Source organism: Festucalex cinctus, unplaced genomic scaffold (genome assembly GCF_051991245.1).
Source record: "Festucalex cinctus isolate MCC-2025b unplaced genomic scaffold, RoL_Fcin_1.0 HiC_scaffold_27, whole genome shotgun sequence".
Taxonomy (NCBI): domain Eukaryota; kingdom Metazoa; phylum Chordata; class Actinopteri; order Syngnathiformes; family Syngnathidae; genus Festucalex; species Festucalex cinctus.
Window position 1 is genome coordinate 504,176 of NW_027520274.1, and position 72,089 is coordinate 576,264.

General features: G+C 40.9%; 1 protein-coding gene across 1 annotated transcript; it reads right to left on the reverse strand.

Moving 5' to 3' along the window:
* Positions 1-21,958: 21,958 nt before the first annotated feature.
* On the reverse strand, positions 21,959-37,514 carry LOC144011102 (uncharacterized). The gene is made up of 6 exons (XM_077511562.1): positions 37,442-37,514; positions 33,213-33,269; positions 30,958-31,009; positions 22,364-22,580; positions 22,108-22,289; positions 21,959-22,039 (listed from the first exon to the last, which is right to left on the reverse strand). Exons 1-6 carry the CDS (start codon positions 37,512-37,514, stop codon positions 22,006-22,008), a joined length of 615 nt encoding a protein of 204 aa, XP_077367688.1. The 3' UTR covers positions 21,959-22,005.
* Positions 37,515-72,089: the final 34,575 nt, after the last annotated feature.

A 72,089-nucleotide genomic window follows, 5' to 3' on the forward strand; every position in this document is an offset into this window, starting at 1 on the left:
AAATGCGTTTTTAGCGCATGATTGTACATTTGAGCTGAATGTGTCAAAATCTTAAAAATTAACAGGTGCCCAAGCAATTTCATGCTAGAATCATCATCCGGATGCCAAAATAAACTAAATACAGCAAAAGATTTGAGTGCACAGCGTTTGGTTTAGATTTGACAGCCATAATCAGCAATTGTGTACATTTGAGCTGAATGTGTCAAAATCTTAAAAATTAACAGGTGCCCAAGCAATCTCATGCTAGAATCCTCATCCAGATGCCAAAATAAACTAAATACAGCAAAAGATTTGAGTGCACAACGTTTGGTTTAGGTTTGACAGCCATAATCACCTTTTTATTGCTTTAAATGCGTTTTTAGCGCATGATTGTACATTTGAGCTGAATGTGTCAAAATCTTAAAAATTAACAGGTGCCCAAGCAATTTCATGCTAGAATCATCATCCGGATGCCAAAATAAACTAAATACAGCAAAAGATTTGAGTGCACAGCGTTTGGTTTAGATTTGACAGCCATAATCAGCAATTGTGTACATTTGAGCTGAATGTGTCAAAATCTTAAAAATTAACAGGTGCCCAAGCAATTTCATGCTAGAATCATCATCCGGATGCCAAAATAAACTAAATACAGCAAAAGATTTGAGTGCACAACGTTTGGTTTAGGTTTGACAGCCATAATCACCTTTTTATTGCTTTAAATGCGTTTTTAGCGCATGATTGTACATTTGAGCTGAATGTGTCAAAATCTTAAAAATTAACAGGTGCCCAAGCAATTTCATGCTAGAATCATCATCCGGATGCCAAAATAAACTAAATACAGCAAAAGATTTGAGTGCACAACGTTTGGTTTAGGTTTGACAGCCATAATCACCTTTTTATTGCTTTAAATGCGTTTTTAGCGCATGATTGTACATTTGAGCTGAATGTGTCAAAATCTTAAAAATTAACAGGTGCCCAAGCAATTTCATGCTAGAATCATCATCCGGATGCCAAAATAAACTAAATACAGCAAAGGATTTGAGTGCACAACGTTTGGTTTAGATTTGACAGCCATAATCAGCAATTGTGTACATTTGAGCTGAATGTGTCAAAATCTTAAAAATTAACAGGAGCCCAAGCAATTTCATGCTAGAATCATCATCCGGATGCCAAAATAAACTAAATACAGCAAAAGATTTGAGTGCACAACGTTTGGTTTAGGTTTGACAGCCATAATCACCTTTTTATTGCTTTAAATGCGTTTTTAGCGCATGATTGTACATTTGAGCTGAATGTGTCAAAATCTTAAAAATTAACAGGTGCCCAAGCAATTTCATGCTAGAATCATCATCCGGATGCCAAAATAAACTAAATACAGCAAAAGATTTGAGTGCACAGCGTTTGGTTTAGATTTGACAGCCATAATCAGCAATTGTGTACATTTGAGCTGAATGTGTCAAAATCTTAAAAATTAACAGGTGCCCAAGCAATTTCATGCTAGAATCATCATCCGGATGCCAAAATAAACTAAATACAGCAAAAGATTTGAGTGCACAACGTTTGGTTTAGGTTTGACAGCCATAATCACCTTTTTATTGCTTTAAATGCGTTTTTAGCGCATGATTGTACATTTGAGCTGAATGTGTCAAAATCTTAAAAATTAACAGGTGCCCAAGCAATTTCATGCTAGAATCATCATCCGGATGCCAAAATAAACTAAATACAGCAAAGGATTTGAGTGCACAACGTTTGGTTTAGGTTTGACAGCCATAATCACCTTTTTATTGCTTTAAATGCGTTTTTAGCGCATGATTGTACATTTGAGCTGAATGTGTCAAAATCTTAAAAATTAACAGGTGCCCAAGCAATTTCATGCTAGAATCATCATCCGGATGCCAAAATAAACTAAATACAGCAAAAGATTTGAGTGCACAGCGTTTGGTTTAGATTTGACAGCCATAATCAGCAATTGTGTACATTTGAGCTGAATGTGTCAAAATCTTAAAAATTAACAGGTGCCCAAGCAATCTCATGCTAGAATCATCATCCGGATGCCAAAATAAACTAAATACAGCAAAAGATTTGAGTGCACAACGTTTGGTTTAGGTTTGACAGCCATAATCACCTTTTTATTGCTTTAAATGCGTTTTTAGCGCATGATTGTACATTTGAGCTGAATGTGTCAAAATCTTAAAAATTAACAGGTGCCCAAGCAATTTCATGCTAGAATCATCATCCGGATGCCAAAATAAACTAAATACAGCAAAAGATTTGAGTGCACAGCGTTTGGTTTAGATTTGACAGCCATAATCAGCAATTGTGTACATTTGAGCTGAATGTGTCAAAATCTTAAAAATTAACAGGTGCCCAAGCAATCTCATGCTAGAATCATCATCCGGATGCCAAAATAAACTAAATACAGCAAAAGATTTGAGTGCACAACGTTTGGTTTAGGTTTGACAGCCATAATCACCTTTTTATTGCTTTAAATGCGTTTTTAGCGCATGATTGTACATTTGAGCTGAATGTGTCAAAATCTTAAAAATTAACAGGTGCCCAAGCAATTTCATGCTAGAATCATCATCCGGATGCCAAAATAAACTAAATACAGCAAAGGATTTGAGTGCACAACGTTTGGTTTAGGTTTGACAGCCATAATCACCTTTTTATTGCTTTAAATGCGTTTTTAGCGCATGATTGTACATTTGAGCTGAATGTGTCAAAATCTTAAAAATTAACAGGTGCCCAAGCAATTTCATGCTAGAATCATCATCCGGATGCCAAAATAAACTAAATACAGCAAAAGATTTGAGTGCACAGCGTTTGGTTTAGATTTGACAGCCATAATCAGCAATTGTGTACATTTGAGCTGAATGTGTCAAAATCTTAAAAATTAACAGGTGCCCAAGCAATCTCATGCTAGAATCATCATCCGGATGCCAAAATAAACTAAATACAGCAAAAGATTTGAGTGCACAACGTTTGGTTTAGGTTTGACAGCCATAATCACCTTTTTATTGCTTTAAATGCGTTTTTAGCGCATGATTGTACATTTGAGCTGAATGTGTCAAAATCTTAAAAATTAACAGGTGCCCAAGCAATTTCATGCTAGAATCATCATCCGGATGCCAAAATAAACTAAATACAGCAAAAGATTTGAGTGCACAGCGTTTGGTTTAGATTTGACAGCCATAATCAGCAATTGTGTACATTTGAGCTGAATGTGTCAAAATCTTAAAAATTAACAGGTGCCCAAGCAATCTCATGCTAGAATCCTCATCCAGATGCCAAAATAAACTAAATACAGCAAAAGATTTGAGTGCACAACGTTTGGTTTAGGTTTGACAGCCATAATCACCTTTTTATTGCTTTAAATGCGTTTTTAGCGCATGATTGTACATTTGAGCTGAATGTGTCAAAATCTTAAAAATTAACAGGTGCCCAAGCAATTTCATGCTAGAATCATCATCCGGATGCCAAAATAAACTAAATACAGCAAAAGATTTGAGTGCACAGCGTTTGGTTTAGATTTGACAGCCATAATCAGCAATTGTGTACATTTGAGCTGAATGTGTCAAAATCTTAAAAATTAACAGGTGCCCAAGCAATTTCATGCTAGAATCATCATCCGGATGCCAAAATAAACTAAATACAGCAAAAGATTTGAGTGCACAACGTTTGGTTTAGGTTTGACAGCCATAATCACCTTTTTATTGCTTTAAATGCGTTTTTAGCGCATGATTGTACATTTGAGCTGAATGTGTCAAAATCTTAAAAATTAACAGGTGCCCAAGCAATTTCATGCTAGAATCATCATCCGGATGCCAAAATAAACTAAATACAGCAAAAGATTTGAGTGCACAACGTTTGGTTTAGGTTTGACAGCCATAATCACCTTTTTATTGCTTTAAATGCGTTTTTAGCGCATGATTGTACATTTGAGCTGAATGTGTCAAAATCTTAAAAATTAACAGGTGCCCAAGCAATTTCATGCTAGAATCATCATCCGGATGCCAAAATAAACTAAATACAGCAAAGGATTTGAGTGCACAACGTTTGGTTTAGATTTGACAGCCATAATCAGCAATTGTGTACATTTGAGCTGAATGTGTCAAAATCTTAAAAATTAACAGGAGCCCAAGCAATTTCATGCTAGAATCATCATCCGGATGCCAAAATAAACTAAATACAGCAAAAGATTTGAGTGCACAACGTTTGGTTTAGGTTTGACAGCCATAATCACCTTTTTATTGCTTTAAATGCGTTTTTAGCGCATGATTGTACATTTGAGCTGAATGTGTCAAAATCTTAAAAATTAACAGGTGCCCAAGCAATTTCATGCTAGAATCATCATCCGGATGCCAAAATAAACTAAATACAGCAAAAGATTTGAGTGCACAGCGTTTGGTTTAGATTTGACAGCCATAATCAGCAATTGTGTACATTTGAGCTGAATGTGTCAAAATCTTAAAAATTAACAGGTGCCCAAGCAATTTCATGCTAGAATCATCATCCGGATGCCAAAATAAACTAAATACAGCAAAAGATTTGAGTGCACAACGTTTGGTTTAGGTTTGACAGCCATAATCACCTTTTTATTGCTTTAAATGCGTTTTTAGCGCATGATTGTACATTTGAGCTGAATGTGTCAAAATCTTAAAAATTAACAGGTGCCCAAGCAATTTCATGCTAGAATCATCATCCGGATGCCAAAATAAACTAAATACAGCAAAGGATTTGAGTGCACAACGTTTGGTTTAGGTTTGACAGCCATAATCACCTTTTTATTGCTTTAAATGCGTTTTTAGCGCATGATTGTACATTTGAGCTGAATGTGTCAAAATCTTAAAAATTAACAGGTGCCCAAGCAATTTCATGCTAGAATCATCATCCGGATGCCAAAATAAACTAAATACAGCAAAAGATTTGAGTGCACAGCGTTTGGTTTAGATTTGACAGCCATAATCAGCAATTGTGTACATTTGAGCTGAATGTGTCAAAATCTTAAAAATTAACAGGTGCCCAAGCAATCTCATGCTAGAATCATCATCCGGATGCCAAAATAAACTAAATACAGCAAAAGATTTGAGTGCACAACGTTTGGTTTAGGTTTGACAGCCATAATCACCTTTTTATTGCTTTAAATGCGTTTTTAGCGCATGATTGTACATTTGAGCTGAATGTGTCAAAATCTTAAAAATTAACAGGTGCCCAAGCAATTTCATGCTAGAATCATCATCCGGATGCCAAAATAAACTAAATACAGCAAAAGATTTGAGTGCACAGCGTTTGGTTTAGATTTGACAGCCATAATCAGCAATTGTGTACATTTGAGCTGAATGTGTCAAAATCTTAAAAATTAACAGGTGCCCAAGCAATCTCATGCTAGAATCATCATCCGGATGCCAAAATAAACTAAATACAGCAAAAGATTTGAGTGCACAACGTTTGGTTTAGGTTTGACAGCCATAATCACCTTTTTATTGCTTTAAATGCGTTTTTAGCGCATGATTGTACATTTGAGCTGAATGTGTCAAAATCTTAAAAATTAACAGGTGCCCAAGCAATTTCATGCTAGAATCATCATCCGGATGCCAAAATAAACTAAATACAGCAAAAGATTTGAGTGCACAGCGTTTGGTTTAGATTTGACAGCCATAATCAGCAATTGTGTACATTTGAGCTGAATGTGTCAAAATCTTAAAAATTAACAGGTGCCCAAGCAATTTCATGCTAGAATCATCATCCGGATGCCAAAATAAACTAAATACAGCAAAAGATTTGAGTGCACAACGTTTGGTTTAGGTTTGACAGCCATAATCACCTTTTTATTGCTTTAAATGCGTTTTTAGCGCATGATTGTACATTTGAGCTGAATGTGTCAAAATCTTAAAAATTAACAGGTGCCCAAGCAATTTCATGCTAGAATCATCATCCGGATGCCAAAATAAACTAAATACAGCAAAGGATTTGAGTGCACAACGTTTGGTTTAGATTTGACAGCCATAATCAGCAATTGTGTACATTTGAGCTGAATGTGTCAAAATCTTAAAAATTAACAGGAGCCCAAGCAATTTCATGCTAGAATCATCATCCGGATGCCAAAATAAACTAAATACAGCAAAAGATTTGAGTGCACAACGTTTGGTTTAGGTTTGACAGCCATAATCAGCAATTGTGTACATTTGAGCTGAATGTGTCAAAATCTTAAAAATTAACAGGTGCCCAAGCAATCTCATGCTAGAATCATCATCCGGATGCCAAAATAAACTAAATACAGCAAAAGATTTGAGTGCACAACGTTTGGTTTAGGTTTGACAGCCATAATCACCTTTTTATTGCTTTAAATGCGTTTTTAGCGCATGATTGTACATTTGAGCTGAATGTGTCAAAATCTTAAAAATTAACAGGTGCCCAAGCAATTTCATGCTAGAATCATCATCCGGATGCCAAAATAAACTAAATACAGCAAAAGATTTGAGTGCACAGCGTTTGGTTTAGATTTGACAGCCATAATCAGCAATTGTGTACATTTGAGCTGAATGTGTCAAAATCTTAAAAATTAACAGGTGCCCAAGCAATTTCATGCTAGAATCATCATCCGGATGCCAAAATAAACTAAATACAGCAAAAGATTTGAGTGCACAACGTTTGGTTTAGGTTTGACAGCCATAATCACCTTTTTATTGCTTTAAATGCGTTTTTAGCGCATGATTGTACATTTGAGCTGAATGTGTCAAAATCTTAAAAATTAACAGGTGCCCAAGCAATTTCATGCTAGAATCATCATCCGGATGCCAAAATAAACTAAATACAGCAAAGGATTTGAGTGCACAACGTTTGGTTTAGATTTGACAGCCATAATCAGCAATTGTGTACATTTGAGCTGAATGTGTCAAAATCTTAAAAATTAACAGGAGCCCAAGCAATTTCATGCTAGAATCATCATCCGGATGCCAAAATAAACTAAATACAGCAAAAGATTTGAGTGCACAACGTTTGGTTTAGGTTTGACAGCCATAATCACCTTTTTATTGCTTTAAATGCGTTTTTAGCGCATGATTGTACATTTGAGCTGAATGTGTCAAAATCTTAAAAATTAACAGGTGCCCAAGCAATTTCATGCTAGAATCATCATCCGGATGCCAAAATAAACTAAATACAGCAAAAGATTTGAGTGCACAGCGTTTGGTTTAGATTTGACAGCCATAATCAGCAATTGTGTACATTTGAGCTGAATGTGTCAAAATCTTAAAAATTAACAGGTGCCCAAGCAATTTCATGCTAGAATCATCATCCGGATGCCAAAATAAACTAAATACAGCAAAAGATTTGAGTGCACAACGTTTGGTTTAGGTTTGACAGCCATAATCACCTTTTTATTGCTTTAAATGCGTTTTTAGCGCATGATTGTACATTTGAGCTGAATGTGTCAAAATCTTAAAAATTAACAGGTGCCCAAGCAATTTCATGCTAGAATCATCATCCGGATGCCAAAATAAACTAAATACAGCAAAAGATTTGAGTGCACAGCGTTTGGTTTAGATTTGACAGCCATAATCAGCAATTGTGTACATTTGAGCTGAATGTGTCAAAATCTTAAAAATTAACAGGTGCCCAAGCAATTTCATGCTAGAATCATCATCCGGATGCCAAAATAAACTAAATACAGCAAAAGATTTGAGTGCACAGCGTTTGGTTTAGATTTGACAGCCATAATCAGCAATTGTGTACATTTGAGCTGAATGTGTCAAAATCTTAAAAATTAACAGGTGCCCAAGCAATCTCATGCTAGAATCATCATCCGGATGCCAAAATAAACTAAATACAGCAAAAGATTTGAGTGCACAACGTTTGGTTTAGGTTTGACAGCCATAATCACCTTTTTATTGCTTTAAATGCGTTTTTAGCGCATGATTGTACATTTGAGCTGAATGTGTCAAAATCTTAAAAATTAACAGGTGCCCAAGCAATTTCATGCTAGAATCATCATCCGGATGCCAAAATAAACTAAATACAGCAAAAGATTTGAGTGCACAGCGTTTGGTTTAGATTTGACAGCCATAATCAGCAATTGTGTACATTTGAGCTGAATGTGTCAAAATCTTAAAAATTAACAGGTGCCCAAGCAATCTCATGCTAGAATCATCATCCGGATGCCAAAATAAACTAAATACAGCAAAAGATTTGAGTGCACAACGTTTGGTTTAGGTTTGACAGCCATAATCACCTTTTTATTGCTTTAAATGCGTTTTTAGCGCATGATTGTACATTTGAGCTGAATGTGTCAAAATCTTAAAAATTAACAGGTGCCCAAGCAATTTCATGCTAGAATCATCATCCGGATGCCAAAATAAACTAAATACAGCAAAAGATTTGAGTGCACAACGTTTGGTTTAGATTTGACAGCCATAATCAGCAATTGTGTACATTTGAGCTGAATGTGTCAAAATCTTAAAAATTAACAGGTGCCCAAGCAATTTCATGCTAGAATCATCATCCGGATGCCAAAATAAACTAAATACAGCAAAAGATTTGAGTGCACAACGTTTGGTTTAGGTTTGACAGCCATAATAACCTTTTTATTGCTTTAAATGCGTTTTTAGCGCATGATTGTACATTTGAGCTGAATGTGTCAAAATCTTAAAAATTAACAGGTGCCCAAGCCATTTCATGCTAGAATCATCATCCGGATGCCAAAATAAACTAAATACAGCAAAAGATTTGAGTGCACAACGTTTGGTTTAGATTTGACAGCCATAATCAGCAATTGTGTACATTTGAGCTGAATGTGTCAAAATCTTAAAAATTAACAGGTGCCCAAGCAATTTCATGCTAGAATCATCATCCGGATGCCAAAATAAACTAAATACAGCAAAAGATTTGAGTGCACAACGTTTGGTTTAGGTTTGACAGCCATAATCACCTTTTTATTGCTTTAAATGCGTTTTTAGCGCATGATTGTACATTTGAGCTGAATGTGTCAAAATCTTAAAAATTAACAGGTGCCCAAGCAATTTCATGCTAGAATCATCATCCGGATGCCAAAATAAACTAAATACAGCAAAAGATTTGAGTGCACAGCGTTTGGTTTAGATTTGACAGCCATAATCAGCAATTGTGTACATTTGAGCTGAATGTGTCAAAATCTTAAAAATTAACAGGTGCCCAAGCAATTTCATGCTAGAATCATCATCCGGATGCCAAAATAAACTAAATACAGCAAAAGATTTGAGTGCACAACGTTTGGTTTAGATTTGACAGCCATAATCAGCAATTGTGTACATTTGAGCTGAATGTGTCAAAATCTTAAAAATTAACAGGTGCCCAAGCAATTTCATGCTAGAATCATCATCCGGATGCCAAAATAAACTAAATACAGCAAAAGATTTGAGTGCACAGCGTTTGGTTTAGATTTGACAGCCATAATCAGCAATTGTGTACATTTGAGCTGAATGTGTCAAAATCTTAAAAATTAACAGGTGCCCAAGCAATCTCATGCTAGAATCATCATCCGGATGCCAAAATAAACTAAATACAGCAAAAGATTTGAGTGCACAACGTTTGGTTTAGGTTTGACAGCCATAATCACCTTTTTATTGCTTTAAATGCGTTTTTAGCGCATGATTGTACATTTGAGCTGAATGTGTCAAAATCTTAAAAATTAACAGGTGCCCAAGCAATTTCATGCTAGAATCATCATCCGGATGCCAAAATAAACTAAATACAGCAAAAGATTTGAGTGCACAGCGTTTGGTTTAGATTTGACAGCCATAATCAGCAATTGTGTACATTTGAGCTGAATGTGTCAAAATCTTAAAAATTAACAGGTGCCCAAGCAATTTCATGCTAGAATCATCATCCGGATGCCAAAATAAACTAAATACAGCAAAAGATTTGAGTGCACAGCGTTTGGTTTAGATTTGACAGCCATAATCAGCAATTGTGTACATTTGAGCTGAATGTGTCAAAATCTTAAAAATTAACAGGTGCCCAAGCAATCTCATGCTAGAATCATCATCCGGATGCCAAAATAAACTAAATACAGCAAAAGATTTGAGTGCACAACGTTTGGTTTAGGTTTGACAGCCATAATCACCTTTTTATTGCTTTAAATGCGTTTTTAGCGCATGATTGTACATTTGAGCTGAATGTGTCAAAATCTTAAAAATTAACAGGTGCCCAAGCAATTTCATGCTAGAATCATCATCCGGATGCCAAAATAAACTAAATACAGCAAAAGATTTGAGTGCACAGCGTTTGGTTTAGATTTGACAGCCATAATCAGCAATTGTGTACATTTGAGCTGAATGTGTCAAAATCTTAAAAATTAACAGGTGCCCAAGCAATCTCATGCTAGAATCATCATCCGGATGCCAAAATAAACTAAATACAGCAAAAGATTTGAGTGCACAACGTTTGGTTTAGGTTTGACAGCCATAATCACCTTTTTATTGCTTTAAATGCGTTTTTAGCGCATGATTGTACATTTGAGCTGAATGTGTCAAAATCTTAAAAATTAACAGGTGCCCAAGCAATTTCATGCTAGAATCATCATCCGGATGCCAAAATAAACTAAATACAGCAAAAGATTTGAGTGCACAACGTTTGGTTTAGATTTGACAGCCATAATCAGCAATTGTGTACATTTGAGCTGAATGTGTCAAAATCTTAAAAATTAACAGGTGCCCAAGCAATTTCATGCTAGAATCATCATCCGGATGCCAAAATAAACTAAATACAGCAAAAGATTTGAGTGCACAACGTTTGGTTTAGGTTTGACAGCCATAATAACCTTTTTATTGCTTTAAATGCGTTTTTAGCGCATGATTGTACATTTGAGCTGAATGTGTCAAAATCTTAAAAATTAACAGGTGCCCAAGCCATTTCATGCTAGAATCATCATCCGGATGCCAAAATAAACTAAATACAGCAAAAGATTTGAGTGCACAACGTTTGGTTTAGATTTGACAGCCATAATCAGCAATTGTGTACATTTGAGCTGAATGTGTCAAAATCTTAAAAATTAACAGGTGCCCAAGCAATTTCATGCTAGAATCATCATCCGGATGCCAAAATAAACTAAATACAGCAAAAGATTTGAGTGCACAACGTTTGGTTTAGGTTTGACAGCCATAATCACCTTTTTATTGCTTTAAATGCGTTTTTAGCGCATGATTGTACATTTGAGCTGAATGTGTCAAAATCTTAAAAATTAACAGGTGCCCAAGCAATTTCATGCTAGAATCATCATCCGGATGCCAAAATAAACTAAATACAGCAAAAGATTTGAGTGCACAGCGTTTGGTTTAGATTTGACAGCCATAATCAGCAATTGTGTACATTTGAGCTGAATGTGTCAAAATCTTAAAAATTAACAGGTGCCCAAGCAATTTCATGCTAGAATCATCATCCGGATGCCAAAATAAACTAAATACAGCAAAAGATTTGAGTGCACAACGTTTGGTTTAGATTTGACAGCCATAATCAGCAATTGTGTACATTTGAGCTGAATGTGTCAAAATCTTAAAAATTAACAGGTGCCCAAGCAATTTCATGCTAGAATCATCATCCGGATGCCAAAATAAACTAAATACAGCAAAAGATTTGAGTGCACAGCGTTTGGTTTAGATTTGACAGCCATAATCAGCAATTGTGTACATTTGAGCTGAATGTGTCAAAATCTTAAAAATTAACAGGTGCCCAAGCAATCTCATGCTAGAATCATCATCCGGATGCCAAAATAAACTAAATACAGCAAAAGATTTGAGTGCACAACGTTTGGTTTAGGTTTGACAGCCATAATCACCTTTTTATTGCTTTAAATGCGTTTTTAGCGCATGATTGTACATTTGAGCTGAATGTGTCAAAATCTTAAAAATTAACAGGTGCCCAAGCAATTTCATGCTAGAATCATCATCCGGATGCCAAAATAAACTAAATACAGCAAAAGATTTGAGTGCACAGCGTTTGGTTTAGATTTGACAGCCATAATCAGCAATTGTGTACATTTGAGCTGAATGTGTCAAAATCTTAAAAATTAACAGGTGCCCAAGCAATCTCATGCTAGAATCATCATCCGGATGCCAAAATAAACTAAATACAGCAAAAGATTTGAGTGCACAACGTTTGGTTTAGGTTTGACAGCCATAATCACCTTTTTATTGCTTTAAATGCGTTTTTAGCGCATGATTGTACATTTGAGCTGAATGTGTCAAAATCTTAAAAATTAACAGGTGCCCAAGCAATTTCATGCTAGAATCATCATCCGGATGCCAAAATAAACTAAATACAGCAAAAGATTTGAGTGCACAGCGTTTGGTTTAGATTTGACAGCCATAATCAGCAATTGTGTACATTTGAGCTGAATGTGTCAAAATCTTAAAAATTAACAGGTGCCCAAGCAATTTCATGCTAGAATCATCATCAGGATGCCAAAATAAACTAAATACAGCAAAAGATTTGAGTGCACAACGTTTGGTTTAGGTTTGACAGCCATAATCACCTTTTTATTGCTTTAAATGCGTTTTTAGCGCATGATTGTACATTTGAGCTGAATGTGTCAAAATCTTAAAAATTAACAGGTGCCCAAGCAATTTCATGCTAGAATCATCATCCGGATGCCAAAATAAACTAAATACAGCAAAGGATTTGAGTGCACAACGTTTGGTTTAGATTTGACAGTGACAAGGCGAGGACAAGTAGGACTCAGACGCAGGCGTAAGGTAGGCCACCAAGGCAGCAGGTTTATTTCCGGCCAACAAAGGTCTCCTCTCAAACTGAGAGGAGAACAGGGAGGGGAAAAAGTGGAGAACAAAAAGCGCTCCACTAGGGAGGAAAAAACAGGCAAAAGGTACTGGGGACAACAGAAAGCGCTCCGCTAGGGAGGAAAAAGGGCTCAAGGCAAAAGGGGTAACTAAAGGCGCTCCAAAAGGGAGGAAAAGGCACAAAAACAAGGCAACAACGCTAGGCAACATGAACAAGGACATAAGGACTGTGGGACGCTTCCATGCACTGACGGTGACACTTCGGCAACGGAGGGGAGAATGCAGGTGGCTTTTATTGTGTGGGTTGATTGGTGGCAGGTGGTGATAATCATGGGCGGGGACCGGTAATGAGTGAGCGGCAGGAAGGGCAAGTGACCTGGGGTGAGAGGAGAGTTAGGATTTCAAAGTAAAACGGGAAACAGAGACACAAAAATAAAAGCATGAACCGCCACGCCTGGTGGCGGCGTGACAGTACCCCCCCCTCAACGGCCGGCTCTTGACGGCCCAGGAATGTCAGGGTGCTCTGCGTAAAAATCCTCAATTAACGAGGGGTCAACAATGAACCGGGAGGGGACCCATTGTCTCTCCTCCGGGCCGTATCCCTCCCAGTCTACTAGGTATTGTCTTCCGCGGCCCCGATTACGAACATCCAAAAGTCTTCTGACCTTGTAAACGGGGCCGCCTTCAATCATCTCCGGGGGGGGTGGGTCGGGCACGGAGGGCACCAGCGGGCTTTCTTGAACAGGCTTGACTTGGCTGACGTGGAATGTAGGATGAACCCTGAGGGATCGTGGCAGACGGAGTCGAACGGCGGCAGGTCCTATGGACTTGGTTACTGGTAAAGGCCCCACAAACCGCGGGGCCAGCTTTGGACACGGTACCTTGAGCCGGAGGTGTTTGGCCGATAGCCACACCCGCTGGCCTGGGCGGTATTCGGGTGCCGGTCTCCTTTTCCGGTCGGCGGCCCTCTTCACCCGGTCTCCCTGGCGTTGAAGCGCCGTCCGGGCCGCCGACCAGACTTTGTGGCACCGACGGATCATGGCCTGGACCGAGGGGACCGTTGCCTCCTCCTCCAGTTCAGCGAAAAATGGTGGATCGTAGCCGTGGACGCATTTAAACGGGGTGTGACCTGTGGCAGATGTGGGCAATGAGTTGTGCGCAAGTTCGACCCATACCAGATACTTGCTCCAGGCGGTCGGGTTCTGGGAGACAAGGCATCGGAGACCGGTTTCAAGCTGTTGGTTCAGTCGTTCTGCCTGTCCATTGGCCTCAGGGTGGTATCCAGAAGTAAGATTGGCTTTGGCTCCTAAGGCTTTGCAGAACTGTGTCCAGAATCGGGAGACGAACTGTGGGCCACGGTCGGAGACGATGTGCAAGGGAAAACCATAAAATCGGAATATGTGGTGGATCATGATGTCGGCTGTAACCTTGGCGGATGGGAGCTTGGATAGTGGAATAAAGTGAACCATTTTGGAGAACCTGTCGACAACGGTGAGAATTGTGGTTTTACCATGGGATAGGGGCAGTCCGGTCACAAAGTCCAATGAGATTTCTGCCCATGGTCTGGATGGGATTGGTAGTGGCTGAAGAAGGCCCATCCGGGACTGAGTCGAGGACTTGTTGCGGGCACAAGTGGGACAGGCAGCGACGTACTCTTTTACGGTGGTTTCCATTGCCGGCCACCAGAATCTCCTGGCAACAGCATACATGGTCCTGCGGACTCCAGGATGACAAAACAGTTGTGAAGTGTGAGCCCAGTGTATCACCTGAGATCGTAGTTCCTCAGGCACGAAGAGTCGACGTGGTGGACAAGACGTGGGGGGAGTGACGTTGCGCAATGCCTCCTTGACATCGTCCTCAATTTGCCATCTCATGGCTCCAACAATGCAATCCCGGGGCAGGATGGTCTCAGGCTCGGCCTCCAATAGCTCGGATTCGTGGATTCTTGACAATGCGTCTGCTTTGACGTTTTTGCTGCCTGGTCTGTAAGTTAACGAGAATACAAAACGGTTAAAAAACAAGGACCACCTGGCCTGTCGGGGATTGAGTCTTTTGGCCTGGCGTAGGTACTCCAAATTTCTGTGATCGGTCCAGATCACAAAAGGCATTTCAGCGCCTTCCAGCCAGTGTCTCCATTCTTCTAGGGCCACTTTTACAGCGAGAAGCTCCCGATCTCCGACTGAGTAATTGCACTCAGCCTTGGATAATTTTCGTGAAAGAAATGCGCAGGGATGTGTCTTGCCGTCCTCTTGACAACGCTGGGACAGCACCGCCCCAATTCCAACACTGGAGGCGTCTACTTCCACCACGAACTGGCGTTTGGGGTCTGGGACTCTGAGAATTGGGGCATTGGTGAAGCGTGCTTTTAAGTCTTTGAATGCCTTTTCGGCTTCCGGGTTCCATGAAAAACGGACTTGTGGGGAGGTCAGGGCGTGTAGAGGAGCGGCAATGGTGCTGAAGCTTCTTATGAATCTGCGGTAGAAGTTGGCGAATCCGAGGAACTGTTGAACCTTCTTCCGGGAGTCTGGCGTGGGCCACTCTCGTACGGCGCTGACCTTGTCCGCGTCCATTTCCACCTTCCCTGGTGACACGATGAATCCCAGGAAGGAGATGGTGTTGACATGAAATAGGCTCTTCTCAGCTTTCACATACAGATGGTGATCCAAAAGACGTTGGAGTACTCGGTTTACGTGGTCTCGATGGCTCATTAGGTCAGGTGAGTAGATCAGAATGTCATCCAAGTAAACGTACACGAAGTGATCTATGAAGTCCTTGAGTACCTCATTTATCATTGCCTGGAAGACGGCGGGAGCATTCGTGAGGCCAAATGGCATGACCAGGTATTCATAATGTCCCCGAGGAGTGTTGAAGCCTGTCTTCCATTCGTCCCCCTCACGGATCCGAATGAGGTGGTAGGCGTTCCGCAGATCGAGCTTCGTGAAGATCTTGGCTTGTTGCAGCTGATCGAACACCGAGGACATCAAGGGCAATGGGTACCGGTTCTTGACAGTGATGTCGTTCAAAGGACTGTAATCAATGCAGGGGCGTAGGGATCCATCCTTTTTACTCACAAAGAAAAAGCCCGCTCCTGCAGGCGAGGATGACGGTCGGATGAGGCCGGCTTTCAAGGAGTCATCAATGTAGTTGTTCATGGCCTGGCGTTCGGGTCCTGAGACTGAGTACAGTCTCCCCTTGGGAATAGTTGAACCGGGAATCAGATTGATCGGGCAGTCATATGGGCGGTGTGGAGGGAGAGTCATGGCTTTGGTCTTGCTGAAGACCTCCCGCAGATGGTGGTAGCAGGAGGGAACAGTGTGCAAGTTCGGGTACTCTTCTTGAGCCGGTGGGACGAGAGTAACCTGGTGAACCTGGGCTGTGGAGTTTCGGAGTGCGGGTTGTTCCGACCCGTGAGAGCTGCAGTCCTTTCCCCACTCCAGAACAACTCCAGTGTTCCAGTCGATTCTGGGGCTATGTAGACACAGCCAAGGGTGTCCCAGAACCAAAGTGGGGAAAGCAGCGTGGAAAACATGGAAACGGAGAGTCTCGAAGTGAGGTCCGATTCGGACTTCCAGAGGTTCAGTAATGTGGGTGATTTGGAAGAGCTCCTTGCCATTCAGCGCTCGAGCCTGGATGGTCAAAGAAAGGGGTTCGGTGGAGGCTCGTATTTGCTTTACGAGCTCCCAGTCCATAAGACTTTCGTCGGATCCGGAGTCGATGAGGGCTGACAGATCTATGGTGACATTGTGGTGGATTATCTGAATTGGCGTAAGTCTGTGATTCTTGGCGGGTCGGGGTGACGGAGGACTCACCGGAGAGTGAGCCTTTGTGGTGCAGGATTCCACCAAGTGCCCAAGACCACCACAATAGTAGCAGCGGCCCTCTCGGCGTCGGCGCTGCCTCTCCTCCGGCGAAAGCCGAGCCCTTCCCAGTTGCATGGGTTCGTCGCTAGCGAGGTCCACCTCTCCTGGTTCCGGTCGGGAAGGAGCGATGAATCGCGGCCTTCTGGCCTCCGGTGTCCGCGTCCAGGGGATAGGTTCCTCCCTCCTTCGCGGCCCGCCGATCTTGGCCAGCTCCTGGCGACGATGATCGGTCCGGATGGCGAGGGAAATCAAGGCGTCCAAGTCCGCGGGGAGATCTACGGGAACCAGAAGCTCTTGAATGGCAGGTGAGAGTCCTTTCAAAAAATGGTCGTGAAGTGCGATGGCGTTCCAGCCACTGTTCGTTGCCAACGTTCGAAAGCGAACTGCATAGTCGCTGACAGATTCGTTGCCTTGCTGAAGTCGGCTCAGTGCTCGTGCCTTCTCTCGGTCATTGTTTTCTGGATCAAAGACTTGGCGCAAAGCGATTTGAAAGTCCTGTACGCTTTGGCAGACCGAGGAACCCCTGGCCCATTCCGCGGTCGCCCAGGTTTTGGCCCGTCCCGTCAGGTGAGACAACATGAATGCCACTCGGGATCGGGCTGTGGGAAATGCCTGTGGTAACTGTTCGAAATGAATGTCGCATTCCGTGAGGAAAGTCTGACAGCGTCCGGGTTCACCGGAGTATCGTTCTGGGGAGGCCAGTCTCAATCCTACCCCGGTGAATGGCGTGGTCGGTACAGAGAACTCAGGGTGAGGAATCTGTCCAGTGGGAGCTGGCGCTTGACGCCGTGAAAGGCTTACCAGCTCGTGGACCTGGCTGGTCAATTCCTCCATCCGGGACAGCATGGTCTGTTGGATCCAGTCCTGGTTGTTGAGCCGGGCCTCCTGGCTCTGCAGTGCGGCCTCGACCGTGCCTGCTGGGTCCATGCTGGCCGAAGTGTACTGACAAGGCGAGGACAAGTAGGACTCAGACGCAGGCGTAAGGTAGGCCACCAAGGCAGCAGGTTTATTTCCGGCCAACAAAGGTCTCCTCTCAAACTGAGAGGAGAACAGGGAGGGGAAAAAGTGGAGAACAAAAAGCGCTCCACTAGGGAGGAAAAAACAGGCAAAAGGTACTGGGGACAACAGAAAGCGCTCCGCTAGGGAGGAAAAAGGGCTCAAGGCAAAAGGGGTAACTAAAGGCGCTCCAAAAGGGAGGAAAAGGCACAAAAACAAGGCAACAACGCTAGGCAACATGAACAAGGACATAAGGACTGTGGGACGCTTCCATGCACTGACGGTGACACTTCGGCAACGGAGGGGAGAATGCAGGTGGCTTTTATTGTGTGGGTTGATTGGTGGCAGGTGGTGATAATCATGGGCGGGGACCGGTAATGAGTGAGCGGCAGGAAGGGCAAGTGACCTGGGGTGAGAGGAGAGTTAGGATTTCAAAGTAAAACGGGAAACAGAGACACAAAAATAAAAGCATGAACCGCCACGCCTGGTGGCGGCGTGACAGACAGCCATAATCAGCAATTGTGTACATTTGAGCTGAATGTGTCAAAATCTTAAAAATTAACAGGAGCCCAAGCAATTTCATGCTAGAATCATCATCCGGATGCCAAAATAAACTAAATACAGCAAAGGATTTGAGTGCACAACGTTTGGTTTAGGTTTGACAGCCATAATCACCTTTTTATTGCTTTAAATGCGTTTTTAGCGCATGATTGTACATTTGAGCTGAATGTGTCAAAATCTTAAAAATTAACAGGTGCCCAAGCAATTTCATGCTAGAATCATCATCCGGATGCCAAAATAAACTAAATACAGCAAAAGATTTGAGTGCACAACGTTTGGTTTAGATTTGACAGCCATAATCAGCAATTGTGTACATTTGAGCTGAATGTGTCAAAATCTTAAAAATTAACAGGTGCCCAAGCAATTTCATGCTAGAATCATCATCCGGATGCCAAAATAAACTAAATACAGCAAAAGATTTGAGTGCACAACGTTTGGTTTAGGTTTGACAGCCATAATAACCTTTTTATTGCTTTAAATGCGTTTTTAGCGCATGATTGTACATTTGAGCTGAATGTGTCAAAATCTTAAAAATTAACAGGTGCCCAAGCCATTTCATGCTAGAATCATCATCCGGATGCCAAAATAAACTAAATACAGCAAAAGATTTGAGTGCACAACGTTTGGTTTAGATTTGACAGCCATAATCAGCAATTGTGTACATTTGAGCTGAATGTGTCAAAATCTTAAAAATTAACAGGTGCCCAAGCAATTTCATGCTAGAATCATCATCCGGATGCCAAAATAAACTAAATACAGCAAAAGATTTGAGTGCACAACGTTTGGTTTAGGTTTGACAGCCATAATCACCTTTTTATTGCTTTAAATGCGTTTTTAGCGCATGATTGTACATTTGAGCTGAATGTGTCAAAATCTTAAAAATTAACAGGTGCCCAAGCAATTTCATGCTAGAATCATCATCCGGATGCCAAAATAAACTAAATACAGCAAAAGATTTGAGTGCACAGCGTTTGGTTTAGATTTGACAGCCATAATCAGCAATTGTGTACATTTGAGCTGAATGTGTCAAAATCTTAAAAATTAACAGGTGCCCAAGCAATTTCATGCTAGAATCATCATCCGGATGCCAAAATAAACTAAATACAGCAAAAGATTTGAGTGCACAACGTTTGGTTTAGATTTGACAGCCATAATCAGCAATTGTGTACATTTGAGCTGAATGTGTCAAAATCTTAAAAATTAACAGGTGCCCAAGCAATTTCATGCTAGAATCATCATCCGGATGCCAAAATAAACTAAATACAGCAAAAGATTTGAGTGCACAGCGTTTGGTTTAGATTTGACAGCCATAATCAGCAATTGTGTACATTTGAGCTGAATGTGTCAAAATCTTAAAAATTAACAGGTGCCCAAGCAATCTCATGCTAGAATCATCATCCGGATGCCAAAATAAACTAAATACAGCAAAAGATTTGAGTGCACAACGTTTGGTTTAGGTTTGACAGCCATAATCACCTTTTTATTGCTTTAAATGCGTTTTTAGCGCATGATTGTACATTTGAGCTGAATGTGTCAAAATCTTAAAAATTAACAGGTGCCCAAGCAATTTCATGCTAGAATCATCATCCGGATGCCAAAATAAACTAAATACAGCAAAAGATTTGAGTGCACAGCGTTTGGTTTAGATTTGACAGCCATAATCAGCAATTGTGTACATTTGAGCTGAATGTGTCAAAATCTTAAAAATTAACAGGTGCCCAAGCAATCTCATGCTAGAATCATCATCCGGATGCCAAAATAAACTAAATACAGCAAAAGATTTGAGTGCACAACGTTTGGTTTAGGTTTGACAGCCATAATCACCTTTTTATTGCTTTAAATGCGTTTTTAGCGCATGATTGTACATTTGAGCTGAATGTGTCAAAATCTTAAAAATTAACAGGTGCCCAAGCAATTTCATGCTAGAATCATCATCCGGATGCCAAAATAAACTAAATACAGCAAAAGATTTGAGTGCACAGCGTTTGGTTTAGATTTGACAGCCATAATCAGCAATTGTGTACATTTGAGCTGAATGTGTCAAAATCTTAAAAATTAACAGGTGCCCAAGCAATTTCATGCTAGAATCATCATCAGGATGCCAAAATAAACTAAATACAGCAAAAGATTTGAGTGCACAACGTTTGGTTTAGGTTTGACAGCCATAATCACCTTTTTATTGCTTTAAATGCGTTTTTAGCGCATGATTGTACATTTGAGCTGAATGTGTCAAAATCTTAAAAATTAACAGGTGCCCAAGCAATTTCATGCTAGAATCATCATCCGGATGCCAAAATAAACTAAATACAGCAAAGGATTTGAGTGCACAACGTTTGGTTTAGATTTGACAGTGACAAGGCGAGGACAAGTAGGACTCAGACGCAGGCGTAAGGTAGGCCACCAAGGCAGCAGGTTTATTTCCGGCCAACAAAGGTCTCCTCTCAAACTGAGAGGAGAACAGGGAGGGGAAAAAGTGGAGAACAAAAAGCGCTCCACTAGGGAGGAAAAAACAGGCAAAAGGTACTGGGGACAACAGAAAGCGCTCCGCTAGGGAGGAAAAAGGGCTCAAGGCAAAAGGGGTAACTAAAGGCGCTCCAAAAGGGAGGAAAAGGCACAAAAACAAGGCAACAACGCTAGGCAACATGAACAAGGACATAAGGACTGTGGGACGCTTCCATGCACTGACGGTGACACTTCGGCAACGGAGGGGAGAATGCAGGTGGCTTTTATTGTGTGGGTTGATTGGTGGCAGGTGGTGATAATCATGGGCGGGGACCGGTAATGAGTGAGCGGCAGGAAGGGCAAGTGACCTGGGGTGAGAGGAGAGTTAGGATTTCAAAGTAAAACGGGAAACAGAGACACAAAAATAAAAGCATGAACCGCCACGCCTGGTGGCGGCGTGACAGTACCCCCCCCTCAACGGCCGGCTCTTGACGGCCCAGGAATGTCAGGGTGCTCTGCGTAAAAATCCTCAATTAACGAGGGGTCAACAATGAACCGGGAGGGGACCCATTGTCTCTCCTCCGGGCCGTATCCCTCCCAGTCTACTAGGTATTGTCTTCCGCGGCCCCGATTACGAACATCCAAAAGTCTTCTGACCTTGTAAACGGGGCCGCCTTCAATCATCTCCGGGGGGGGTGGGTCGGGCACGGAGGGCACCAGCGGGCTTTCTTGAACAGGCTTGACTTGGCTGACGTGGAATGTAGGATGAACCCTGAGGGATCGTGGCAGACGGAGTCGAACGGCGGCAGGTCCTATGGACTTGGTTACTGGTAAAGGCCCCACAAACCGCGGGGCCAGCTTTGGACACGGTACCTTGAGCCGGAGGTGTTTGGCCGATAGCCACACCCGCTGGCCTGGGCGGTATTCGGGTGCCGGTCTCCTTTTCCGGTCGGCGGCCCTCTTCACCCGGTCTCCCTGGCGTTGAAGCGCCGTCCGGGCCGCCGACCAGACTTTGTGGCACCGACGGATCATGGCCTGGACCGAGGGGACCGTTGCCTCCTCCTCCAGTTCAGCGAAAAATGGTGGATCGTAGCCGTGGACGCATTTAAACGGGGTGTGACCTGTGGCAGATGTGGGCAATGAGTTGTGCGCAAGTTCGACCCATACCAGATACTTGCTCCAGGCGGTCGGGTTCTGGGAGACAAGGCATCGGAGACCGGTTTCAAGCTGTTGGTTCAGTCGTTCTGCCTGTCCATTGGCCTCAGGGTGGTATCCAGAAGTAAGATTGGCTTTGGCTCCTAAGGCTTTGCAGAACTGTGTCCAGAATCGGGAGACGAACTGTGGGCCACGGTCGGAGACGATGTGCAAGGGAAAACCATAAAATCGGAATATGTGGTGGATCATGATGTCGGCTGTAACCTTGGCGGATGGGAGCTTGGATAGTGGAATAAAGTGAACCATTTTGGAGAACCTGTCGACAACGGTGAGAATTGTGGTTTTACCATGGGATAGGGGCAGTCCGGTCACAAAGTCCAATGAGATTTCTGCCCATGGTCTGGATGGGATTGGTAGTGGCTGAAGAAGGCCCATCCGGGACTGAGTCGAGGACTTGTTGCGGGCACAAGTGGGACAGGCAGCGACGTACTCTTTTACGGTGGTTTCCATTGCCGGCCACCAGAATCTCCTGGCAACAGCATACATGGTCCTGCGGACTCCAGGATGACAAAACAGTTGTGAAGTGTGAGCCCAGTGTATCACCTGAGATCGTAGTTCCTCAGGCACGAAGAGTCGACGTGGTGGACAAGACGTGGGGGGAGTGACGTTGCGCAATGCCTCCTTGACATCGTCCTCAATTTGCCATCTCATGGCTCCAACAATGCAATCCCGGGGCAGGATGGTCTCAGGCTCGGCCTCCAATAGCTCGGATTCGTGGATTCTTGACAATGCGTCTGCTTTGACGTTTTTGCTGCCTGGTCTGTAAGTTAACGAGAATACAAAACGGTTAAAAAACAAGGACCACCTGGCCTGTCGGGGATTGAGTCTTTTGGCCTGGCGTAGGTACTCCAAATTTCTGTGATCGGTCCAGATCACAAAAGGCATTTCAGCGCCTTCCAGCCAGTGTCTCCATTCTTCTAGGGCCACTTTTACAGCGAGAAGCTCCCGATCTCCGACTGAGTAATTGCACTCAGCCTTGGATAATTTTCGTGAAAGAAATGCGCAGGGATGTGTCTTGCCGTCCTCTTGACAACGCTGGGACAGCACCGCCCCAATTCCAACACTGGAGGCGTCTACTTCCACCACGAACTGGCGTTTGGGGTCTGGGACTCTGAGAATTGGGGCATTGGTGAAGCGTGCTTTTAAGTCTTTGAATGCCTTTTCGGCTTCCGGGTTCCATGAAAAACGGACTTGTGGGGAGGTCAGGGCGTGTAGAGGAGCGGCAATGGTGCTGAAGCTTCTTATGAATCTGCGGTAGAAGTTGGCGAATCCGAGGAACTGTTGAACCTTCTTCCGGGAGTCTGGCGTGGGCCACTCTCGTACGGCGCTGACCTTGTCCGCGTCCATTTCCACCTTCCCTGGTGACACGATGAATCCCAGGAAGGAGATGGTGTTGACATGAAATAGGCTCTTCTCAGCTTTCACATACAGATGGTGATCCAAAAGACGTTGGAGTACTCGGTTTACGTGGTCTCGATGGCTCATTAGGTCAGGTGAGTAGATCAGAATGTCATCCAAGTAAACGTACACGAAGTGATCTATGAAGTCCTTGAGTACCTCATTTATCATTGCCTGGAAGACGGCGGGAGCATTCGTGAGGCCAAATGGCATGACCAGGTATTCATAATGTCCCCGAGGAGTGTTGAAGCCTGTCTTCCATTCGTCCCCCTCACGGATCCGAATGAGGTGGTAGGCGTTCCGCAGATCGAGCTTCGTGAAGATCTTGGCTTGTTGCAGCTGATCGAACACCGAGGACATCAAGGGCAATGGGTACCGGTTCTTGACAGTGATGTCGTTCAAAGGACTGTAATCAATGCAGGGGCGTAGGGATCCATCCTTTTTACTCACAAAGAAAAAGCCCGCTCCTGCAGGCGAGGATGACGGTCGGATGAGGCCGGCTTTCAAGGAGTCATCAATGTAGTTGTTCATGGCCTGGCGTTCGGGTCCTGAGACTGAGTACAGTCTCCCCTTGGGAATAGTTGAACCGGGAATCAGATTGATCGGGCAGTCATATGGGCGGTGTGGAGGGAGAGTCATGGCTTTGGTCTTGCTGAAGACCTCCCGCAGATGGTGGTAGCAGGAGGGAACAGTGTGCAAGTTCGGGTACTCTTCTTGAGCCGGTGGGACGAGAGTAACCTGGTGAACCTGGGCTGTGGAGTTTCGGAGTGCGGGTTGTTCCGACCCGTGAGAGCTGCAGTCCTTTCCCCACTCCAGAACAACTCCAGTGTTCCAGTCGATTCTGGGGCTATGTAGACACAGCCAAGGGTGTCCCAGAACCAAAGTGGGGAAAGCAGCGTGGAAAACATGGAAACGGAGAGTCTCGAAGTGAGGTCCGATTCGGACTTCCAGAGGTTCAGTAATGTGGGTGATTTGGAAGAGCTCCTTGCCATTCAGCGCTCGAGCCTGGATGGTCAAAGAAAGGGGTTCGGTGGAGGCTCGTATTTGCTTTACGAGCTCCCAGTCCATAAGACTTTCGTCGGATCCGGAGTCGATGAGGGCTGACAGATCTATGGTGACATTGTGGTGGATTATCTGAATTGGCGTAAGTCTGTGATTCTTGGCGGGTCGGGGTGACGGAGGACTCACCGGAGAGTGAGCCTTTGTGGTGCAGGATTCCACCAAGTGCCCAAGACCACCACAATAGTAGCAGCGGCCCTCTCGGCGTCGGCGCTGCCTCTCCTCCGGCGAAAGCCGAGCCCTTCCCAGTTGCATGGGTTCGTCGCTAGCGAGGTCCACCTCTCCTGGTTCCGGTCGGGAAGGAGCGATGAATCGCGGCCTTCTGGCCTCCGGTGTCCGCGTCCAGGGGATAGGTTCCTCCCTCCTTCGCGGCCCGCCGATCTTGGCCAGCTCCTGGCGACGATGATCGGTCCGGATGGCGAGGGAAATCAAGGCGTCCAAGTCCGCGGGGAGATCTACGGGAACCAGAAGCTCTTGAATGGCAGGTGAGAGTCCTTTCAAAAAATGGTCGTGAAGTGCGATGGCGTTCCAGCCACTGTTCGTTGCCAACGTTCGAAAGCGAACTGCATAGTCGCTGACAGATTCGTTGCCTTGCTGAAGTCGGCTCAGTGCTCGTGCCTTCTCTCGGTCATTGTTTTCTGGATCAAAGACTTGGCGCAAAGCGATTTGAAAGTCCTGTACGCTTTGGCAGACCGAGGAACCCCTGGCCCATTCCGCGGTCGCCCAGGTTTTGGCCCGTCCCGTCAGGTGAGACAACATGAATGCCACTCGGGATCGGGCTGTGGGAAATGCCTGTGGTAACTGTTCGAAATGAATGTCGCATTCCGTGAGGAAAGTCTGACAGCGTCCGGGTTCACCGGAGTATCGTTCTGGGGAGGCCAGTCTCAATCCTACCCCGGTGAATGGCGTGGTCGGTACAGAGAACTCAGGGTGAGGAATCTGTCCAGTGGGAGCTGGCGCTTGACGCCGTGAAAGGCTTACCAGCTCGTGGACCTGGCTGGTCAATTCCTCCATCCGGGACAGCATGGTCTGTTGGATCCAGTCCTGGTTGTTGAGCCGGGCCTCCTGGCTCTGCAGTGCGGCCTCGACCGTGCCTGCTGGGTCCATGCTGGCCGAAGTGTACTGACAAGGCGAGGACAAGTAGGACTCAGACGCAGGCGTAAGGTAGGCCACCAAGGCAGCAGGTTTATTTCCGGCCAACAAAGGTCTCCTCTCAAACTGAGAGGAGAACAGGGAGGGGAAAAAGTGGAGAACAAAAAGCGCTCCACTAGGGAGGAAAAAACAGGCAAAAGGTACTGGGGACAACAGAAAGCGCTCCGCTAGGGAGGAAAAAGGGCTCAAGGCAAAAGGGGTAACTAAAGGCGCTCCAAAAGGGAGGAAAAGGCACAAAAACAAGGCAACAACGCTAGGCAACATGAACAAGGACATAAGGACTGTGGGACGCTTCCATGCACTGACGGTGACACTTCGGCAACGGAGGGGAGAATGCAGGTGGCTTTTATTGTGTGGGTTGATTGGTGGCAGGTGGTGATAATCATGGGCGGGGACCGGTAATGAGTGAGCGGCAGGAAGGGCAAGTGACCTGGGGTGAGAGGAGAGTTAGGATTTCAAAGTAAAACGGGAAACAGAGACACAAAAATAAAAGCATGAACCGCCACGCCTGGTGGCGGCGTGACAGACAGCCATAATCAGCAATTGTGTACATTTGAGCTGAATGTGTCAAAATCTTAAAAATTAACAGGAGCCCAAGCAATTTCATGCTAGAATCATCATCCGGATGCCAAAATAAACTAAATACAGCAAAGGATTTGAGTGCACAACGTTTGGTTTAGGTTTGACAGCCATAATCACCTTTTTATTGCTTTAAATGCGTTTTTAGCGCATGATTGTACATTTGAGCTGAATGTGTCAAAATCTTAAAAATTAACAGGTGCCCAAGCAATTTCATGCTAGAATCATCATCCGGATGCCAAAATAAACTAAATACAGCAAAAGATTTGAGTGCACAGCGTTTGGTTTAGATTTGACAGCCATAATCAGCAATTGTGTACATTTGAGCTGAATGTGTCAAAATCTTAAAAATTAACAGGTGCCCAAGCAATTTCATGCTAGAATCATCATCCGGATGCCAAAATAAACTAAATACAGCAAAAGATTTGAGTGCACAACGTTTGGTTTAGGTTTGACAGCCATAATCACCTTTTTATTGCTTTAAATGCGTTTTTAGCGCATGATTGTACATTTGAGCTGAATGTGTCAAAATCTTAAAAATTAACAGGTGCCCAAGCAATTTCATGCTAGAATCATCATCCGGATGCCAAAATAAACTAAATACAGCAAAAGATTTGAGTGCACAGCGTTTGGTTTAGATTTGACAGCCATAATCAGCAATTGTGTACATTTGAGCTGAATGTGTCAAAATTTTAAAAATTAACAGGTGCCCAAGCAATTTCATGCTAGAATCATCATCCGGATGCCAAAATAAACTAAATACAGCAAAAGATTTGAGTGCACAGCGTTTGGTTTAGATTTGACAGCCATAATCAGTGTTGAATTGAGTGGGATCGAGTGGGTCAGATGTGGTGCCATATCATGTAATATTAGATAACGAATTATGGACTGAACTCAATTCTAGAATTAGAGATCAATTGGTGTCCATAAGATCGAGGAATTGGTGTCTATAGGGCTGATATAATTTAACTTTGGCCTCTGGGTGTAGTTCCTCAAAGCAACCACCAGATGCCGCCAAACCTAAGCAACCAGAGCCGCCTGCTTAGCAGGGATCGGTCATCCCTTATGATCTTATATCTTATACACATTAAATTAGATGTAAATAAAAGGTATCCTGAACTAAGTAATAATACACACACACAATCTTAATTCGACAATTGTTATCCTGAATTATGGATCAATGCTCACAGCACATTGAAGCCACTATGAAGCTCTGCTGTCTTTTCTTTTCTTTTAATTACAAGCGATACTGTCTTTTATCGCTGATAAGTTTGCTGTAACTGCATTGAGTGTCAAGATTGCCTGTATGCAAATGTATTCTCCCAGCATTGTCATGCAAGATGTGTAACATAAAAAAAGAATTAACCTGTTGAGATTCCCTGAGAGAATTTGGGAATTAACATGTCATGTATATACATGTTATTCATGCTTGCTTAGTTATGTTAAAACATCATCATATATTGTTATTGATTTGATGTTTGTGACTATCACATAAGAGCCAAGACCGTTGAATTGTAACTGAGACTTTAGCAGCACGATGAATTTCCTGTTTGAAAAACAGGAACTGGTTGCTAAGCTACGCAAGCCACAGAGCGCAACCTGGTTCAACAGTTTCCTGTGTGCGCTGATGCAAGATTGAGCTGATGCAATGTTGCGCGCCTGTCACTCAACTGTGTGAAGACTGTGAACAAGTCCTAACTCGTCTCGGCGCATTGATATGTGAAGAGACTACAAGAGACTGGAAATCCCCCAAGACGCGCGGAAGGACACGTTCACCAAGAGGAAACAGTGACACGCAACCAAGGTTATAAAAGATCCGTCCATTGCGAGGATCGGGGCTCTGCTCTTCGACTTCTCCCTGCGATGAACCTGTATGGAGTGTGTCACTGGAGGACTGTTCAGCGGCGTGGTAGGACTTAGGTTTATTCGAAGGACCTTTGGCTGTTAGTCGCGACCGGGACTTTTCTCACCAAATTGGGTAAAGTAAAATGCTTTTATTAAATAAGATGTTTAGCAGGAAGTTATGAACGGTTAATCGCGTGTAGGGACGGAGCCATTTAACACACTCCCATATCTTTAAATTGATTTTTAGCCAAAAACGTCTTATTTTAAATTCAGGTCTTGAGCTTTTTTGAGAAGTGATCAATCTTAGAAGGCTCTTATCAAAGGTTTAAATATTTATGTTTGATTTCCCTTTTCCTATTTTATTCTATATTTTATTAATTTTAATTTTCATTATATTTGTGATTTTTGTGATTTATAATTGTGTCCCGCGTCTGGCGGGAGTTCATTAAAGGATTTAAAAACCGATTGTGAATTATTATGTTTATTTGTTTTATTTGTTTATTTCTATTTTTGTTTTATTTCTTTTGGACATTTTATAAGTCTAGGTCGTTTTATAAGACCGTTGTAATATAAATGTTGGTTTATTTGTTTATTTGATTGGTTTAGTTATTTAATTTCACTTTTGTTTTATTTCTTTCGGACGGTTAATAAGTCCAGGTCGTTTTATAAGACCCTATTATTTTTCTTCGAGACGGACAGCAGCAACGGACGTCTGGAAAGAGGTAAGTGCATTCTAATAACATCTAATGAATGTCTCCATATGTATTAATAAAGTCAAATACTCCTGCTTGATATGAAACAAATCCGTATGATCCTAACAAGGATTATTAAATGACTAGGTCAATAACAAATGCAAACAACTAAGAGAAGTGGAGCTGCCAAGTAAGTGAGGTGTTCAGTCTATTATTCCTGGGTTCTGTGTGGTTGCTCATTCAGGATTGATAGGTGGATGAAAACGGATTGGCCTCATGATAAGAAGACAGTGAACAAACCTAGGTGAGTCCACTTTGATATATCGGCTCAACTAATTCCCGTCCCCTCACGCTGACGCCTTAGAGCCGGTGAGGGAAAAGGGGAATTACTGACCCTTTGATTGGAGAGTCGATCAGGACATATTTCCCGATTTAAGTCCTGCGGGTAAGCGGAAGTTGACATGTGGCGCCCAACGTGGGGCTCGATTGACTCATTTTTGTCAAAATCGGGGTCGATCGAAGCCCGAACAGGAACCCGAGTGAGCGCGACTCTGAGCTGGGGGCACCGTGCTTGGAGTTGACGGCGAACTCGCTGATATATTGTCATGTCAGACGACCCTGAGCTAACACAAAATTAGTCTCTTGGATGAAAATGTTTCATGGAAAAGAACTGCTTTAATTGTGAAAATCTAGGGTGATTTTTGAATTGAAGTTGATTGTACTATTTTGTGTTAAAGGAACGGTGACTGGCTCCCCCCAGGAGACTTACACTCAAACAGAGGCTGAGTGTGAGAGAGCCATTACAAGTGAATGGGCTTTTACAGCGACCTGCTGCTTTGGTCGGCTGTGAAGGTACTGATAGTGTACCTGGTGGAGCGCGCTGCGCCGCGCATTCCTGAGGGAGGGGCTGAGTCAAGGGGTGGGTCAAGCCCGCCCACAAAGAGGAGGAGGGCTTGAACAGTTAGAGTTAATGGTGGAGAGCTGCTCGGGGAGAAGGAGTCTCCTTTAGTAGTGTGATGATAAACTATGGTCTACGGTATTTAGGCCTTCCATATTGGGTGCGGTTGCCCATGTTAGTGGCTTGTTATTGTAGATACCCATTTATAGTAAATCTACCATATTCTTTGCTTGGTTATTGCGGGGTGCCCGAGAATATTTATGGTCCCTTTTCTTTGATAGCGGACCCATTGACCGAGGCTGCCGCCGCTACAGGCATAACCCTGATCCCCCATCCCCTGCCTTTCCTCCTTGTATTTTTGCGGAAATTTTAAGTTTTCGGTTCCCGACAGGAGTGTCCATTGGCACAAGAAGAAAGTCGTCGAGAACCAAGGAGAAAAGGTAGGTGTTTCCACTAGACTAATGTTCTAGTGGAAGCAGCCTTTTTCGGTTCCCGACAGGAGTGTCCATCGGCACAAGAAGAAAGTCGTCGAGAACCAAGGAGGAAAGGTAGGAGTTTCCACTAGACTAATGTTCTAGTGGAAGCAGCCTTTTTCGGTTTTGACAGGAGTGTCCATCGGCACAAGAAGAAAGTCGTCGAGAACCAAGGAGGAAAGGTAGGAGTTTCCACTAGACTAATGTTCTAGTGGAAGCAGCCTTTTTCGGTTCTGACAGGAGTGTCCATTGGCACAAGAAGATAGCCAGATCCCGGAAAAGGGAAGCGGAGAGGATTACAACCGATTTGGAAGGACAGTACACCCCACCGTTTAAGAGAGGACATCCGCCTACGAGTTAAGGTAGGAAACCCGAACGCGGTAGTCCCGATAGAAGTAGAAGGCAACGTACACGGGTACGGAGCTGAGTAACCAGGAGCTATAGTACGTCCCTGAAACCCAAAGCGCACGGGTAGGCTTCGGAAATAGATAGCTCCACTCCTACATTAAGAAAGCAAAGCGGGCTATAAAACACGCTAGTGAAGTAATGGAAAAATTGACGGGGAAAAATGGAGGGGAAAAGCCCCCCAGCCCTACGGAGAGGGGAGCAGGATTAAAGCCTGAATTCCGTCCTCTAAAACAAGTGAATATACCGGTAGTGGTTATGCTACTGGGTGAAGGTGTAGATCGATGGCCACCAGGAGCCAGAAGGCACCTGGAGATAAACAACCCTTCGATCCGTCCGACAGACCTCCCAGTCGAGGTGGAAAGGGCGGTGAAGGAAACGGGAATGTTCGTGAGCGAATTTCCCGAAATAATGGGCATAGCAACAGTAGTGGTAAACCACCCCCAAGAGGGATGCACCTCTGGGACGGTGGGCCTTTGGGTCCACTGGTGGTCTGTGTTGTTGGATGTGTATAATGTGATGGAAGTGGTTAGTACCGGAGTCCAGTGGGACCCGACGATAAGATCCCTTGCCGAGAAAATGCACATAAGGGTGGAATTGGCAAATCCCAAGGGGACTGAAGCTTTAAGCCTCAACCTTTGGGAACAACCGGAGTTGAGAGAGCTCCAGATGGCGAGGCAGCGGTTTGCTGAAGCCGCAAGTGAAGAGGGCTTTTATGATACGGGCTCATGTGTCCCCGTAGAGGAGGACGCAGGAGTATCGGAGAATGAAAGCTCAGGAATAACTGTAAGAATGACTCCCCTGATAAGAACGGCGCCCCTGGGGGGGCTGCCGGAGGAAACCAAAAAGGTTTCAATCGGGAATGGAGTGGTATTGTGTCACTATGTGGGGAGCCCCTGGCAAATACAAGGGGATGCTATAGTGATAATTACAGATAGATCATTAAAACCACATAGTAAAGCGCTTAGACACATTTTGAGGCAGGAAGCAGGACAAGAATATGAATCAGAGGTTAAACAGGAATTACAGAAAAATTATCAGCGGCCAATAATAGCGGCAAAAACTAGTGGCGGGAACACTCCCTATGGCATGATAATTCACGTGCCAGGGACAGAGTGGAACCCTAAAAGCGAGCAGTCACAATATGCGGACGAAATGGCAAAAGCATTGGAGAGAGGGGTTGACAAAGCGCTAGGTGAAGGAGCGGAGAGAGTAGTAATAGATGTAAATTGGATTAAAACTGGGAAAATGCAATGGCAACAGGCCGAGTCCATAGCTGTGGCGGCCTTCACCTTAAGAGCTAAAACTCCCGTGACAACACCATCGGGAGTAGAATTTGTGGTAGGAATATCAAAAAAGCAGAGAGAGGAGCGGGTTAAATCAGTGACAGATGAAATTTTAAGCCGTACTAGGCAGATGGATCGTGAACGGCGCCAGCTCCAGCAATCGATAACCGGAGAACTCAGGGACTCGCCCCAGTCCCCATCCCCAGTTAAAACAACTCCCGTGCCTTCCCCGGTGAGTGGAGGGATGTCAGCAGCTGCCCGGGTGGTAGAGGATGAAGAGCGAGCGGGACCGAGCAAACAAACCCCGAAGGGGAAAAACAAAGCCCCAAGGGGAACGGTGACCTTTAGCCCCGTCACGTCTACCCCTGGAACAGCACGGGACCCCTTCCCGGGACGACCCCCCATGATGCCAGTGCCCCTGCCAGAAGATGGGAGCGAAGAGGAGGACGGTGGAGAGCAAGCTCCTGTTCCGACCGCGATTGGCGCTAACCCCGCTGATGAAGACCGAGACTCAACCTCGTCAGAAGATGACCCGGCCAACCCTGGCCAGAACCCAAAAATAGTTACAAGACCAGTGAATAGAAGAAAGAAAAATCCCCAACCTACGTTTGATGTGTACCGGTCCTCAGAAAGGATAGCTAGGGATGTTAGTTTGGGTTGGATCGAGACAAAGGATGGGCGAAGAGCGTACATACCGGAGGCAGGGCAAGTAAATCGCCCTTACCCACCGGCCTGGCTCAATAAGCTAGATAGTAAAATGCCTCTAACTATGCGAATAACTTATCGCGAGGCTGTTAACATTTTACAGGCCCCGCCATACACCACATTACTTGCTCACCAAGACCTGACTAAGAATTTCAGGGATGGTTACGTGGCGGTGGCACATGATTTTATGTTAAGACGGCTCAAGAAAGCAATAAATGATAAAGCAAAATGTGAGTTGAGAGCCGACGATGACCTGAATTCAGATTCAGACAATGATGGAGCAGCGGTTACTTTAACGGTACCAGCTGCCCCAAGAACCTCCTTGAACCAGCAGTCCCAATATATGACACAACTGGGATTAACTACAATAGTACCGAATCCAATAAATCAGCCACACGACATAGAGGGTGATGTGCAACAGTTTAAGACCTTAAAAGAGTTGGTTCGCCAAAAAGGTAGGTTAGAAACAGCTAAAGAGTATTTAGTTGAGACATGGCCCATGATTAGGGACGCGCCAGGAGGGGAAGGCGCGAAGAAGCTATGGCTTCAGTACATCATCGCTAGCCCCGTCGGACCAAACGAAACACCACAACAGGTCTATGAAAGATGGGTGGATGGCGAAGATGAAGATGAAGATGCCCATATTAACAGAGCTAGAGAGCAACTCAAAAGGGACGTTTCACTGCTAAACGTGTGGCACAAAATTAAAGAAGTTATATCGCCAAATAGGTATATCAAAGTGCTGCGGATGATTGTTAAGGACAAAGGGAACGAAGCTGTCTTTGTGAAAATGGCTCCAAATAGCACGACACTGAAAATCGAAGCCTCCGTTAAGAAGTGGGATCGCCTGAATAAGCATAACGCTGAGAAGAGGAGAACCGGACCAATCGCTAGTCGTACCCGAGGGAACGAACATCAAGTCCAGCAGGGGGCTCAGCGACCAGTTCAGACTGTCCCCTATGTGAGACCTCAGCAACAGAGAATGAGTGGAAATCAGAGACCGGCCACTCAGCCAGGACAGCAGACGAGGCCCCAACCAAGACAACAGCCAGCAGCGCGAAGACCAGGTCCGGCATACATGCCCAAAGAAGAATTTGACAAACTAAACCCAGAAGAAAGGAAGGCCTTCCTCGAGGCGCGCAAGGCTGCAGCCTCCGGGGGGCCTGGAAAGTAATGGAGACAGAGGCACGGGTCACCCTAGAAGGAGTCTACAGAGTAGGGAATAACCTTTATGCTAAGGTGGAGGGAGTACCCTATTTAGTAGACACAGGGGCTGAGGTGTCCATGACCCGTAGAGCCTTAAAACAAATCGGACACCTACAAGTAATGGTAGCTGATGGCTCGATTGCTAAAATGCCGGTAGGGATTTGGAAGGGAATTGTGTGGGTGTTAGGACCTCACAATTTGTTGACGTTAAAAGATGCAGAAGAAATAAAAAAGTCTAAAAATAAAAAGCAGGTTGCGAAAAAGAGATGGGAAAAACTAAAATCAAAATTAGTGAAAGTAGGCCCTACAAAAATAATATCTGATCAAGAATGGTATAAGTCAGTAGATGTACCAGCCGTAAAAGCCCAACAAATCCAAGACAGTGTATTGACATTGGAAGGGAAAAAGAAATTAGGTGAAGTTTTAGACAAGGCTGCTATCGCACATTTTAAAAATGATTGCGGTGATTTAGGAGCAAAATATATGCATACTATAAGTGGGGGAGTACATCCGCCCGTAAGGCAATATCCCCTCAACCCCGGAGCAGTTGCCGAAATGGAGGTAATTGTAAAAGAATTATTAGCACTTGGTATTATTCGTGAAGAGCTAAACCCGATTACCAATAGCCCAATTCAAGCTGTTAAAAAACCTGAAGCGGTAGGAGGGGGTTGGAGGCCAGTCATTAACTTTAAAGCTCTAAACCGCCGTACGGTGGCTAATCGAGCGAGCCTCATAAACCCCCAGGCGTCTTTAAAAACATTAAGAGTAAAAAAGTATAAATCATGTATCGACCTTGCAAATGGATTTTTTTCCCTGAGAATTGCCAAAGCATCACAAGGGAAAACAGCGTTTACGCATAAGGGAAAAGCATACGTTTGGCAGCGCTTGCCGCAGGGATATAAAAATTCTCCGAACGTATTTCAATCAGCTGTCTTGCATGTTTTAGAAGGTCTCCCGGTCACAGTATACATTGATGATGTGTTCATTGCTAGTGATACGGAGGAGGAACATTTGGAAACTCTGCAGGCCGTAATCGAGCGTGTGACGGCGGCAGGATTGAAGCTAAATCTTAAGAAGTGTCAGCTTGCCAGATTTCAGGTAGATTACCTGGGATTCCAAGTGTCTGAAGACTTGGGGCTGTCGCAAGCGTATCGAGAGAAAATAGAACAAATTTTGCCGCCAACGTCCGAGAATGAGCTGCAGAAAGTATTAGGATTGTGTAATTATGTTCGAGATCATGTTCCGTTTTATCAGAAATTTGCGAGACCCCTTTACGCCCGATTGCGTAAAAATCCTAACGAAAAGAAAACAAAAGATTGGCCGTGGTCGGCTAAAGACCAAGAAAATTTAGAAGGGCTCAAAAACGCAGTAAAAAATGCTATACGCCTTGAGCCGAGAAGTTTGGAGGTTAGGTTAGTTGCCGAGATTCAATGTGATGAAGATAATGCAATGGTAAGTGTTAGTAATGAAGGTGCCGGCTTGGTAACATTATGGACTTATACTATAAATAATGTTGAGAAGAAGTTTCCCCAGGAGGAGAGAGAATTAGCGGTTCTTGCTAAATACTGGGGAACATTAAAAGACTTAGCCCAGGGACAAGGCATAAAAGTTGTTACGCAGAGTCAAGTACATCGCTACCTGCGCAAAGACACACTAGAAAGTACTAAAGCGACTAATGTGAGATGGGGGAGGTGGGAAGATATCCTGCTAGACCCCGATTTAGAGATAGGACCAGCAAAGTCCATATCTAAAAAACAGGCGAAAACTGTAAATGGTGAGGAGAAGCCATATGACTGGGTTTTATACACAGATGGTTCTAAAAAGGGTGAAGACCAGAATGCCCACTGGGGCTTCATCCTGAAACACAATGGTAAAGAGGTATGCCGCCGAAAGGGTCAGACTCCTGGTAGTGCCCAGGCAGGAGAGGCTACAGCGGTGTTGGAAGGATTGTTAGAGGCCATAAGATTACACGTGAGTCGAGTAAGACTTATAACCGATAGTCACTATTGTGCTCAGGCGCTCAAAGAGGACTTATCCATTTGGGAAGAAAATGGGTTTGAAGGAGCGAGGAGTAAAGAAATTGCTCATGCTGAGTTGTGGAAGAAAATAGCTGAGTTAAGGTTGAATATGACTATCGATGTGGTTCACCAGAAAGCCCACGTCAAGGAGGGGGCTCACTGGAGAGGCAATGATGAAATAGATAAATACGTCCAAGAGAGAAGATTGGTAATTGTAGGAGCAGAAAAATGGGACAATACTCCCAAAGGAGGAAAAGTGGTCCCAAATGAGTTTGTGTGTGAGGTGACTAAGGCCGTACATGAAGCGCTAGGCCATGGAGGTGCCTTGCCCACAAAAAGGGAGCTGGAAAAACTGGAACTTTGGATCCCAGAAAAGAAAATCCGTTCAGTTATACGAAATTGCGAGTTGTGTAATAAGTATAATGCAGGACGCCGAGGACAGCGAGTGGACGGATTGACGATTAAAAGCACTGTTCCATGGGCATCAGTTTGCATGGACGTAGCAGGCCCCATGGGAGTAAGCGGCACTAAAGGTGAGAAATATCTTATTGTGCTTGTTGATTCGATGTCAGGACATTTTGGTTTAAAAGCTGTACGTAATGCGAATGCTAATAGCGTGCTGAAAACGCTAGAAGAGGGTTGTATGTGGTTAGGCATACCGAGAGAGTTAAGAACTGACAATGGAACTCATTTCAAAAACGCTACAATAGACAGGTGGTGTCAGAAGTGGGGAATAATAAGAACTTATTCGCCGCCCTACACCCCTCAAGCTAACGGCGTGGCTGAAAGGACCATTGGTCTAGTTAAAAGTTGGCTTGGGAAAAATGCTAATGGAAAAGAATGGAGTGAGAAATTGGTGGAGTTGGTCAAGGATTTGAATGGGAGGAGCAGAGCAGATAGACCCTCCCCTTCAGAGGAATTGAACCAGCGCCCCTTTGTCGCACTTGAGGTAGGACGGATGCAAAGCACACAACACCCTCAAAAGGGAAAGTGTCCATTTCAGGTAGGACAGAGAGTGTGGATAAAATCTCATAGTCCTTCTGATAGTCAGGCAGTGAAAGCTAAATATGACCAATTTGACATTGTTGAAGAAGTTTTAGACAGAAATACAGTGCGACTGAAGAAGAAGGGAGTCCAAGGGGTAGAGCAGCTAAAACCGATACCAGTTAATTCAGCCTGAAGTTAAGGAGTAAGACAAATAATTAAAAATGGAACCAGTCCCTCCGGACTTTGTCAGGCTCGTTATGATGAAGGGAGCTGTCATCGTGCGGAGGACGGAGAAGGTGATAATGGTCGGTAAGGCATTTAATCTTTGGACGAATGCAGTGAGAGGATATATTAGTAATAGGGTGGAAGATTTTAGTTGGCAACCGGCTGTCTCGACCTGTGTAATTTGCAGTGGAAACGAGGAGTCGAGGAGGCAGTGGAATATAGCCAATAAGTATTGGGTAGATGGCTTTATGCCGGACCTGAGTAAAATAGGCCCGGCTAAGGTGCTTGAAATACAGGTGTGTGGATATTGTAGAATAAAAAGCCTACCTAGGATAAAAGCGTATGCTCAATGGGACTTAGCCCCGCAAGAGAATACCGAGGCACAGCATTGTGAATGTTTGTGGGACGGGGAGAGCATACAGTATTGCCTACATTGTAGGATGAGAATAGAAAAAGGTTCACTAGTGAAAGCAGGAGAGGCCGAGGGATGGCAGTTAACTAGAGCAGAAACTTCGATAAAGTCGCTAAGTTCCGATTTGCTGACCTATTGGCCGATGGAAGTGAACGAGAGGACTCGCGACCCGGGGTTCCAGGCACTGCTTTACAACAACTGGCCACCGCATGGAGGTAAGTATGGCTTGGCTCCATTAATTGTTGGCTCGGAAGCGGTGCCAACTTTAGTTCACGTTGAACCTGTGTTAAGTGGGGGGGAACCAAGAACCCCCTGGCCCACGCTAATCAATGTGGCTTTGGCTCGAGGGGACATTTCAATGGAAACATTGCCGGGTGTCCCGCAAGAGAAAGCAGTGAATATTAGCGCTACGGAAGGTAGTCATACAGTAAAAGGGACTACATTGGATAGAATGGAATATAAAGCTAAAACAGTAGTAGTAAAAATGAGTCCAGCGATGCCGCGACGATGGGTTTTGGGGGACCCGATATATTGGTTGAAAGTAAAAGTAATGATGGCTATGAAACCCTACGAGGGAATATACTCGTTAGGGGTGGCAGTGTCGATGTGTACAGAGGAGGAAGCCAAACGGTTACACCCCAACTGTGCTTTTTATGGAGAATACTTTGGTACTGGGCCGACAAGAAGGCATAGTAGTGAGAGTGGAGATGAAGGAGTAAAGCCTAAGGGTAATGAGAAGTTGTTGGCATTGGCTCAGGTGGCCACAAGAGAGCTGGAATATCGTTATGTGAGTTCATTAGAAGAGGATGAATACCAGGCACCCAGGTCGAAAGAAAACTTTGACCTCAGGGGTCGCCCGAAGAAGAGATGGGGGCTTGGATGTCCCTACCCGGGTTGTACCGGTGATGGAAACTTGTCAGGCTACCGCAAAAGGCATTGGTCTTTGCGTGGGTGCCCTAAATTTTATGAGGCAAACCCATGGCGGTATAGCGATAAGCCTAAGTGGAAAAAACTGATAAAAATGTATAGAGAGGCCCCCCATTCCGTGCTTCCTCAAGAGGAGCAGACGGAAAAGGGGGGGGTACCGGAAACTCCCGACGCAGGGTCGAAGGCGGTGTGGAGGGAAAAGCCAGAGATGAATGAAGACCCCTCCTCTAATGAGGAGGAGCCAGAAGGAAAAGGGTATGAAGGCGAGGCGAGCGAAGATAGCGAGGCTGATGAGCACAAGGTCCTTAAGGGGGTCCTGTCACGCTTTTGGAACAGGCACCAGGACCCACAGCCCTCTTCATCCGCTGAGAAGTAGCAACGAAAGGAGATGGAAGGTGAGATTGCTGAGCTAAAGACTAGAGTAACCAGATTAGAGACACATAGACAATTATTAGAAAATTTTTTAGGAGCATTTATACCGGCCCTAGACAATCTTTTTGTAGATATTGGGCAATTTAGGCCACATTGGTTGTCTTTAATTGAGCGTTCTCAGGAAAGAATCGCTGAGCAAAATGAAATGAGGGAGATAATTAAGAAATTGGAAAAAAGAATCGAGGCAGCTGAGGCCAAAATACAGAGGTCCAACCAGACCCCCGCGAACCTTGAGCAGGAGGGGTCACCAGGACCCTCAACGGCCCTATTGTTTGACTACCAAGTATTTCGACAGAATCAAATGCAAGAAAGAATGGCTGAATTGAGGGCCAAGTATGATGAAGATAAGTAGTTAAAATGATTAAGAGGTGCGGGGTACATTGAGTATAATAATAATAAAAATCCCCCTCTTGATCAAGATTAAGATGAATTTGGCTCAGTGGAATGTAGAAACAATTTAAATAAAAATAAAATAACTATGTGATGAAGGCCAACCCCCAAGGAAAAGAGGGAGGAGCCAATGAGATTTCAAAACTTAGCAGTCCACAAAAGACGAGACCAACAGGAGAAAGCATGAAACGAAGCTACGAAGACGCGATGGAAGAAGAGAAAGATTTTGGTGGCAGCGGGGGCAAGTTAGTAATACCCGGGAAACTTTGTTCAGCCGAGGCAAGGGAACAATTCGAGCGCCGAGGATGGAGTCCTCCTGGATACGAAACCCCGATTTATGACATACCCCGACCTGCGACCCTAAACTTGCCTCGCCCCCTGACTTTAGAGGTAGGAGAAGGACCGCATGTCTACCCCGGTGGAGGAACGATTACACGCCAACCAAAGCGCCAAATGCTAGACAACCACTATGATACTCCAGCACATGAAGACCCATTGGACACCGTTCATGAACAACCTGAAGCTGACAGAGTTTACATGAACGTTCCGGTCATCCGTCGAAGACAACGCTGGGTGTATGGAAGGGTTTGGCTGGCCACCGTACTTTGCTTGATAGTAATAACATTGATTTATTGTTTGTTGGGGCTGCGAGCGCAGAGAAGGCGAAGGTTCAGCTTCGACAGCATGGCTCCAATTAATCCCATCAACCTGGTGGAGATACGGCATGGCACCACTAAAATAACCAACCAAACATGCTGGAAAGTGGAGGTGATGCATGTTTGTGAAGAATGGAGGAGGAGGAAGGGACCGAATAGGGAAGCCTGCGGTGCCGGAGCAAATAATCCTTGTGAGAAAGGATGGAGGGAAGAGAGAACCGCCCTCGTGAATTCCTACCTCCGCAACACCTTCAACGACACGTATTACAATGAATCCATGAAGATTTTGAAAAGAAGCACAACGTACCCTGTAAAATCAAAGATTAAGTGTAAAGTCCGAGTTATTCGACGGATTGATAACACAGCGAACGACTCTGTAGTCAATATTACCCTGTTGTGCTTGAAGAAGCGAGAGCAAAGAATTGTCAGAAATATTTGGATCCAGATTGGAGAAGGAGATCCTGCTTGGTTCTTCAACGAATACTGTGCAGGATTGCCAGATGCAACAGGAGGATACTGGGTGGAGACTGACCCTGATGCCCCTGATTTCACCTACCCGGCGGTCTCACGAAATGACACTTGTACCGAACTTCGGCCGGCATGGGAACCATGTTGGAGCTGTTTAACCTTTCGGTGCAAGGGACCAGGGACCAATGGGACCACCAACCACCTGCCAGGTACTCCTACTACATCATCGGGTAAGTCATCTAAAATTTTTCGGCTACAAGGGTTTGGGAAATTTAGAAAACCGGGGGCGATTAAGGTTATTAAACGAGCGATAACTTATCGGCCAGGTACTCCTACTCTGTCAGCAGAGGAGTCACCTAAATTTCTTAAGCTGCGCGGAGGCGTTTTTGGAAGTAGAGAAAAGCCCGTACCACAAAAAATAGTAGAAATAAAGTACAGGCCAGGCTGTAGGTTAAAGTTAAGAAAGGCCCAGTCGTATAATGACAGCCATTGTGATTGGAATATGATGAAATATTGTCCTGAGCCCTATCATATGTTTTGCTATGCGGATGAGGGTAATAGCATTACCATCCCCGACAAAGGGCGTATGGGTGACGCAAGTAAGTTTCTAACTCCCCTGTTTCCCTTGGCTGGGGTTGTTGGAATGACTCTCGGGAACACATTGAATAAAAAGAAAATAGAAGTGAAACACGAAGAGTGGCTGAACGACTCCTTTCCATGGATATGGAAAAGAGGTACAAAATTATTGAAATCGACCTTTAATAGAACCTTGGGGATAAATGTATTAAATGTAGTGTGGGCACGAATGTGGGCTCAACGTATTCCAACACCGGATGATTTACATAATGTCCCGAAGGGTGATTTTGATAAAATTGACCAATGTGTGGCGTTGAGAATGTTTAACAGATTACATGGGTCAGAGTGGAAAAGTGGAATTTCACCACGATGTCCCTTGATGGAAATGGGAACGCCACCTTTGACTCATTGGATTTATGACTGTACAGGGTTAAAGGGAAACCTGACGATTAAAGGGGTGCTACAAGCGTGGAAAGAAAAACATACGAGAGAGGAGAGTAAGACGTGGTGGGGACTCAATAAAGATGAAATTGTTAGCGACGTGTTACCATGCTTAGGAGAGTCGGAAAATTATTGGGTTAAATACCAATATATTGCGACAGTATACTCTAAAGAAAACGATATTTGGCCTGATGTTGAGAGACCAGCCTTATACGCTAATCCTAGGCCATGGGAGATGGTGTGTGAGGGAGGTAATGCAGTGGAAAATTTTAAAAACTGTACAATTGTATTAGCACGTATATCCTGTCTCAATGTTCAGTCCCGGTTTATGAATTTTTGTACTCCACGTTACCGCGATGCAGAATATGCCAATGTTGAGGGAGCGGTGTGGATTAAGGATAATAATAGTAAATGGATCCGGAGTCAGGCTGCAGGTAGGGATTACTGCGCGCGATGGGACAAAGATAATGACTTGTCCAAGATGGTAGGACTGAAAATTCTCCCCAAACCCCCTGACTCTATTATGCAAATTTTAGAAGGTCACGCATTTAGGAAGACCCTTTGTAAAGGAAATATAGTTACAGGGTTTGATTGGTTGGGATTTAATAAAATTTATGGCCCTGGCACATGCCACAAGCCCGCTGAAAGGTGGCTGCATTGTGGACACAGTGACGAATATAACCGTAAAGGGGAACATGTGTGTACATGGTATGAGAGAATGGGATTGGCAATAAAAGGTGTGGTAAAAACTGTGGCCACAACAGCCGTTGAAGTTGTAGAAGAGGTAGCGGAGACGGCAGCTACTGGAATAAGTACTGGGCTATATAATTTAGTACAAGAAGTGGGACTTTGGTTCCTGCTAGGTTTAGGAATCGTCCTATCAGCGGTGATAGCTTTTGCAATTGTCAAAAGAGGAACTTTGTCGTTATTTCCTCACCAAAATCATAAAGAGAAAACCATACCAAATAAGGTAAAAGCTCAGTTATTGGCCAACGAGCTGCAGGCAAATTGGGGAGGGACGACAAAAAGGAAGTTACTGAGCATTGGGGAAGGGCTACGGAAAGGGGCGGGATCGACCCAACTTTAAATACTACGCCCTAGCCCCGACTTCCTCACTTCTCACTGAAATCTTTTGGCGGAACAGTAAAACTACAATTGACCATGGCATGCAGTTCGGTTAATGGTACTAAAGGGAGACCAGGCGCCCTTCAAAATGTAAGTAATGAAGCTGAGTATTGGATAATTTTCATAATATGGCTTCTTTATTGTTGCACTGGACAATGGGACATTTGGCAGCTAACTCGACCCATTATTTTGATAATAGCTGTTATCAAGGTATTGGTGTTGCGCTTTGTATTTTGTACATACACAATGGGACTAGGATGCTTTATTGTGTACATGCATGGCCGTATTAGAATAAATTATAAAACTCCAAGAGGGGTAGCTGAAACTTTCCTCTTGGTTTGTTGGATTTGTTTAGATATAACCTCCATCAAGATTTTTGAGGTTGTATATGGAGCAGTTGTATTAGAAGGTGTATTGGCCATGGCATTGGCTCTCTACATTATGAATATGGTGGTTCGCCTTCAAAGGAACCCCGTGGCTACGGGCAGCAGGGTCTGGGTGTGGCGAACAGCTAAACTAATATTATGGGGTATGGTTTGGGGAATAATTTCAATTCTCCTTTGGTTGCGCCTGGTCGACCAATTAGTTTTAGTAGTTTGGTTTTTTACATATGCAGCTTTCTTTACTCTCCCGCCAAAAGGTTCCGCTACTCGGAGAGCGACCACATCCTCGCTCTCTCGTGGTAGAGGCTTTCCGCATTCTCTCGACAGAGCGGATGCGGATGAACATTTAGATCAGAATCGGACTGTACATACTGGGGGCCGCAATCTTGTAGGCTCTCCTCAGGTTTAAGAATTGTCGAATTGTGTCTGTGTGTTTACCAGGATAACCTCCCCCCCCGGGGGCTACCATGGCAGGATGAGCCGCGGTGTGTCTTCTGTGGAAGCGATCTCCTCCTCTTCTCCGCATGGGTGGTGGGAGACGCTTTCTACGGGCACTGCTGCTATCCTTTGCCCCCAGAGGGTGTGAGTAGAGAAATGTGGCTTATACCTGATGGGATTTATATGACTTATATGAGTGATCTCTTCGATTCTGCCTTAAGTAGAATGTGGATATGGCCTGGCTTTGCTGACCTCGCGAGCTCAAGTAAGTTGGAAGGTTTGGTTCAAAGTCCAATAAAAGATATGCGGTATTATGTTGACAAGAAATGTGAACTCATCGGGAGAACTGTCCCTTTGATGCGCATGATATGGCGCCTGCCTGACGGTACCCGACGCCTGACTTTCAATACCCCGTCTGGCTTTTGTGTAGCCGCCACTCCTAAGAGGAAGGCCAGACCTGGCGAGCGAGCCAGGGGTAGAGTTAGGGAGGAGCGGCCCTGCGCGCCTGAAACGGCCCCCTCGACCTCCCTGGACCGGGTTGACGTGCCTGGGGAATCCAGTGCCGCCCGACAGGAGGCTCCAGTTGGTAAGGTCATGCCACTGTTGAGGCCAGCCTCCCCCGCGGTTTCATCATCTATTGATGACCCGGTGATTGTGCTGAGCGAGGATGAGGATGAGGACTCGTTGGCTGCGTTGTCGCCCTCCCTGATGGTAGGTGAATTTGGCCTGTGGTCTCCGCTCCCTGATCCTTCGTCCGTCTCCATGCCTTCTGACTCCCCGGCGTCTCCGTTGGGGGATGACGGGGGGGTAAATGAGGTGTGGATGATGGGGTTGGATGGTGAGCTGGATATGCGGCTGATTTGCACGAATGACACCCATGATCTCTTGGAGGGGGTGTTGAATTGAGTGGGATCGAGTGGGTCAGATGTGGTGCCATATCATGTAATATTAGATAACGAATTATGGACTGAACTCAATTCTAGAATTAGAGATCAATTGGTGTCCATAAGATCGAGGAATTGGTGTCTATAGGGCTGATATAATTTAACTTTGGCCTCTGGGTGTAGTTCCTCAAAGCAACCACCAGATGCCGCCAAACCTAAGCAACCAGAGCCGCCTGCTTAGCAGGGATCGGTCATCCCTTATGATCTTATATCTTATACACATTAAATTAGATGTAAATAAAAGGTATCCTGAACTAAGTAATAATACACACACACAATCTTAATTCGACAATTGTTATCCTGAATTATGGATCAATGCTCACAGCACATTGAAGCCACTATGAAGCTCTGCTGTCTTTTCTTTTCTTTTAATTACAAGCGATACTGTCTTTTATCGCTGATAAGTTTGCTGTAACTGCATTGAGTGTCAAGATTGCCTGTATGCAAATGTATTCTCCCAGCATTGTCATGCAAGATGTGTAACATAAAAAAAGAATTAACCTGTTGAGATTCCCTGAGAGAATTTGGGAATTAACATGTCATGTATATACATGTTATTCATGCTTGCTTAGTTATGTTAAAACATCATCATATATTGTTATTGATTTGATGTTTGTGACTATCACATAAGAGCCAAGACCGTTGAATTGTAACTGAGACTTTAGCAGCACGATGAATTTCCTGTTTGAAAAACAGGAACTGGTTGCTAAGCTACGCAAGCCACAGAGCGCAACCTGGTTCAACAGTTTCCTGTGTGCGCTGATGCAAGATTGAGCTGATGCAATGTTGCGCGCCTGTCACTCAACTGTGTGAAGACTGTGAACAAGTCCTAACTCGTCTCGGCGCATTGATATGTGAAGAGACTACAAGAGACTGGAAATCCCCCAAGACGCGCGGAAGGACACGTTCACCAAGAGGAAACAGTGACACGCAACCAAGGTTATAAAAGATCCGTCCATTGCGAGGATCGGGGCTCTGCTCTTCGACTTCTCCCTGCGATGAACCTGTATGGAGTGTGTCACTGGAGGACTGTTCAGCGGCGTGGTAGGACTTAGGTTTATTCGAAGGACCTTTGGCTGTTAGTCGCGACCGGGACTTTTCTCACCAAATTGGGTAAAGTAAAATGCTTTTATTAAATAAGATGTTTAGCAGGAAGTTATGAACGGTTAATCGCGTGTAGGGACGGAGCCATTTAACACACTCCCATATCTTTAAATTGATTTTTAGCCAAAAACGTCTTATTTTAAATTCAGGTCTTGAGCTTTTTTGAGAAGTGATCAATCTTAGAAGGCTCTTATCAAAGGTTTAAATATTTATGTTTGATTTCCCTTTTCCTATTTTATTCTATATTTTATTAATTTTAATTTTCATTATATTTGTGATTTTTGTGATTTATAATTGTGTCCCGCGTCTGGCGGGAGTTCATTAAAGGATTTAAAAACCGATTGTGAATTATTATGTTTATTTGTTTTATTTGTTTATTTCTATTTTTGTTTTATTTCTTTTGGACATTTTATAAGTCTAGGTCGTTTTATAAGACCGTTGTAATATAAATGTTGGTTTATTTGTTTATTTGATTGGTTTAGTTATTTAATTTCACTTTTGTTTTATTTCTTTCGGACGGTTAATAAGTCCAGGTCGTTTTATAAGACCCTATTATTTTTCTTCGAGACGGACAGCAGCAACGGACGTCTGGAAAGAGGTAAGTGCATTCTAATAACATCTAATGAATGTCTCCATATGTATTAATAAAGTCAAATACTCCTGCTTGATATGAAACAAATCCGTATGATCCTAACAAGGATTATTAAATGACTAGGTCAATAACAAATGCAAACAACTAAGAGAAGTGGAGCTGCCAAGTAAGTGAGGTGTTCAGTCTATTATTCCTGGGTTCTGTGTGGTTGCTCATTCAGGATTGATAGGTGGATGAAAACGGATTGGCCTCATGATAAGAAGACAGTGAACAAACCTAGGTGAGTCCACTTTGATATATCGGCTCAACTAATTCCCGTCCCCTCACGCTGACGCCTTAGAGCCGGTGAGGGAAAAGGGGAATTACTGACCCTTTGATTGGAGAGTCGATCAGGACATATTTCCCGATTTAAGTCCTGCGGGTAAGCGGAAGTTGACATCAGCAATTGTGTACATTTGAGCTGAATGTGTCAAAATCTTAAAAATTAACAGGTGCCCAAGCAATCTCATGCTAGAATCATCATCCGGATGCCAAAATAAACTAAATACAGCAAAAGATTTGAGTGCACAACGTTTGGTTTAGGTTTGACAGCCATAATCACCTTTTTATTGCTTTAAATGCGTTTTTAGCGCATGATTGTACATTTGAGCTGAATGTGTCAAAATCTTAAAAATTAACAGGTGCCCAAGCAATTTCATGCTAGAATCATCATCCGGATGCCAAAATAAACTAAATACAGCAAAAGATTTGAGTGCACAGCGTTTGGTTTAGATTTGACAGCCATAATCAGCAATTGTGTACATTTGAGCTGAATGTGTCAAAATCTTAAAAATTAACAGGTGCCCAAGCAATCTCATGCTAGAATCATCATCCGGATGCCAAAATAAACTAAATACAGCAAAAGATTTGAGTGCACAACGTTTGGTTTAGGTTTGACAGCCATAATCACCTTTTTATTGCTTTAAATGCGTTTTTAGCGCATGATTGTACATTTGAGCTGAATGTGTCAAAATCTTAAAAATTAACAGGTGCCCAAGCAATTTCATGCTAGAATCATCATCCGGATGCAAAAATAAACTAAATACAGCAAAAGATTTGAGTGCACAGCGTTTGGTTTAGATTTGACAGCCATAATCAGCAATTGTGTACATTTGAGCTGAATGTGTCAAAATCTTAAAAATTAACAGGTGCCCAAGCAATTTCATGCTAGAATCATCATCCGGATGCCAAAATAAACTAAATACAGCAAAAGATTTGAGTGCACAACGTTTGGTTTAGGTTTGACAGCCATAATCACCTTTTTATTGCTTTAAATGCGTTTTTAGCGCATGATTGTACATTTGAGCTGAATGTGTCAAAATCTTAAAAATTAACAGGTGCCCAAGCAATTTCATGCTAGAATCATCATCCGGATGCCAAAATAAACTAAATACAGCAAAAGATTTGAGTGCACAACGTTTGGTTTAGATTTGACAGCCATAATCAGCAATTGTGTACATTTGAGCTGAATGTGTCAAAATCTTAAAAATTAACAGGTGCCCAAGCAATTTCATGCTAGAATCATCATCCGGATGCCAAAATAAACTAAATACAGCAAAAGATTTGAGTGCACAACGTTTGGTTTAGGTTTGACAGCCATAATAACCTTTTTATTGCTTTAAATGCGTTTTTAGCGCATGATTGTACATTTGAGCTGAATGTGTCAAAATCTTAAAAATTAACAGGTGCCCAAGCCATTTCATGCTAGAATCATCATCCGGATGCCAAAATAAACTAAATACAGCAAAAGATTTGAGTGCACAACGTTTGGTTTAGATTTGACAGCCATAATCAGCAATTGTGTACATTTGAGCTGAATGTGTCAAAATCTTAAAAATTAACAGGTGCCCAAGCAATTTCATGCTAGAATCATCATCCGGATGCCAAAATAAACTAAATACAGCAAAAGATTTGAGTGCACAACGTTTGGTTTAGGTTTGACAGCCATAATCACCTTTTTATTGCTTTAAATGCGTTTTTAGCGCATGATTGTACATTTGAGCTGAATGTGTCAAAATCTTAAAAATTAACAGGTGCCCAAGCAATTTCATGCTAGAATCATCATCCGGATGCCAAAATAAACTAAATACAGCAAAAGATTTGAGTGCACAGCGTTTGGTTTAGATTTGACAGCCATAATCAGCAATTGTGTACATTTGAGCTGAATGTGTCAAAATCTTAAAAATTAACAGGTGCCCAAGCAATCTCATGCTAGAATCATCATCCGGATGCCAAAATAAACTAAATACAGCAAAAGATTTGAGTGCACAACGTTTGGTTTAGGTTTGACAGCCATAATCACCTTTTTATTGCTTTAAATGCGTTTTTAGCGCATGATTGTACATTTGAGCTGAATGTGTCAAAATCTTAAAAATTAACAGGTGCCCAAGCCATTTCATGCTAGAATCATCATCCGGATGCCAAAATAAACTAAATACAGCAAAAGATTTGAGTGCACAACGTTTGGTTTAGATTTGACAGCCATAATCAGCAATTGTGTACATTTGAGCTGAATGTGTCAAAATCTTAAAAATTAACAGGTGCCCAAGCAATTTCATGCTAGAATCATCATCCGGATGCCAAAATAAACTAAATACAGCAAAAGATTTGAGTGCACAACGTTTGGTTTAGGTTTGACAGCCATAATCACCTTTTTATTGCTTTAAATGCGTTTTTAGCGCATGATTGTACATTTGAGCTGAATGTGTCAAAATCTTAAAAATTAACAGGTGCCCAAGCAATTTCATGCTAGAATCATCATCCGGATGCCAAAATAAACTAAATACAGCAAAAGATTTGAGTGCACAGCGTTTGGTTTAGATTTGACAGCCATAATCAGCAATTGTGTACATTTGAGCTGAATGTGTCAAAATCTTAAAAATTAACAGGTGCCCAAGCAATCTCATGCTAGAATCATCATCCGGATGCCAAAATAAACTAAATACAGCAAAAGATTTGAGTGCACAACGTTTGGTTTAGGTTTGACAGCCATAATCACCTTTTTATTGCTTTAAATGCGTTTTTAGCGCATGATTGTACATTTGAGCTGAATGTGTCAAAATCTTAAAAATTAACAGGTGCCCAAGCAATTTCATGCTAGAATCATCATCCGGATGCCAAAATAAACTAAATACAGCAAAAGATTTGAGTGCACAGCGTTTGGTTTAGATTTGACAGCCATAATCAGCAATTGTGTACATTTGAGCTGAATGTGTCAAAATCTTAAAAATTAACAGGTGCCCAAGCAATTTCATGCTAGAATCATCATCAGGATGCCAAAATAAACTAAATACAGCAAAAGATTTGAGTGCACAACGTTTGGTTTAGGTTTGACAGCCATAATCACCTTTTTATTGCTTTAAATGCGTTTTTAGCGCATGATTGTACATTTGAGCTGAATGTGTCAAAATCTTAAAAATTAACAGGTGCCCAAGCAATTTCATGCTAGAATCATCATCCGGATGCCAAAATAAACTAAATACAGCAAAGGATTTGAGTGCACAACGTTTGGTTTAGATTTGACAGCCATAATCAGCAATTGTGTACATTTGAGCTGAATGTGTCAAAATCTTAAAAATTAACAGGAGCCCAAGCAATTTCATGCTAGAATCATCATCCGGATGCCAAAATAAACTAAATACAGCAAAAGATTTGAGTGCACAACGTTTGGTTTAGGTTTGACAGCCATAATCACCTTTTTATTGCTTTAAATGCGTTTTTAGCGCATGATTGTACATTTGAGCTGAATGTGTCAAAATCTTAAAAATTAACAGGTGCCCAAGCAATTTCATGCTAGAATCATCATCCGGATGCCAAAATAAACTAAATACAGCAAAAGATTTGAGTGCACAGCGTTTGGTTTAGATTTGACAGCCATAATCAGCAATTGTGTACATTTGAGCTGAATGTGTCAAAATCTTAAAAATTAACAGGTGCCCAAGCAATTTCATGCTAGAATCATCATCCGGATGCCAAAATAAACTAAATACAGCAAAAGATTTGAGTGCACAACGTTTGGTTTAGGTTTGACAGCCATAATCACCTTTTTATTGCTTTAAATGCGTTTTTAGCGCATGATTGTACATTTGAGCTGAATGTGTCAAAATCTTAAAAATTAACAGGTGCCCAAGCAATTTCATGCTAGAATCATCATCCGGATGCCAAAATAAACTAAATACAGCAAAAGATTTGAGTGCACAGCGTTTGGTTTAGATTTGACAGCCATAATCAGCAATTGTGTACATTTGAGCTGAATGTGTCAAAATCTTAAAAATTAACAGGTGCCCAAGCAATTTCATGCTAGAATCATCATCCGGATGCCAAAATAAACTAAATACAGCAAAAGATTTGAGTGCACAGCGTTTGGTTTAGATTTGACAGCCATAATCAGCAATTGTGTACATTTGAGCTGAATGTGTCAAAATCTTAAAAATTAACAGGTGCCCAAGCAATCTCATGCTAGAATCATCATCCGGATGCCAAAATAAACTAAATACAGCAAAAGATTTGAGTGCACAACGTTTGGTTTAGGTTTGACAGCCATAATCACCTTTTTATTGCTTTAAATGCGTTTTTAGCGCATGATTGTACATTTGAGCTGAATGTGTCAAAATCTTAAAAATTAACAGGTGCCCAAGCAATTTCATGCTAGAATCATCATCCGGATGCCAAAATAAACTAAATACAGCAAAAGATTTGAGTGCACAGCGTTTGGTTTAGATTTGACAGCCATAATCAGCAATTGTGTACATTTGAGCTGAATGTGTCAAAATCTTAAAAATTAACAGGTGCCCAAGCAATCTCATGCTAGAATCATCATCCGGATGCCAAAATAAACTAAATACAGCAAAAGATTTGAGTGCACAACGTTTGGTTTAGGTTTGACAGCCATAATCACCTTTTTATTGCTTTAAATGCGTTTTTAGCGCATGATTGTACATTTGAGCTGAATGTGTCAAAATCTTAAAAATTAACAGGTGCCCAAGCAATTTCATGCTAGAATCATCATCCGGATGCAAAAATAAACTAAATACAGCAAAAGATTTGAGTGCACAGCGTTTGGTTTAGATTTGACAGCCATAATCAGCAATTGTGTACATTTGAGCTGAATGTGTCAAAATCTTAAAAATTAACAGGTGCCCAAGCAATTTCATGCTAGAATCATCATCCGGATGCCAAAATAAACTAAATACAGCAAAAGATTTGAGTGCACAACGTTTGGTTTAGGTTTGACAGCCATAATCACCTTTTTATTGCTTTAAATGCGTTTTTAGCGCATGATTGTACATTTGAGCTGAATGTGTCAAAATCTTAAAAATTAACAGGTGCCCAAGCAATTTCATGCTAGAATCATCATCCGGATGCCAAAATAAACTAAATACAGCAAAAGATTTGAGTGCACAACGTTTGGTTTAGATTTGACAGCCATAATCAGCAATTGTGTACATTTGAGCTGAATGTGTCAAAATCTTAAAAATTAACAGGTGCCCAAGCAATTTCATGCTAGAATCATCATCCGGATGCCAAAATAAACTAAATACAGCAAAAGATTTGAGTGCACAACGTTTGGTTTAGGTTTGACAGCCATAATAACCTTTTTATTGCTTTAAATGCGTTTTTAGCGCATGATTGTACATTTGAGCTGAATGTGTCAAAATCTTAAAAATTAACAGGTGCCCAAGCCATTTCATGCTAGAATCATCATCCGGATGCCAAAATAAACTAAATACAGCAAAAGATTTGAGTGCACAACGTTTGGTTTAGATTTGACAGCCATAATCAGCAATTGTGTACATTTGAGCTGAATGTGTCAAAATCTTAAAAATTAACAGGTGCCCAAGCAATTTCATGCTAGAATCATCATCCGGATGCCAAAATAAACTAAATACAGCAAAAGATTTGAGTGCACAACGTTTGGTTTAGGTTTGACAGCCATAATCACCTTTTTATTGCTTTAAATGCGTTTTTAGCGCATGATTGTACATTTGAGCTGAATGTGTCAAAATCTTAAAAATTAACAGGTGCCCAAGCAATTTCATGCTAGAATCATCATCCGGATGCCAAAATAAACTAAATACAGCAAAAGATTTGAGTGCACAGCGTTTGGTTTAGATTTGACAGCCATAATCAGCAATTGTGTACATTTGAGCTGAATGTGTCAAAATCTTAAAAATTAACAGGTGCCCAAGCAATTTCATGCTAGAATCATCATCCGGATGCCAAAATAAACTAAATACAGCAAAAGATTTGAGTGCACAACGTTTGGTTTAGATTTGACAGCCATAATCAGCAATTGTGTACATTTGAGCTGAATGTGTCAAAATCTTAAAAATTAACAGGTGCCCAAGCAATTTCATGCTAGAATCATCATCCGGATGCCAAAATAAACTAAATACAGCAAAAGATTTGAGTGCACAGCGTTTGGTTTAGATTTGACAGCCATAATCAGCAATTGTGTACATTTGAGCTGAATGTGTCAAAATCTTAAAAATTAACAGGTGCCCAAGCAATCTCATGCTAGAATCATCATCCGGATGCCAAAATAAACTAAATACAGCAAAAGATTTGAGTGCACAACGTTTGGTTTAGGTTTGACAGCCATAATCACCTTTTTATTGCTTTAAATGCGTTTTTAGCGCATGATTGTACATTTGAGCTGAATGTGTCAAAATCTTAAAAATTAACAGGTGCCCAAGCCATTTCATGCTAGAATCATCATCCGGATGCCAAAATAAACTAAATACAGCAAAAGATTTGAGTGCACAACGTTTGGTTTAGATTTGACAGCCATAATCAGCAATTGTGTACATTTGAGCTGAATGTGTCAAAATCTTAAAAATTAACAGGTGCCCAAGCAATTTCATGCTAGAATCATCATCCGGATGCCAAAATAAACTAAATACAGCAAAAGATTTGAGTGCACAACGTTTGGTTTAGGTTTGACAGCCATAATCACCTTTTTATTGCTTTAAATGCGTTTTTAGCGCATGATTGTACATTTGAGCTGAATGTGTCAAAATCTTAAAAATTAACAGGTGCCCAAGCCATTTCATGCTAGAATCATCATCCGGATGCCAAAATAAACTAAATACAGCAAAAGATTTGAGTGCACAACGTTTGGTTTAGATTTGACAGCCATAATCAGCAATTGTGTACATTTGAGCTGAATGTGTCAAAATCTTAAAAATTAACAGGTGCCCAAGCAATTTCATGCTAGAATCATCATCCGGATGCCAAAATAAACTAAATACAGCAAAAGATTTGAGTGCACAACGTTTGGTTTAGGTTTGACAGCCATAATCACCTTTTTATTGCTTTAAATGCGTTTTTAGCGCATGATTGTACATTTGAGCTGAATGTGTCAAAATCTTAAAAATTAACAGGTGCCCAAGCAATTTCATGCTAGAATCATCATCCGGATGCCAAAATAAACTAAATACAGCAAAAGATTTGAGTGCACAGCGTTTGGTTTAGATTTGACAGCCATAATCAGCAATTGTGTACATTTGAGCTGAATGTGTCAAAATCTTAAAAATTAACAGGTGCCCAAGCAATCTCATGCTAGAATCATCATCCGGATGCCAAAATAAACTAAATACAGCAAAAGATTTGAGTGCACAACGTTTGGTTTAGGTTTGACAGCCATAATCACCTTTTTATTGCTTTAAATGCGTTTTTAGCGCATGATTGTACATTTGAGCTGAATGTGTCAAAATCTTAAAAATTAACAGGTGCCCAAGCAATTTCATGCTAGAATCATCATCCGGATGCCAAAATAAACTAAATACAGCAAAAGATTTGAGTGCACAGCGTTTGGTTTAGATTTGACAGCCATAATCAGCAATTGTGTACATTTGAGCTGAATGTGTCAAAATCTTAAAAATTAACAGGTGCCCAAGCAATTTCATGCTAGAATCATCATCAGGATGCCAAAATAAACTAAATACAGCAAAAGATTTGAGTGCACAACGTTTGGTTTAGGTTTGACAGCCATAATCACCTTTTTATTGCTTTAAATGCGTTTTTAGCGCATGATTGTACATTTGAGCTGAATGTGTCAAAATCTTAAAAATTAACAGGTGCCCAAGCAATTTCATGCTAGAATCATCATCCGGATGCCAAAATAAACTAAATACAGCAAAGGATTTGAGTGCACAACGTTTGGTTTAGATTTGACAGCCATAATCAGCAATTGTGTACATTTGAGCTGAATGTGTCAAAATCTTAAAAATTAACAGGAGCCCAAGCAATTTCATGCTAGAATCATCATCCGGATGCCAAAATAAACTAAATACAGCAAAAGATTTGAGTGCACAACGTTTGGTTTAGGTTTGACAGCCATAATCACCTTTTTATTGCTTTAAATGCGTTTTTAGCGCATGATTGTACATTTGAGCTGAATGTGTTAAAATCTTAAAAATTAACAGGTGCCCAAGCAATTTCATGCTAGAATCATCATCCGGATGACAAAATAAACTAAATACAGCAAAAGATTTGAGTGCACAGCGTTTGGTTTAGATTTGACAGCCATAATCAGCAATTGTGTACATTTGAGCTGAATGTGTCAAAATCTTAAAAATTAACAGGTGCCCAAGCAATTTCATGCTAGAATCATCATCCGGATGCCAAAATAAACTAAATACAGCAAAAGATTTGAGTGCACAACGTTTGGTTTAGGTTTGACAGCCATAATCACCTTTTTATTGCTTTAAATGCGTTTTTAGCGCATGATTGTACATTTGAGCTGAATGTGTCAAAATCTTAAAAATTAACAGGTGCCCAAGCAATTTCATGCTAGAATCATCATCCGGATGCCAAAATAAACTAAATACAGCAAAAGATTTGAGTGCACAGCGTTTGGTTTAGATTTGACAGCCATAATCAGCAATTGTGTACATTTGAGCTGAATGTGTCAAAATCTTAAAAATTAACAGGTGCCCAAGCAATTTCATGCTAGAATCATCATCCGGATGCCAAAATAAACTAAATACAGCAAAAGATTTGAGTGCACAGCGTTTGGTTTAGATTTGACAGCCATAATCAGCAATTGTGTACATTTGAGCTGAATGTGTCAAAATCTTAAAAATTAACAGGTGCCCAAGCAATCTCATGCTAGAATCATCATCCGGATGCCAAAATAAACTAAATACAGCAAAAGATTTGAGTGCACAACGTTTGGTTTAGGTTTGACAGCCATAATCACCTTTTTATTGCTTTAAATGCGTTTTTAGCGCATGATTGTACATTTGAGCTGAATGTGTCAAAATCTTAAAAATTAACAGGTGCCCAAGCAATTTCATGCTAGAATCATCATCCGGATGCCAAAATAAACTAAATACAGCAAAAGATTTGAGTGCACAGCGTTTGGTTTAGATTTGACAGCCATAATCAGCAATTGTGTACATTTGAGCTGAATGTGTCAAAATCTTAAAAATTAACAGGTGCCCAAGCAATCTCATGCTAGAATCATCATCCGGATGCCAAAATAAACTAAATACAGCAAAAGATTTGAGTGCACAACGTTTGGTTTAGGTTTGACAGCCATAATCACCTTTTTATTGCTTTAAATGCGTTTTTAGCGCATGATTGTACATTTGAGCTGAATGTGTCAAAATCTTAAAAATTAACAGGTGCCCAAGCAATTTCATGCTAGAATCATCATCCGGATGCAAAAATAAACTAAATACAGCAAAAGATTTGAGTGCACAGCGTTTGGTTTAGATTTGACAGCCATAATCAGCAATTGTGTACATTTGAGCTGAATGTGTCAAAATCTTAAAAATTAACAGGTGCCCAAGCAATTTCATGCTAGAATCATCATCCGGATGCCAAAATAAACTAAATACAGCAAAAGATTTGAGTGCACAACGTTTGGTTTAGGTTTGACAGCCATAATCACCTTTTTATTGCTTTAAATGCGTTTTTAGCGCATGATTGTACATTTGAGCTGAATGTGTCAAAATCTTAAAAATTAACAGGTGCCCAAGCAATTTCATGCTAGAATCATCATCCGGATGCCAAAATAAACTAAATACAGCAAAAGATTTGAGTGCACAACGTTTGGTTTAGATTTGACAGCCATAATCAGCAATTGTGTACATTTGAGCTGAATGTGTCAAAATCTTAAAAATTAACAGGTGCCCAAGCAATTTCATGCTAGAATCATCATCCGGATGCCAAAATAAACTAAATACAGCAAAAGATTTGAGTGCACAACGTTTGGTTTAGGTTTGACAGCCATAATAACCTTTTTATTGCTTTAAATGCGTTTTTAGCGCATGATTGTACATTTGAGCTGAATGTGTCAAAATCTTAAAAATTAACAGGTGCCCAAGCCATTTCATGCTAGAATCATCATCCGGATGCCAAAATAAACTAAATACAGCAAAAGATTTGAGTGCACAACGTTTGGTTTAGATTTGACAGCCATAATCAGCAATTGTGTACATTTGAGCTGAATGTGTCAAAATCTTAAAAATTAACAGGTGCCCAAGCAATTTCATGCTAGAATCATCATCCGGATGCCAAAATAAACTAAATACAGCAAAAGATTTGAGTGCACAACGTTTGGTTTAGGTTTGACAGCCATAATCACCTTTTTATTGCTTTAAATGCGTTTTTAGCGCATGATTGTACATTTGAGCTGAATGTGTCAAAATCTTAAAAATTAACAGGTGCCCAAGCAATTTCATGCTAGAATCATCATCCGGATGCCAAAATAAACTAAATACAGCAAAAGATTTGAGTGCACAGCGTTTGGTTTAGATTTGACAGCCATAATCAGCAATTGTGTACATTTGAGCTGAATGTGTCAAAATCTTAAAAATTAACAGGTGCCCAAGCAATTTCATGCTAGAATCATCATCCGGATGCCAAAATAAACTAAATACAGCAAAAGATTTGAGTGCACAACGTTTGGTTTAGATTTGACAGCCATAATCAGCAATTGTGTACATTTGAGCTGAATGTGTCAAAATCTTAAAAATTAACAGGTGCCCAAGCAATTTCATGCTAGAATCATCATCCGGATGCCAAAATAAACTAAATACAGCAAAAGATTTGAGTGCACAACGTTTGGTTTAGGTTTGACAGCCATAATAACCTTTTTATTGCTTTAAATGCGTTTTTAGCGCATGATTGTACATTTGAGCTGAATGTGTCAAAATCTTAAAAATTAACAGGTGCCCAAGCCATTTCATGCTAGAATCATCATCCGGATGCCAAAATAAACTAAATACAGCAAAAGATTTGAGTGCACAACGTTTGGTTTAGATTTGACAGCCATAATCAGCAATTGTGTACATTTGAGCTGAATGTGTCAAAATCTTAAAAATTAACAGGTGCCCAAGCAATTTCATGCTAGAATCATCATCCGGATGCCAAAATAAACTAAATACAGCAAAAGATTTGAGTGCACAACGTTTGGTTTAGGTTTGACAGCCATAATCACCTTTTTATTGCTTTAAATGCGTTTTTAGCGCATGATTGTACATTTGAGCTGAATGTGTCAAAATCTTAAAAATTAACAGGTGCCCAAGCCATTTCATGCTAGAATCATCATCCGGATGCCAAAATAAACTAAATACAGCAAAAGATTTGAGTGCACAACGTTTGGTTTAGATTTGACAGCCATAATCAGCAATTGTGTACATTTGAGCTGAATGTGTCAAAATCTTAAAAATTAACAGGTGCCCAAGCAATTTCATGCTAGAATCATCATCCGGATGCCAAAATAAACTAAATACAGCAAAAGATTTGAGTGCACAACGTTTGGTTTAGGTTTGACAGCCATAATCACCTTTTTATTGCTTTAAATGCGTTTTTAGCGCATGATTGTACATTTGAGCTGAATGTGTCAAAATCTTAAAAATTAACAGGTGCCCAAGCAATTTCATGCTAGAATCATCATCCGGATGCCAAAATAAACTAAATACAGCAAAAGATTTGAGTGCACAGCGTTTGGTTTAGATTTGACAGCCATAATCAGCAATTGTGTACATTTGAGCTGAATGTGTCAAAATCTTAAAAATTAACAGGTGCCCAAGCAATTTCATGCTAGAATCATCATCCGGATGCCAAAATAAACTAAATACAGCAAAAGATTTGAGTGCACAGCGTTTGGTTTAGATTTGACAGCCATAATCAGCAATTGTGTACATTTGAGCTGAATGTGTCAAAATCTTAAAAATTAACAGGTGCCCAAGCAATCTCATGCTAGAATCATCATCCGGATGCCAAAATAAACTAAATACAGCAAAAGATTTGAGTGCACAACGTTTGGTTTAGGTTTGACAGCCATAATCACCTTTTTATTGCTTTAAATGCGTTTTTAGCGCATGATTGTACATTTGAGCTGAATGTGTCAAAATCTTAAAAATTAACAGGTGCCCAAGCAATTTCATGCTAGAATCATCATCCGGATGCCAAAATAAACTAAATACAGCAAAAGATTTGAGTGCACAGCGTTTGGTTTAGATTTGACAGCCATAATCAGCAATTGTGTACATTTGAGCTGAATGTGTCAAAATCTTAAAAATTAACAGGTGCCCAAGCAATCTCATGCTAGAATCATCATCCGGATGCCAAAATAAACTAAATACAGCAAAAGATTTGAGTGCACAACGTTTGGTTTAGGTTTGACAGCCATAATCACCTTTTTATTGCTTTAAATGCGTTTTTAGCGCATGATTGTACATTTGAGCTGAATGTGTCAAAATCTTAAAAATTAACAGGTGCCCAAGCAATTTCATGCTAGAATCATCATCCGGATGCAAAAATAAACTAAATACAGCAAAAGATTTGAGTGCACAGCGTTTGGTTTAGATTTGACAGCCATAATCAGCAATTGTGTACATTTGAGCTGAATGTGTCAAAATCTTAAAAATTAACAGGTGCCCAAGCAATTTCATGCTAGAATCATCATCCGGATGCCAAAATAAACTAAATACAGCAAAAGATTTGAGTGCACAACGTTTGGTTTAGGTTTGACAGCCATAATCACCTTTTTATTGCTTTAAATGCGTTTTTAGCGCATGATTGTACATTTGAGCTGAATGTGTCAAAATCTTAAAAATTAACAGGTGCCCAAGCAATTTCATGCTAGAATCATCATCCGGATGCCAAAATAAACTAAATACAGCAAAAGATTTGAGTGCACAACGTTTGGTTTAGATTTGACAGCCATAATCAGCAATTGTGTACATTTGAGCTGAATGTGTCAAAATCTTAAAAATGAACAGGTGCCCAAGCAATTTCATGCTAGAATCATCATCCGGATGCCAAAATAAACTAAATACAGCAAAAGATTTGAGTGCACAACGTTTGGTTTAGGTTTGACAGCCATAATAACCTTTTTATTGCTTTAAATGCGTTTTTAGCGCATGATTGTACATTTGAGCTGAATGTGTCAAAATCTTAAAAATTAACAGGTGCCCAAGCCATTTCATGCTAGAATCATCATCCGGATGCCAAAATAAACTAAATACAGCAAAAGATGTGAGTGCACAACGTTTGGTTTAGATTTGACAGCCATAATCAGCAATTGTGTACATTTGAGCTGAATGTGTCAAAATCTTAAAAATTAACAGGTGCCCAAGCAATTTCATGCTAGAATCATCATCCGGATGCCAAAATAAACTAAATACAGCAAAAGATTTGAGTGCACAACGTTTGGTTTAGGTTTGACAGCCATAATCACCTTTTTATTGCTTTAAATGCGTTTTTAGCGCATGATTGTACATTTGAGCTGAATGTGTCAAAATCTTAAAAATTAACAGGTGCCCAAGCAATTTCATGCTAGAATCATCATCCGGATGCCAAAATAAACTAAATACAGCAAAAGATTTGAGTGCACAGCGTTTGGTTTAGATTTGACAGCCATAATCAGCAATTGTGTACATTTGAGCTGAATGTGTCAAAATCTTAAAAATTAACAGGTGCCCAAGCAATCTCATGCTAGAATCATCATCCGGATGCCAAAATAAACTAAATACAGCAAAAGATTTGAGTGCACAACGTTTGGTTTAGGTTTGACAGCCATAATCACCTTTTTATTGCTTTAAATGCGTTTTTAGCGCATGATTGTACATTTGAGCTGAATGTGTCAAAATCTTAAAAATTAACAGGTGCCCAAGCAATTTCATGCTAGAATCATCATCCGGATGCCAAAATAAACTAAATACAGCAAAAGATTTGAGTGCACAGCGTTTGGTTTAGATTTGACAGCCATAATCAGCAATTGTGTACATTTGAGCTGAATGTGTCAAAATCTTAAAAATTAACAGGTGCCCAAGCAATCTCATGCTAGAATCATCATCCGGATGCCAAAATAAACTAAATACAGCAAAAGATTTGAGTGCACAACGTTTGGTTTAGGTTTGACAGCCATAATCACCTTTTTATTGCTTTAAATGCGTTTTTAGCGCATGATTGTACATTTGAGCTGAATGTGTCAAAATCTTAAAAATTAACAGGTGCCCAAGCAATTTCATGCTAGAATCATCATCCGGATGCAAAAATAAACTAAATACAGCAAAAGATTTGAGTGCACAGCGTTTGGTTTAGATTTGACAGCCATAATCAGCAATTGTGTACATTTGAGCTGAATGTGTCAAAATCTTAAAAATTAACAGGTGCCCAAGCAATTTCATGCTAGAATCATCATCCGGATGCCAAAATAAACTAAATACAGCAAAAGATTTGAGTGCACAACGTTTGGTTTAGGTTTGACAGCCATAATCACCTTTTTATTGCTTTAAATGCGTTTTTAGCGCATGATTGTACATTTGAGCTGAATGTGTCAAAATCTTAAAAATTAACAGGTGCCCAAGCAATTTCATGCTAGAATCATCATCCGGATGCCAAAATAAACTAAATACAGCAAAAGATTTGAGTGCACAACGTTTGGTTTAGATTTGACAGCCATAATCAGCAATTGTGTACATTTGAGCTGAATGTGTCAAAATCTTAAAAATTAACAGGTGCCCAAGCAATTTCATGCTAGAATCATCATCCGGATGCCAAAATAAACTAAATACAGCAAAAGATTTGAGTGCACAACGTTTGGTTTAGGTTTGACAGCCATAATAACCTTTTTATTGCTTTAAATGCGTTTTTAGCGCATGATTGTACATTTGAGCTGAATGTGTCAAAATCTTAAAAATTAACAGGTGCCCAAGCCATTTCATGCTAGAATCATCATCCGGATGCCAAAATAAACTAAATACAGCAAAAGATTTGAGTGCACAACGTTTGGTTTAGATTTGACAGCCATAATCAGCAATTGTGTACATTTGAGCTGAATGTGTCAAAATCTTAAAAATTAACAGGTGCCCAAGCAATTTCATGCTAGAATCATCATCCGGATGCCAAAATAAACTAAATACAGCAAAAGATTTGAGTGCACAACGTTTGGTTTAGGTTTGACAGCCATAATCACCTTTTTATTGCTTTAAATGCGTTTTTAGCGCATGATTGTACATTTGAGCTGAATGTGTCAAAATCTTAAAAATTAACAGGTGCCCAAGCAATTTCATGCTAGAATCATCATCCGGATGCCAAAATAAACTAAATACAGCAAAAGATTTGAGTGCACAGCGTTTGGTTTAGATTTGACAGCCATAATCAGCAATTGTGTACATTTGAGCTGAATGTGTCAAAATCTTAAAAATTAACAGGTGCCCAAGCAATTTCATGCTAGAATCATCATCCGGATGCCAAAATAAACTAAATACAGCAAAAGATTTGAGTGCACAACGTTTGGTTTAGATTTGACAGCCATAATCAGCAATTGTGTACATTTGAGCTGAATGTGTCAAAATCTTAAAAATTAACAGGTGCCCAAGCAATTTCATGCTAGAATCATCATCCGGATGCCAAAATAAACTAAATACAGCAAAAGATTTGAGTGCACAACGTTTGGTTTAGGTTTGACAGCCATAATAACCTTTTTATTGCTTTAAATGCGTTTTTAGCGCATGATTGTACATTTGAGCTGAATGTGTCAAAATCTTAAAAATTAACAGGTGCCCAAGCCATTTCATGCTAGAATCATCATCCGGATGCCAAAATAAACTAAATACAGCAAAAGATTTGAGTGCACAACGTTTGGTTTAGATTTGACAGCCATAATCAGCAATTGTGTACATTTGAGCTGAATGTGTCAAAATCTTAAAAATTAACAGGTGCCCAAGCAATTTCATGCTAGAATCATCATCCGGATGCCAAAATAAACTAAATACAGCAAAAGATTTGAGTGCACAACGTTTGGTTTAGGTTTGACAGCCATAATCACCTTTTTATTGCTTTAAATGCGTTTTTAGCGCATGATTGTACATTTGAGCTGAATGTGTCAAAATCTTAAAAATTAACAGGTGCCCAAGCCATTTCATGCTAGAATCATCATCCGGATGCCAAAATAAACTAAATACAGCAAAAGATTTGAGTGCACAACGTTTGGTTTAGATTTGACAGCCATAATCAGCAATTGTGTACATTTGAGCTGAATGTGTCAAAATCTTAAAAATTAACAGGTGCCCAAGCAATTTCATGCTAGAATCATCATCCGGATGCCAAAATAAACTAAATACAGCAAAAGATTTGAGTGCACAACGTTTGGTTTAGGTTTGACAGCCATAATCACCTTTTTATTGCTTTAAATGCGTTTTTAGCGCATGATTGTACATTTGAGCTGAATGTGTCAAAATCTTAAAAATTAACAGGTGCCCAAGCAATTTCATGCTAGAATCATCATCCGGATGCCAAAATAAACTAAATACAGCAAAAGATTTGAGTGCACAGCGTTTGGTTTAGATTTGACAGCCATAATCAGCAATTGTGTACATTTGAGCTGAATGTGTCAAAATCTTAAAAATTAACAGGTGCCCAAGCAATCTCATGCTAGAATCATCATCCGGATGCCAAAATAAACTAAATACAGCAAAAGATTTGAGTGCACAACGTTTGGTTTAGGTTTGACAGCCATAATCACCTTTTTATTGCTTTAAATGCGTTTTTAGCGCATGATTGTACATTTGAGCTGAATGTGTCAAAATCTTAAAAATTAACAGGTGCCCAAGCAATTTCATGCTAGAATCATCATCCGGATGCCAAAATAAACTAAATACAGCAAAAGATTTGAGTGCACAGCGTTTGGTTTAGATTTGACAGCCATAATCAGCAATTGTGTACATTTGAGCTGAATGTGTCAAAATCTTAAAAATTAACAGGTGCCCAAGCAATTTCATGCTAGAATCATCATCAGGATGCCAAAATAAACTAAATACAGCAAAAGATTTGAGTGCACAACGTTTGGTTTAGGTTTGACAGCCATAATCACCTTTTTATTGCTTTAAATGCGTTTTTAGCGCATGATTGTACATTTGAGCTGAATGTGTCAAAATCTTAAAAATTAACAGGTGCCCAAGCAATTTCATGCTAGAATCATCATCCGGATGCCAAAATAAACTAAATACAGCAAAGGATTTGAGTGCACAACGTTTGGTTTAGATTTGACAGCCATAATCAGCAATTGTGTACATTTGAGCTGAATGTGTCAAAATCTTAAAAATTAACAGGAGCCCAAGCAATTTCATGCTAGAATCATCATCCGGATGCCAAAATAAACTAAATACAGCAAAAGATTTGAGTGCACAACGTTTGGTTTAGGTTTGACAGCCATAATCACCTTTTTATTGCTTTAAATGCGTTTTTAGCGCATGATTGTACATTTGAGCTGAATGTGTCAAAATCTTAAAAATTAACAGGTGCCCAAGCAATTTCATGCTAGAATCATCATCCGGATGCCAAAATAAACTAAATACAGCAAAAGATTTGAGTGCACAGCGTTTGGTTTAGATTTGACAGCCATAATCAGCAATTGTGTACATTTGAGCTGAATGTGTCAAAATCTTAAAAATTAACAGGTGCCCAAGCAATTTCATGCTAGAATCATCATCCGGATGCCAAAATAAACTAAATACAGCAAAAGATTTGAGTGCACAACGTTTGGTTTAGATTTGACAGCCATAATCAGCAATTGTGTACATTTGAGCTGAATGTGTCAAAATCTTAAAAATTAACAGGTGCCCAAGCAATTTCATGCTAGAATCATCATCCGGATGCCAAAATAAACTAAATACAGCAAAAGATTTGAGTGCACAACGTTTGGTTTAGGTTTGACAGCCATAATAACCTTTTATTGCTTTAAATGCGTTTTTAGCGCATGATTGTACATTTGAGCTGAATGTGTCAAAATCTTAAAAATTAACAGGTGCCCAAGCCATTTCATGCTAGAATCATCATCCGGATGCCAAAATAAACTAAATACAGCAAAAGATTTGAGTGCACAACGTTTGGTTTAGATTTGACAGCCATAATCAGCAATTGTGTACATTTGAGCTGAATGTGTCAAAATCTTAAAAATTAACAGGTGCCCAAGCCATTTCATGCTAGAATCATCATCCGGATGCCAAAATAAACTAAATACAGCAAAAGATTTGAGTGCACAACGTTTGGTTTAGGTTTGACAGCCATAATCACCTTTTTATTGCTTTAAATGCGTTTTTAGCGCATGATTGTACATTTGAGCTGAATGTGTCAAAATCTTAAAAATTAACAGGTGCCCAAGCAATTTCATGCTAGAATCATCATCCGGATGCCAAAATAAACTAAATACAGCAAAGGATTTGAGTGCACAACGTTTGGTTTAGGTTTGACAGCCATAATCACCTTTTTATTGCTTTAAATGCGTTTTTAGCGCATGATTGTACATTTGAGCTGAATGTGTCAAAATCTTAAAAATTAACAGGTGCCCAAGCAATTTCATGCTAGAATCATCATCCGGATGCCAAAATAAACTAAATACAGCAAAAGATTTGAGTGCACAGCGTTTGGTTTAGATTTGACAGCCATAATCAGCAATTGTGTACATTTGAGCTGAATGTGTCAAAATCTTAAAAATTAACAGGTGCCCAAGCAATCTCATGCTAGAATCATCATCCGGATGCCAAAATAAACTAAATACAGCAAAAGATTTGAGTGCACAACGTTTGGTTTAGGTTTGACAGCCATAATCACCTTTTTATTGCTTTAAATGCGTTTTTAGCGCATGATTGTACATTTGAGCTGAATGTGTCAAAATCTTAAAAATTAACAGGTGCCCAAGCAATTTCATGCTAGAATCATCATCCGGATGCCAAAATAAACTAAATACAGCAAAAGATTTGAGTGCACAACGTTTGGTTTAGATTTGACAGCCATAATCAGCAATTGTGTACATTTGAGCTGAATGTGTCAAAATCTTAAAAATTAACAGGTGCCCAAGCAATTTCATGCTAGAATCATCATCCGGATGCCAAAATAAACTAAATACAGCAAAAGATTTGAGTGCACAACGTTTGGTTTAGGTTTGACAGCCATAATAACCTTTTATTGCTTTAAATGCGTTTTTAGCGCATGATTGTACATTTGAGCTGAATGTGTCAAAATCTTAAAAATTAACAGGTGCCCAAGCCATTTCATGCTAGAATCATCATCCGGATGCCAAAATAAACTAAATACAGCAAAAGATTTGAGTGCACAACGTTTGGTTTAGATTTGACAGCCATAATCAGCAATTGTGTACATTTGAGCTGAATGTGTCAAAATCTTAAAAATTAACAGGTGCCCAAGCAATTTCATGCTAGAATCATCATCCGGATGCCAAAATAAACTAAATACAGCAAAAGATTTGAGTGCACAACGTTTGGTTTAGGTTTGACAGCCATAATCACCTTTTTATTGCTTTAAATGCGTTTTTAGCGCATGATTGTACATTTGAGCTGAATGTGTCAAAATCTTAAAAATTAACAGGTGCCCAAGCCATTTCATGCTAGAATCATCATCCGGATGCCAAAATAAACTAAATACAGCAAAAGATTTGAGTGCACAACGTTTGGTTTAGATTTGACAGCCATAATCAGCAATTGTGTACATTTGAGCTGAATGTGTCAAAATCTTAAAAATTAACAGGTGCCCAAGCAATTTCATGCTAGAATCATCATCCGGATGCCAAAATAAACTAAATACAGCAAAAGATTTGAGTGCACAACGTTTGGTTTAGGTTTGACAGCCATAATCACCTTTTTATTGCTTTAAATGCGTTTTTAGCGCATGATTGTACATTTGAGCTGAATGTGTCAAAATCTTAAAAATTAACAGGTGCCCAAGCAATTTCATGCTAGAATCATCATCCGGATGCCAAAATAAACTAAATACAGCAAAAGATTTGAGTGCACAGCGTTTGGTTTAGATTTGACAGCCATAATCAGCAATTGTGTACATTTGAGCTGAATGTGTCAAAATCTTAAAAATTAACAGGTGCCCAAGCAATCTCATGCTAGAATCATCATCCGGATGCCAAAATAAACTAAATACAGCAAAAGATTTGAGTGCACAACGTTTGGTTTAGGTTTGACAGCCATAATCACCTTTTTATTGCTTTAAATGCGTTTTTAGCGCATGATTGTACATTTGAGCTGAATGTGTCAAAATCTTAAAAATTAACAGGTGCCCAAGCAATTTCATGCTAGAATCATCATCCGGATGCCAAAATAAACTAAATACAGCAAAAGATTTGAGTGCACAGCGTTTGGTTTAGATTTGACAGCCATAATCAGCAATTGTGTACATTTGAGCTGAATGTGTCAAAATCTTAAAAATTAACAGGTGCCCAAGCAATTTCATGCTAGAATCATCATCAGGATGCCAAAATAAACTAAATACAGCAAAAGATTTGAGTGCACAACGTTTGGTTTAGGTTTGACAGCCATAATCACCTTTTTATTGCTTTAAATGCGTTTTTAGCGCATGATTGTACATTTGAGCTGAATGTGTCAAAATCTTAAAAATTAACAGGTGCCCAAGCAATTTCATGCTAGAATCATCATCCGGATGCCAAAATAAACTAAATACAGCAAAGGATTTGAGTGCACAACGTTTGGTTTAGATTTGACAGCCATAATCAGCAATTGTGTACATTTGAGCTGAATGTGTCAAAATCTTAAAAATTAACAGGAGCCCAAGCAATTTCATGCTAGAATCATCATCCGGATGCCAAAATAAACTAAATACAGCAAAAGATTTGAGTGCACAACGTTTGGTTTAGGTTTGACAGCCATAATCACCTTTTTATTGCTTTAAATGCGTTTTTAGCGCATGATTGTACATTTGAGCTGAATGTGTCAAAATCTTAAAAATTAACAGGTGCCCAAGCAATTTCATGCTAGAATCATCATCCGGATGACAAAATAAACTAAATACAGCAAAAGATTTGAGTGCACAGCGTTTGGTTTAGATTTGACAGCCATAATCAGCAATTGTGTACATTTGAGCTGAATGTGTCAAAATCTTAAAAATTAACAGGTGCCCAAGCAATTTCATGCTAGAATCATCATCCGGATGCCAAAATAAACTAAATACAGCAAAAGATTTGAGTGCACAACGTTTGGTTTAGGTTTGACAGCCATAATCACCTTTTTATTGCTTTAAATGCGTTTTTAGCGCATGATTGTACATTTGAGCTGAATGTGTCAAAATCTTAAAAATTAACAGGTGCCCAAGCAATTTCATGCTAGAATCATCATCCGGATGCAAAAATAAACTAAATACAGCAAAAGATTTGAGTGCACAGCGTTTGGTTTAGATTTGACAGCCATAATCAGCAATTGTGTACATTTGAGCTGAATGTGTCAAAATCTTAAAAATTAACAGGTGCCCAAGCAATTTCATGCTAGAATCATCATCCGGATGCCAAAATAAACTAAATACAGCAAAAGATTTGAGTGCACAACGTTTGGTTTAGGTTTGACAGCCATAATCACCTTTTTATTGCTTTAAATGCGTTTTTAGCGCATGATTGTACATTTGAGCTGAATGTGTCAAAATCTTAAAAATTAACAGGTGCCCAAGCAATTTCATGCTAGAATCATCATCCGGATGCCAAAATAAACTAAATACAGCAAAAGATTTGAGTGCACAACGTTTGGTTTAGATTTGACAGCCATAATCAGCAATTGTGTACATTTGAGCTGAATGTGTCAAAATCTTAAAAATGAACAGGTGCCCAAGCAATTTCATGCTAGAATCATCATCCGGATGCCAAAATAAACTAAATACAGCAAAAGATTTGAGTGCACAACGTTTGGTTTAGGTTTGACAGCCATAATCACCTTTTTATTGCTTTAAATGCGTTTTTAGCGCATGATTGTACATTTGAGCTGAATGTGTCAAAATCTTAAAAATTAACAGGTGCCCAAGCCATTTCATGCTAGAATCATCATCCGGATGCCAAAATAAACTAAATACAGCAAAAGATTTGAGTGCACAACGTTTGGTTTAGATTTGACAGCCATAATCAGCAATTGTGTACATTTGAGCTGAATGTGTCAAAATCTTAAAAATTAACAGGTGCCCAAGCAATTTCATGCTAGAATCATCATCCGGATGCCAAAATAAACTAAATACAGCAAAAGATTTGAGTGCACAACGTTTGGTTTAGGTTTGACAGCCATAATCACCTTTTTATTGCTTTAAATGCGTTTTTAGCGCATGATTGTACATTTGAGCTGAATGTGTCAAAATCTTAAAAATTAACAGGTGCCCAAGCAATTTCATGCTAGAATCATCATCCGGATGCCAAAATAAACTAAATACAGCAAAAGATTTGAGTGCACAGCGTTTGGTTTAGATTTGACAGCCATAATCAGCAATTGTGTACATTTGAGCTGAATGTGTCAAAATCTTAAAAATTAACAGGTGCCCAAGCAATCTCATGCTAGAATCATCATCCGGATGCCAAAATAAACTAAATACAGCAAAAGATTTGAGTGCACAACGTTTGGTTTAGGTTTGACAGCCATAATCACCTTTTTATTGCTTTAAATGCGTTTTTAGCGCATGATTGTACATTTGAGCTGAATGTGTCAAAATCTTAAAAATTAACAGGTGCCCAAGCAATTTCATGCTAGAATCATCATCCGGATGCCAAAATAAACTAAATACAGCAAAAGATTTGAGTGCACAGCGTTTGGTTTAGATTTGACAGCCATAATCAGCAATTGTGTACATTTGAGCTGAATGTGTCAAAATCTTAAAAATTAACAGGTGCCCAAGCAATTTCATGCTAGAATCATCATCAGGATGCCAAAATAAACTAAATACAGCAAAAGATTTGAGTGCACAACGTTTGGTTTAGGTTTGACAGCCATAATCACCTTTTTATTGCTTTAAATGCGTTTTTAGCGCATGATTGTACATTTGAGCTGAATGTGTCAAAATCTTAAAAATTAACAGGTGCCCAAGCAATTTCATGCTAGAATCATCATCAGGATGCCAAAATAAACTAAATACAGCAAAAGATTTGAGTGCACAACGTTTGGTTTAGGTTTGACAGCCATAATCACCTTTTTATTGCTTTAAATGCGTTTTTAGCGCATGATTGTACATTTGAGCTGAATGTGTCAAAATCTTAAAAATTAACAGGTGCCCAAGCAATTTCATGCTAGAATCATCATCCGGATGCCAAAATAAACTAAATACAGCAAAGGATTTGAGTGCACAACGTTTGGTTTAGATTTGACAGCCATAATCAGCAATTGTGTACATTTGAGCTGAATGTGTCAAAATCTTAAAAATTAACAGGAGCCCAAGCAATTTCATGCTAGAATCATCATCCGGATGCCAAAATAAACTAAATACAGCAAAAGATTTGAGTGCACAACGTTTGGTTTAGGTTTGACAGCCATAATCACCTTTTTATTGCTTTAAATGCGTTTTTAGCGCATGATTGTACATTTGAGCTGAATGTGTCAAAATCTTAAAAATTAACAGGTGCCCAAGCAATTTCATGCTAGAATCATCATCCGGATGACAAAATAAACTAAATACAGCAAAAGATTTGAGTGCACAGCGTTTGGTTTAGATTTGACAGCCATAATCAGCAATTGTGTACATTTGAGCTGAATGTGTCAAAATCTTAAAAATTAACAGGTGCCCAAGCAATTTCATGCTAGAATCATCATCCGGATGCCAAAATAAACTAAATACAGCAAAAGATTTGAGTGCACAACGTTTGGTTTAGGTTTGACAGCCATAATCACCTTTTTATTGCTTTAAATGCGTTTTTAGCGCATGATTGTACATTTGAGCTGAATGTGTCAAAATCTTAAAAATTAACAGGTGCCCAAGCAATTTCATGCTAGAATCATCATCCGGATGCAAAAATAAACTAAATACAGCAAAAGATTTGAGTGCACAGCGTTTGGTTTAGATTTGACAGCCATAATCAGCAATTGTGTACATTTGAGCTGAATGTGTCAAAATCTTAAAAATTAACAGGTGCCCAAGCAATTTCATGCTAGAATCATCATCCGGATGCCAAAATAAACTAAATACAGCAAAAGATTTGAGTGCACAACGTTTGGTTTAGGTTTGACAGCCATAATCACCTTTTTATTGCTTTAAATGCGTTTTTAGCGCATGATTGTACATTTGAGCTGAATGTGTCAAAATCTTAAAAATTAACAGGTGCCCAAGCAATTTCATGCTAGAATCATCATCCGGATGCCAAAATAAACTAAATACAGCAAAAGATTTGAGTGCACAACGTTTGGTTTAGATTTGACAGCCATAATCAGCAATTGTGTACATTTGAGCTGAATGTGTCAAAATCTTAAAAATGAACAGGTGCCCAAGCAATTTCATGCTAGAATCATCATCCGGATGCCAAAATAAACTAAATACAGCAAAAGATTTGAGTGCACAACGTTTGGTTTAGGTTTGACAGCCATAATAACCTTTTTATTGCTTTAAATGCGTTTTTAGCGCATGATTGTACATTTGAGCTGAATGTGTCAAAATCTTAAAAATTAACAGGTGCCCAAGCCATTTCATGCTAGAATCATCATCCGGATGCCAAAATAAACTAAATACAGCAAAAGATTTGAGTGCACAACGTTTGGTTTAGATTTGACAGCCATAATCAGCAATTGTGTACATTTGAGCTGAATGTGTCAAAATCTTAAAAATTAACAGGTGCCCAAGCAATTTCATGCTAGAATCATCATCCGGATGCCAAAATAAACTAAATACAGCAAAAGATTTGAGTGCACAACGTTTGGTTTAGGTTTGACAGCCATAATCACCTTTTTATTGCTTTAAATGCGTTTTTAGCGCATGATTGTACATTTGAGCTGAATGTGTCAAAATCTTAAAAATTAACAGGTGCCCAAGCAATTTCATGCTAGAATCATCATCCGGATGCCAAAATAAACTAAATACAGCAAAAGATTTGAGTGCACAGCGTTTGGTTTAGATTTGACAGCCATAATCAGCAATTGTGTACATTTGAGCTGAATGTGTCAAAATCTTAAAAATTAACAGGTGCCCAAGCAATTTCATGCTAGAATCATCATCCGGATGCCAAAATAAACTAAATACAGCAAAAGATTTGAGTGCACAACGTTTGGTTTAGATTTGACAGCCATAATCAGCAATTGTGTACATTTGAGCTGAATGTGTCAAAATCTTAAAAATTAACAGGTGCCCAAGCAATTTCATGCTAGAATCATCATCCGGATGCCAAAATAAACTAAATACAGCAAAAGATTTGAGTGCACAACGTTTGGTTTAGGTTTGACAGCCATAATAACCTTTTTATTGCTTTAAATGCGTTTTTAGCGCATGATTGTACATTTGAGCTGAATGTGTCAAAATCTTAAAAATTAACAGGTGCCCAAGCCATTTCATGCTAGAATCATCATCCGGATGCCAAAATAAACTAAATACACCAAAAGATTTGAGTGCACAACGTTTGGTTTAGATTTGACAGCCATAATCAGCAATTGTGTACATTTGAGCTGAATGTGTCAAAATCTTAAAAATTAACAGGTGCCCAAGCAATTTCATGCTAGAATCATCATCCGGATGCCAAAATAAACTAAATACAGCAAAAGATTTGAGTGCACAACGTTTGGTTTAGGTTTGACAGCCATAATCACCTTTTTATTGCTTTAAATGCGTTTTTAGCGCATGATTGTACATTTGAGCTGAATGTGTCAAAATCTTAAAAATTAACAGGTGCCCAAGCCATTTCATGCTAGAATCATCATCCGGATGCCAAAATAAACTAAATACAGCAAAAGATTTGAGTGCACAACGTTTGGTTTAGATTTGACAGCCATAATCAGCAATTGTGTACATTTGAGCTGAATGTGTCAAAATCTTAAAAATTAACAGGTGCCCAAGCAATTTCATGCTAGAATCATCATCCGGATGCCAAAATAAACTAAATACAGCAAAAGATTTGAGTGCACAACGTTTGGTTTAGGTTTGACAGCCATAATCACCTTTTTATTGCTTTAAATGCGTTTTTAGCGCAT

Bases quoted from the DNA above. Each gene is read 5' to 3' on its own strand.
- LOC144011102 (XM_077511562.1), bottom strand. From the start codon at position 37,514: ATGTCCCCTCGAGCCAAAGCCACATTGATTAGCGTGGGCCAGGGGGTT. The intron at 22,290-22,363 runs GTGATACACTGG...TGCTGTTGCCAG, and splicing joins CTGAGGAACTACGATCTCAG to GAGATTCTGGTGGCCGGCAA. The intron at 22,040-22,107 runs GTAAAACCACAA...CCACTATCCAAG, and splicing joins CGGACTGCCCCTATCCCATG to CTCCCATCCGCCAAGGTTAC.